Raw genomic sequence first — 72,089 nt, forward strand, 5'->3', positions numbered from 1 at the left:
ACTGAGGAAGAAATAAGACCATCGGTTCTATTCACAGTCCGTTTAACAATAATCCAAGAAAAGAGATGACTTCTTATACTATATTGGGAAGACAGTAAAGGAAAATTGGCATAGATTTGTTTCCATTTAAAGGCCATGTATATGTTTACCTTTGTTTGAAGTTTTCAGAGGTTGAACAGAAAATGAGAGCATTACCAGTATGATTGTTGTGTTTTTGAAGCATGCAATACCTGATGCACTTGTCTCGGCTAGTAGTTTACAACATGCAAGTATGAATTTTTTTTTTTTGAAAATGCAAGTATGGAATTTGATAGAGCCTGAGAGCAATGACAGTTGATAATGAGGTAACTGAATGGTCATATAGGGACAGACAAAACAGGATATGAAGACTGTCTAGGTCAACATGGGTGAGACAACAGGAAAAAAGATGGAGTGGTCATTCTGCACTTCTGTATAGCAAATGGCTTTATGGCATCCAACACATGGTTGATGAAGAAAGATAATTATAAGATTAAAAACAAAAGTGGTTAACAAGCAACTGAGGTAGACTTCCCCCAATACAGAAAAGACATTGGGGTAGAATCAGCACTTGCACAGCAATTACAAGTTAAAGAGGTGGCCCACTGCATAAACCATGGCTGGTCACAATCAGTTGCAAGCAGTAATCAGAAAAGGCTTTAAGGACAACAGAAACTAGGCTGAAGATTTGGAAGATGGCTGGATTAAAATCACAGGAGTACACGGAAATACTCATGGCTCTAACACCTCAGGAAGAAGAGGAAATAGATGGGAGTAGAAGAAGAATGGAAGCATCTGAATATAACACATGTGAAGACTATAGAATAGGTGGCAGAGGAATACAAAAGTATGGGAAAAAGTGAGATAGAAAAGACAGACTAGGCTAACACAGAGGTTAAGAGAACAGTTGCAATAGCAAAGAGCAAGGTATCATAGACACTCTACCAGCTTCTTACAGTGATTCAGTATATGGTACATAGAAACTCAATTGAATTGTAAGGCAAAGACAGAAAGATAAGATAGTCTTCAGACATTCATAAGGGTTGATAGCAACAATCTGATCACTTGTCCACAAGACATCAGATCCAGATGAAGTACTTCCAGCAGCTTCTGAATGAAGAAGACCTCACAGAAACTGTATGACTCCATACACATACTACCATGAAATAGGAAGAAGAACATACTCTAGAAGAAGTAAAGACGGCACTAAAGAAAATGTAGTCAGGGAAGGCAGCAGAATCAGATGAAGTCACAGCAGATGTGAACAAGATGTTGTGTTTGGTCGAGTTAGTGTAGAAACAGCTCCTGAGGTTTCTTATATCAGTATGAAGAGAAAGGTGTATTCTGTATGACTGGAGAATTAGCATTCTAGTGTCAATGTTCAAGAACAAAGGGAACATCCACAATGTTAGCATTACAGATGTATTAAATTCTGTCACACTGCATGAAAGTTCTGGAAAGGGCGACTGATAAAGGGATATGCAGATTAATAGAAAGTAAGAAGGTAGATGAATAGTTCAGATTCTGATCAGGATGTAGCACCTGGTGCTTGCAGTGTGACAGATTGTGGAAATAAAGCTGGAGATGAAGAAAGAGTCCAACTTGTCCCAAAAGAAACTTAACTGGGCAGTGATGGAGAAAAGTACTGAAAACATTGGTAAATATGGTACAGAATATATAGAAGGACCTGATGGTATGTGCATCATGGTTCATTCTGAACCCACTGCTTTTCATACTGGTGATGGACTACATCAGCTATCAGGTCAGAGGGATAAGATAAACAATTCTGCAAAATGCAACCAATTTAGCCTTACAAGCAGACTCTGAACAAGAACTTCAGCTAATGACAAGGGAATGGAATGCAAAACTGAAGGCATGTGGGTTGAAACTGCATGCAGACAAGACAGTTGTCATGGCAGCAAATGGAAGAATTTAAGAGGAAATAGATGAAAACTGAGGTACAAGGTAAAATAGTGGAACAGACTAACATCTTCATGTGACTCAGAAGGTGTGGTTGAGGAAAAGGGAAGTCTGAAAGAAGACGTAAAAGCTAGAATCAGAAGTTCTACAGCCAACAGGCACAGAGCAGAATCCAGGTAGCTACACTGATAGAGAAGGTCAAAGAGAACAGATTAGAAGGAAGTGCAAACAAGAGATTGTTGGATTGTGTGCGATAAGATCCGTGACAGTCAGGCATGACTGTCATACAAGGTAGGACAGTGGCTATGAATAAAGACAGGAGACAAAATCTGATGCAACATCACAACTCCATGTAGAACAAAAATGGAAAACAAAACAGGTTTGTGTTGATGATAATGGTGATTGATACATGGATATACAGAGTAGTAGAGATGAGAGATGAGCAGTTTGGATTCAGATTGGGATACAGCGCAACTGATCTGATGTTTGCAGTGAAATAAATAGTTGAGAATAAGCTAGAGATGAGGAAAGAGTCCAACTTGGCATTCCTAGACTTGGAGAAAGCATATGACAAGGTTCCAAGAAAGCTGATCTGGGCAGTACTGCTGTGGTTAGAAGTCCCAAAAAAGTTGGTAGAATTAGTGCAGGCTATGTACAAAGACCCAGTGATTCAAGTACAAACAGTGTTTGGCCTCACAGAGGGGTTCCCAGTGGGAGTGAGTGTACACCAGGGTTCAGCTATGAGCCCACTGCTGTTCATACTGGTGATGGACTACATTAGCCAACAGGTTGGAGAGGACAGATCAACAAAGTCACTGTATGCAGGCGATGTGGCATTACAGGCAGATTCTGAGCAAGAACTTCAGCAAAGGATAGGGGAATGGAATGCAAAACTGAAGGCACATGGTATGAAACTAAGCACAGATAAGACAGTTGTAATGGCAGTAAATTGGAGAAATCAGAGAAAGCTTAGAACTGCGATAGAGGGGAAGATAGTGGAACAGGTAAAGAGCTTCAAGTATCTGTGAGGGGTAGCTGAGTAGAAGGGAAGTCTGAATGAAGAGGCCAAAGCTAGAATCAGAGGGGCAGCAGCCAACTGGCATAGAGTCTCAGGTGTAGTCTATGACAGAAGAATTCCAAAGAAGATGAAAAGTAAGGTGTACAAGGCAGTGGTGCAGCCAGCACTGCTGTGTGGTACAGTAATCTGGGCAGCAAAGGCAGAGCAGAGGAAAAAGCTAGAGGTGATGGAAATTAAGTGTCTGAGAAGGGTGGTAAGATGCATGCTGTGGGATAGACAAATAAATGAGGACATATGAGCAGAAGCCAAAATAGCTCCAGTTGTAGAAAAGGTCAAAGAGAACAGATTATGGTGATTCGGACATATGTGTAGAAAAGCGAAGACAATGTGATGAAGAAGATTTGGAACACACAGAAAGAAGGTAAGAGGAAATTAGAAAGTCCAGCAAAGAGGTAGATGGATTGTGTGAAAGAAGGTCTGTGACAGTCAGGCATGAGTGTTGAAGAAGGCAGGAGTGTGGCACTGGTTTGAGAGAAATGGCAAAATTTAACATGATATCCCAACCGCATGTAGAAAATGGGGAAAGGGGGGCTGATGATTGTGTAGATAGTTGAAGGCTGCCAGCCTAGCCAGATAAAATTTTGCAGATAATTCTGTCATTTGTAAATATTAATATAAGCCACAGACTTGTTCTCTTAAATGGGAAAAAATTGTGTTAAATGTGTAACTGCAAAAATGTAACAACAGTGCACTCTGCTGTAACAAAGCTGATAAGTCAATTTTTTGATGTCAAAACTCAGAGCCGAGATGTCTAGATAAAGGCAAGTCTGCCTATTGTTTTGAGGACAGAGTTAATTGCTAGAATTTGCATGTATAATTTCTTTTACTGCCCTGGCTTCCTGACCAGATGCAAGATCAAAGGCTACTAACCTCTAAGAGTCTCTTAGCCTGGGAACCAGAAAGAAATTATGTAATCTGAAATGAATCAGTAGTACTGTGTTATCAATTTAAGGACAGAAAGAATGAGAGCATTAGAGCATTTGTCTTGAGAACATCCAACTCACCACTCTGCCTGTGTCTATATGTAAGTAGGATTTTAGAACTGTGTTTTCTCTTAGATATAGCTAGAAAATGGGAAGATTAGACTAGTTTGTTTTACTGTGATGTCAGAACTTTTCTACTGTATTATTTTAAGTATTTCTCTGTGATCTCTGAACTCTTGACTAGCACTGTGTAGTAAGAAGTATTGTATTGTGTTTTTATTATTTATTATTAAATATTTTTAAACATTTAAATCCTAGCTGTTTTGTGTAGAGATAATTGAAGCTCTAAGAGTACATTGCATGTATATAGTGATACTGTACCAAGTCACTCCAAATAAGTCTTGACTGTTTTGTTGCACTTACCATTTGGATAATAATATTACACAGTATAATTGGACACCCTTTCATAAGGGCCTTTGGGTAGCTGATAAATATTAGCTGGGTGGTGGCAGTGATTTCTACCATATAGACTGGGTAAAAGGGGCACAGCTGGAGAACCTGTGCCAGCCTTCCCCAGGAGTGTCTGTCTGGTTGTACAAACTCTTATCTCAAAGTGTGTGTGTGTGTCAGCTACTTGGGCAGGGACATGCACTGGTTGGACAGAGAGGGTACTGGAGGTTTTAGCTTGCCCACTAGGCTGAGATCTGGACCCTATAGCTGTGCCAGCGGAGAGTCTTATTGGGGACTTGGAGAGAAAGGGAGAAAGGGAGAAACCAGCTCCAGACTGACTGCGATCTTCCTTTGTATATTTAAATGCTTTGTTTTTAATGGCAGTTGTTGAAGTTTTGAAAAAGCCATTTGGTGAAAGCGCTTAACTCTAGCTAGCTATTAAAGTTCTCGTTTGGATTATACTTTTGTGCGATTCTTTTTGGGTTGAAGAACCAGCTACACTTGCTTTACTTTGCAGCATACTACTTTTATGAGCTGAAAAAGCTGTTTTACTTTGGAAATAGAGGTTTGCTGTTTTTGTTTTTGTTATTTTACATTGGGAACTGGATTTTTTACTGCAAAGCCATTTCGCTCCTTTTTGTGGTTAATTTATTTATGATACACTGTCGTCTGAATTAGGAGCGTTTACCTTTTACTGCAAGCAACTTGTTGCCTGGTTTTATTCTATATCCTAGTAGTAGTAGATTATGCTACAGGATACCCAGTGGCAGTGGCTCTGTCCTCTATTGAGGCAGAAAAGGTGGCAAATGCTTTGTTAAAGATTTTCAGCAGAGTAGGTTTCCCAAAAGAAATACTGACTGACAGAGCTGCCAATTTCATGACAGACCTGCTGGCTTGTCTGTGGAAGTACTGTGGGGTGAAGCAACTGAAGACCACCCCTTACCATCCCCAGGCAAATGGTCTTGCTGAGAGGTTAAACTCTACAGTCAAGTCCATGCTACGGGCATTTGCTGAGTGGTTTAAGAGGGAGTGGGACAAATATTTGCCCCATCTGTTGTTTGTTTACAGAGAGGTTCCCCAGTAATCCACAGGTTTTTCACCTTTTGAGTTGCTGTATGGGCATAGGTTAGAGGAGATGTCTAGTTTTAATTCGAGATGAGTGGGAAGGTAAGTGTGAACCTCACAAGGAGTCTGTTGTGGCATATGTCCTAAATATCAGGACAAGGCTCAGGGAACTCATGTGCTTGGCCAAGGAGAACCTGGCAGAAGCCCAACAACAGAAAAAGGAGTTGTATGACAGGAATGCTCAAGCTAGAGAGTATGCTGTGGGGTAGCAGGTAATGTTTCTCATTCCTGTCAGACACAATAAGCTGCAAGCAGTCTGGAGGGACCCTACCAGGTGGTAAGAAAGGTAAGTGATGTTAACTACATGGTGGGGCACAGATTGTACCATGTTAACATAATGAACCCTTACCATGATAGGGAGGTTGTTGTGCTGAGTATTTGCAGTGGCTTGCAGGAGGAGTTTGTGGGAGATCTGGTGACTGATCTCCTCAGTGAGGCTTGGACAGACACCTCAGTGGAAGGGGTAGCAATGTCCCAGCAGCTATCCCCTACCCAGGTTCAAGAAATCTGAGCAGTGTTACAGGAGTTTGGTAACATGTTTACTGGGAAACCAAGGTGCACCCACCTGGTGCAGCACCAGGTAAATACAGGACCCCAAAGGCCTATTAGGCAGGCCCCTTATAGGGTGCCTGAGAGAGTGAAACAGACTCTGAGGGAGGAGATACAGGAGATGTTGGAACTAGGGTTAATTAAAGAGTCCAACAGTCGCTGGGCTTTGCCAGTGGTGCTGGTGTTAAAGAAAAATGACAACACCAGGTTCTGTGTGGACTACTGGAAATTAAATAGTCACGCAGAGTCAGATGCGTACCCCATGCCTAGGACAGATGAGGCCCTAGAGCAGCTGGGAGGGGCTAAGTATCTTACAGCCATTGATCTTACCAAGGGTTACTGGAAGGTGCCCTTGACTCCCAGTGCTAAAGAAAAGTCAGCCTTTGTGACTCCTTTTGGCTTGTATGAGTTCACAAAGATGCTCTTTGGGATGTAAACTGCCCTGGCGACTTTCCAGAGGCTGGTAGATCATATCCTACAGAAGCAGGAGGGTTTGCCCTTGCTTATCTAGATGATATTGCCATCTCCAGCCATTCCTGGCAAGAGCACCTTCAGCATGTCAGGGAGGTGCTGGGCAGACTACAGAGGGCAGGGTTGACCATTAAGTTGAACAAATGTCAAGTGTGTATGGCAGAGGTCTCCTACCTGGGACATAGAGTGGGGAGTGGTAAGATCAGGCCAGAACCTGCCAAAGTGGAAGCCATTCAGGCATGGCCTGCACCTGGTACCAAAAAGCAGGTGAGGGCATTTGTAGGGACAGCAGGGTACTACATAAAGTCTGTCCCCAGTTATAGTACCATAGCTGCTCCCCTTACAGACTTGATGAGGAAGAACAGGCCAGATAAGGTAGTGTGGATCCCATCATGGTAGCAGGCATTGCAGGAGCTTAAGGAAGCTTTGGGAGGACCCCCTGTGTTAGCCAGTCCAGATTACAGCAAAGAATTTGTTGTGCAGGTGGATGCTTCAAACCATGGGGTGGGGGCTGTATTAGCCAGATTTCTTCAGAAGGAGAAGAGCAGCCAGTGGCTTATCTCAGTTGTAGGCTCTAACCCAGGCAGGAATGCTATGCAGCTGCAGAAAAGGAATGTCTAGCCATAGTGTGGACACTGCAGAAATGTCAGCCTTATCTGTATGGAAGAAAATTCACTGTAGTGACAGATCACAACCCTCTAACATGGTTACACAGAGCCAGCCAGCAAAATGCCAGGTTGCTAAAATGGAGCCTAGGGTTGCAAGCATATGATATGTCAGTGCAGCACTGCAGCGGGATTAGCAATGCCAATGCAGATGGGCTCTCAAGACAGGGAATGGGGTAAGGTATACTCAGGTAGACCTACCAGTCACAAGCAATGTTTCTCAATGGTCTCTTGAAAAACTAGCTAGAGTTCCCCAGGGGGGAGATGTGTGAAGATAGGTGAAGGCTGCCAGTCTAGCCAGATAGAATTTTGTAGATAATTCTGTCATTTGTAAATATTAATATAAGCCACAGGATTGTTCTCTTAAATGGCAAAAAATGGTGTTAAATGTGGAACTGCAAAAATGTAACAACAGTGCACTCTGCTGTAACAAAGCTGATAAGTCAATTATTTGATGTCAAAACGCGGAGCAGAGATGTCTAGATAAAGGCAGTCTGCTTATTGTTTTGAGGTCAGAGTTAATGGTTAGAATTTGCATGTATAATTTCTTTTATTGCACTGACTTTCTGACCAGCTGCAAGATCAAAGGCTACTAACCTCTGAGAGTCTGTTAGCCTGGGAACCAGAAAGAAATGATGTAATCTGAAATGAATCAGTGGTACTGTGTTATCAATTTAAGGACAGAAACAATGAGAGCATTAGAGCATTTGTCTTGAGAACATCAAACTCACCACTCCGCCTGTGTCTATATATAAGTAGGATTTCAGAACTGTGTTTTCTCTTAGATACAGTTAGGGAATAGGAAAATTAGACTATTTTTTTTTTCTGTGATGTTAGAACCTTTCTACTGTATTATCTTAAGTATTTCTCTGTGATCTCTGAACTCTTGACTAGCACTGTGTAGTAAGAAGTATTGTGTTGTGTTTGTATTATCAATTATTAAATATTTTTAAACCTTTCAACCGTGGCTGTTTTGTGTAGAGATCATTGAAGTTCTAAGAGTACATTGCATGTATATAGTGATACTGTACCAAGTCACTCCAAATAAGTCTTGACTGTTTTGTTGCACTTACTATTTGGATAATAATATTGCACAGTATAATTGGACACCCTTTCATAAGGGCCTTTGAGTAGCTGATAAATAATAGCTGGGTGGTGGCAGTGATATCTACTGTATAGTCTGGGAAAAAGTGGCACAGCTGGAAAACCTGTACCAGCCTTCCCCAGGAGTGTCTGTGTGGTTGTATAAACTCTTATCTCAAAGTGTGTGTGTGTCAGCTACTTGGGCAAGGACACAAAGCACTGGTTGGACAGAGAGGGTGCTGGAGGTTTTAGCTTGCCCACTAGGCTGAGATCTGGACCCTATAGCTGTGCCAGTGGAGAGTCTTATTGGGGACTTGGAGAGAAATGGAGAAAGGGAGAAACCAGCTCCAGACTGACTGCGATCTCTGTGTGCTCTTAAGGGAAATTGTACTTTACTGTGTGTGTATTTATTATCCTTTCCCTACATGGACATCCCTTTCTGGTGTTAGTGGTGAGGATTGAGGTTCCTTGATTGCTGGGCCAGTGCATGGGCATCACATATTAATTATGATGAATATGTTGATGATAATAATAATGAAAGAGATAGGAATTTCAGCATAAGAGTTCTAGCTTGAATAGTCCACAATCCAATAAGCAAGTTAATAAGAGAGTTCAAAAACCTTAAGGTGCTAAAAATGTCTGCTATAAACCTGTACATCTAAATTTACTAAAATATGGTAGCTGACTTTTTACCTGCTTAGCTATTTGTGGGCTGTAAATTAAATAGTGGACTACTTATATCTGCTTCTTTACTACAACCTGAAGGCATGGCTTTAATGCAAGAGAGGCTGAAACAAAGTAGTCTACTCAAACGTTTTCCTTCTACAAAAGATGAAGATGCATGTGTTCTTTGCAGGAGGTAGACTAAGAGTTTAGTAAATTCTGTAGAAAAGCAATCACAGGAGTGGTTGTTAAGTGCAAGATGCTGTGGTCTCCTTTGGTCCATAACAAGGACAGAAAGTTGCTAAAATAAATTGGATAAATTTTTTTCAAAATTAATCTCTCAAAGGGGCAAAGTCTATTGTTTGGACGGACACAGTGGTTTTACTCAAGGTAAACCAAGTATTGGAGTAGAGCAGCGGACACTGGCTCACCTTTATGGGAGTGGATGCAGTTGGTCTGTGGTGAGGATTTGTAAAGACAGTGTTTCCCTAAGGAGAGAGAGAGAGTCACATCATTAATAAAAGGCAAGATGCATGAAAACATGCTGTTTATTTCATAGTCTTGGAAGGGAAGCATAGGTTTGTGAAAAGAAAGAGAAAATCTTTACCTCTTTCATGGATGGAAGCACCAGTCTTGGCATTTGATTTTCACTGTCCTGGGAAATAAATAGGCCAGTGGGCCAGGTGTCTCCAGAAAAATTTCCAGAAGTAGAAAACAAGTGTGAACATCTGACAGACTACTGGAAGCGGCATTCCTGATATTGTTGCTACTATGTCAGCAGAAGACGTACAGACCATCGGTTTTCCTAAGTATTCAAAATGTGGTAGATTGTTAAGAAAGCTATCAAAATGCACAGACAGAGTCAAAGGCTGAAAATGATGGAATATGTTTTATTGAACTGGTGTCAGAGTTTCTTGCTTGTGTATGAAACACTAAATCAAAGTACAAGAAATCAAAACAAATTTTGAAAAATATCCTTACTGAACTAAAGTATTGCCCGCTCTAAAATAAAAAATGCACAAAGCAATAAGAATTGTAGAGATACATTATGCAGTTCTGAGAAAAGTCGATTTATTTGATGTAGTACCTCATGCAGTGAGTTGAAAATTAATTTTACAAGAGGATGTGAAGCATACATAGTATAGCTGTAGCACCTTGGCCTAATATATTCATTAGAGAAGGTGACACCATCTACAACACATACTGGTAAAGCTGGTAGCATGCTTCTAGTCCCTGTCTCATTCTTTCAACCCTCCTGTTGTACCAAACATTATAGGTTGTAGAAAGGATAATAAGAGAAGGGGATATTCAGCTACAGGGGGAATGTAAGGGGAATTTTTGTCTGATTAAAATTAGTGACATCTTTAAATCAGGTAACAGCTTTTCTGTTGAACTCAGGACAAAGCTAAACATATACAATTTCTTTAAATACAGGCACAAGAAATGGGTTCTGGGGTTGAGGGCACGTGTTCTTTTGAAAGTTTGAGGCTTTATCATATATGTTCAGAAGCTACAAAGGACTACATGCATTTCATGAGAAATAACATTAAAAGCATTTTGTGCTGGGTGGAAATTCCACTGCACTCCCCTCCCCCTATACTCCAAAATTACTTACATGTAGTGACTCTGAATTCACTGTACCAAACAGAAAAATAAACTTTCCTAGATATATAAAAATTTCAAATTTGATATACAATTTTGCCTTACTGCACTTAAATGTTTGGAGTTCCAAGAATTGCACTTAACATCCTCAGATATACAAAAGGAACCTATCTATGTCTGGTAAAACATGAGCAATTATTCAAAACTTGACACAAACACAAACATACAGCATGGGTTTAAAGATTTAGTATCTTAAACAGGAAGCAAATCCACGTACATATGAGAAAGGACTAATTATTGTAGAGTTAGAATGAAAACAAATGGAAATGTCATCTTTTAGTTAATGTAGCTTTAAAAGTAAAGATAGCTCATAAAGGAACTCACTTTTATTTATTAGCACAAGGCTGAATGTACCATTTTCTTGTGGGAATCAAAAATACTTTGTTTGGTTTAGGGAGGAAACTTGTAATAGAAAAGTCTGTGAATTAAATTTGTAGATGCTCAAGAAGACAGGTGAAGTCATTTGTAAAACAAGCTGGCATCTCTTTCTTCTTTTACGGCTGCAAATGTATGTTTACCAGGCCCCAGGCTTTTAAGAGTGGTACAACAAAGACTAGTCCTTTTAATCCACCTGTTAACTGGGCTTTGTTTTCTTACTTTCATTCTGACAAACTGCATTTGACTAAGTTTTAGCAGTTGTGCAGCAGAAATAGTGAAGAGAGAGGGAGAGAGAGAGAGGAGAGAGAGAAAGAGGACAGCCTCTCAAAAAGAAAGTCAAACAAATGAGAACCATAGGAGCACTTACTTATCTCACTGGTCTCAGCAGGAGAAAATGACTACAGTATCTTACAACTGCCATTTCACTATCTTCCCACCCCTTAAGACCCCTGCAAAAGTACTTGGCTAATGATGACTTCTGCTTTCTTCTTCATCTCACAGTTCACTGAACTGACAAAGTACAAGTAGCGCTCAGTTCAAAGAGGGGTCAGCAAAAGAACTTTTAACTAATTTTACCATCTTAAGAGCTTATCATAATTACCTCATTGTAGTTTTGACACTGAATCTATCTGCACTTCTCTCTCATCCTCTCTGTCTTCAAAACATCCATCATGTTGTAAAAAAGTGCAAAGACTGAGCATTTAACAATCATGCTTTGTAAGAATAAGCTCTAATTTATCTCCTCAAAAGCCTCTGCTTACTGTAACATATTTATTGTGTTGACAAATATGAATTTGTTTTGGTAAGCTATTTACTACTTACATTTTACCAGTTTAAAGTCATTCCTATTTTTATTTTTCCTTTTGTTCTTTTTAATTTCATTATGAATAATACACAAACTTATAATATGTGAAAAAATGTACTGATATTCTTAATTTTTTTATTTATGTATTTGCAGGTTGTTATTTGTCTTTCGGCTTTTCCCTGTAAGGGGTTGCCACAGCGGAACTCCGGTCCGCTAATGATTGGCAGTAGATATTTACGAAACGCCGAGGTGCCAGCTCGATGTCCAACCTTCAACGACACTCATTTTGAATCCTGAGCAAGCAGTTGCAAGAAAATTAAGAAAATACACTAGAAAACTAAAGCCTAACAAAACAGTTGTAGGTCCAATTTATAAAACACAGTCAAAAGTTAAAAATGTTTAAGCAATACTGTTATATTCAGCTGAAAAACGAACACTTGTTTTCTTCTGACCAGATCCATTTAATCTCATTAATGATTATCTACAGTGTGTGTGTGTGTGTGTGTGTGTGTGTGTGTGTGTGTGTGTGTGTGTGTATGTGTGTGTGTATGTGTTTGTGTGTGCATACGCATATCTGTGTGTGTCTGTCTGTATGTCTGTCTGTCTACTTGTGTCTGTGTGTGCATCTTTGTGTGCAGACACACATATCAATCTTTTGACGAAGTTCATGTACTTAATGTAGTAAACAAAAGTGCTAATTAAAAATGACATTGAGATATATCTCTGGCAACTGCATTTTAGTCTTGTGGATGGATCTTTTGGTTTCTTTTGGTTATATCTATTTATCTATCTACACACACACACACGCACACACACACGCACACACACACACAAACACACACACATATATATATATGTGTGTGTGTGTGTGTGTGTGTGTGTGTGTGTGTGTGTGTGTTATATATATTATATATAGATTGATATGTGTGTGTGTGTGTGTGTGTGTGTGTGTGTGTGTGTGTGTGTGTGTGTGTGTGTGTGTGTGTGTGTGTGTGTATGTGTATGTTTTATTTATTGGAATGCCCACCTCTGGTTTGGCCTATTTTCAGTGGAGGACCTGAGAGAACTTTTCAGTACAATAAAGTAAACAGTGAAAATTAACACATTTGAAATGAATGTCTTATGATACAAATACAACTTCAATAATACAGAAAATAAGAAAAAAAGAGATGATTACTACTTGGCTATTATAATCGTGCTATGCACCATGGTGATTTTTAATTACTCTCAACCTTTATAGCAATGGCTAGCAAGTATAGCTAGCTAGCCAGACAGAGAGATAAACAGATATTTATTTATTTGCCTTTCTTTACTGGGAAAGTCGACAAGGTAATAGCCATTTTCAGTGAAGGCCTAGGAAAAAAAGCTTCATTTGCTTACATTGCATTATACTTAGTTCTAATTAAACACAGAGTAGTTACACATTTACGCACATACAGTAGTTACATTTACGTATTCTAAACTCTTGCAGAGGTAGAGGTTACTAAAGAGAAAGCCCACTTGCAAATTATATATATATATATATATATATATAGAGAGAGAGAGAGAGAGAGAGATAGGTATAATTATGTTATACACGCACACACACACACACACACACACACACATACACACAAACATATCTATATCTATAGATCTCTATCTATCTATCTATCTATCTATCTATCTATCTATCTATCTATCTATATAAGATATTGTGTTACCATTTAGAGTGCAAAGCCTACAAATGAATCTTCCACAGAATTCATTCAATGAATGGTAACTTATCTGACTAATTTCTAAATCCCTCAAAAATGAATGTATCCACGCATAAAGAGTAATCAAGCACATTAGCTGATGTGCATGGTCTTTAGTTTACAGTCTCATGAGTGTCACTAATAATCTGTTTCAGGGTTGTGCATTTGCTTTCTGTTATATGATAGTCAGGATATAGTATGAGAGACAACTGAAAAGATGAATAAATGTTGGGGATTCTAGTTGTTTTATACAAGAGGAAAATAAAAAGAAGGTTTTATAATTTGAAGTACCTCTCTGTGAAGCAGGACTGTTAAAGCCACATTCTATAGTCCGTTGACCTTGCAGCAGCAAAGGGATTATTAAACAAAGTGCATTAGATCTAACGAGCATTAGGACTTCATTAGAACTTCATGCTTGCCGAAGCGAAAGCTAAGGTCAAACCATGATGTAATCTCTTCTTTCACAACAGATAAACATTTTCTTTTGAAAGAAGACCAGTCTGCTAAAAAGGCTGGGGGTAGGAATTGGGATTCTTGCATTCACTAGTTAGTCCCCGATTTGATAATTTAGTCAGTATTGTGAAAGGCCTAAGAAATAGATGAAAAATCCCAGAATCTGTATGAGCTGTGTATAAATACTGCACAACATTATAAAGTTATATTTAAAGTAATTATTCCTTTTCAAAGAGAAAATGCTGTAAGTGTAGAACCAAAGATAAGTTAGCACACCACTTCTGTTATTTCTTAACACTTGCTTCAAACATAACAAGCAGCTTGCTACTGCTAAAGTATCATAAAGTACAACACAAAGCACTTCAGTGTTTCGGTCATGAGCACAAATGTATTATTGGCATTCATTTCTTAATATCGGCACTGTAGTGTACTTCCACACTATTCATATCTGCAAATTGTATTCCCTATAATACTACCGCAGCCATCCTCTTCACCCCTCCTTAGCTACGCCTCTGTGTAAGTGAGGCAAAAAAATATCAGTGATCCACTAAAGCTACTCAGTTGCATGATATTTGTCCCTGTATGCTTGCCTTTCTTAGCCCATCGTCCACCTCCTTTACATACTTCTAATGTCACACTTGAGAATTTTTTCCTTACCACATTCCATATCACAGGTATGCAACTTCTTCCCCCTTTAACATTCTGCCTTACACCCATCTCATACTGGTCCCCAAGGAAATGCAATAATTAAGTAATATCCTTTTGTTCTCTTCTTCCACAAATGGTACATTACTATAACTTGAGCCTTTCTGTGTATTTCAACCTAGTGATGGCCTCAACATCTTGATGACTCAAACAATGTAATGTTTTTTTCAGGCAAAGAAATTATTTGTAATACTCCATAGATGGCTTAACAAATGTTGTATATGTAAATGACACTTGCTTCTCTTGAGTCAAACATTCTTGCCATGTAACTCAAACCATTACTAGTGCTTACCAGTGCCCACTTGCACATTGTTATGCTACCAAACTTAGGGATGCTACTAATTTTCCAGAGATTTTTAATTGCCACTGTTCTAGGCACATATTGTCTTATTGCACTTTCTGACAGACACCTGAAAAGTAGACAATGTTGTGCTTTTACAATAAAAATCTAGCTATCATTTATTTTCCTACCTTTCTAGATTCACTACTTTCTTTTGAAAGGAGCCCTCCCTTTGCCATTCCCCTATTTCCTGTACTATTAGCAAAAAAAATCTTTTTTATGATTTCTGTAACTCTTCTGCATTCACAAATAATAAACAGAGTTGTCCAAAATATTTCAAAATATTTCACGGTATCTGTACCTAGGTTAATTGGACTCTTTCTAGATAACCTTCTATTACTAGTTACAATCTGTAACTCCTGACCATGTTTATTTTGGCAAGGCTATTCTGAGTTTGACAACAATGTCCTGTAATTTCCCTACTAGTTTCCCGTGTGTTTTTTATATAGCAGACCTGAATGAAGTCCATGAACATCACATCCCCTGTGGTATTATCATATGCACCTTCTGGGGCTCATCATAGAAATGTATCATATTCATCATATGGATCTTTGCTATTATCATATGCACCTTCTGGGGCTCATCATAGAAATGTATCATATTCATGATAAGGATCTTTTTTTTAAGTCAATCCCTGATCATCTGCCAAGCTATTGTTGCTCAGCAATTTCACTATTTTATTTACTTATTTATTTTTTTTGAAGTCATGTTACTGATCATCTGTCAAGCTATTGTTGCTCAACAATTTCACTGGTCTATCCAGAAACACTGATTTAATCATTCTGATGGCTAGAAGTTAGTTTTATAGCACCATGGAGGCTTCCACTATGTTTATTTATTAGCAGTGCAGAATCTCATGAAATTATACATTTTTCATAATGACCCTTCAAGCATATAAGAGGTACTTAACAAGCATTTATAAGTCCAAAAGTCCAAAACAATGGTGTTGAATGCTCTTGAAATACAACCAATAATCCAAAAAAGAGCACAGCGTTGCGAGTCCACAGAAAGAATTTTATTAACAAAAAGTTATCACAGGTAAGTGCTTTCATCAAACTGAATGACTTCATCAGAAAGCATTTATAAGTACTACTTAGTGTTGTTAAGCTGTAGTTCCATACTAGGATGTTACTTTGACTTGTGCTGGACACCTCAAAAAAGAGGCAGAAGCTAAAATACTTTACAAGTTGTTAAATATTTATTTATTAACGTTTGATTACCAGGAAATTTCATCTTGGTAGGTGCCCATATTCAGCAGAGCCCCAGAGAGAAAAGCTCCAAAGTATTACAAAAACATTTTAAGAACAATATTTTACAACCTTCGAAATAATGCAATAAAAAATCTACAGTTTAAACAAATAAAGCAAACTAGGCAAAATGTGAAAGCATTGGTTAAGATTAGATTCAACTTATATGACAATGGTGTAATGTTTGCGGAAATTTTAGCAAGTTTAGAGAAATTAAAGTTATGTTATTATAATACAAACATGAATTGCAATATGAAGTGAGAGAAAAAAATCAGGGTTATGGCATATTTAGATAGAGAGCCATTGGAGAAAAATGGATTGAAGTAAGGTAGTGAGTGAAGAAGGGAGGAATAAGGAGGTATAAGGTATGAACAGGTACTTGATAATATTTAGGGATGTAATTTATCTTGGTTGAGCAAGAACAGAGACAGCTTTTGACTAGGAAGTCTTTCAGAATAGTTTTAAAGGACTGGAGGGAGGGTGTTCTGACATACTTTTATACAAAATGTGTGGTAGAGTAAATTTTCTAACACTATTTAAAGCCATCAGTTCCTCTAAGTGAAACTTCCACTTCTGACAGCTATGTTTATGGAAGCTTTGAAAGCTACACAACATGTAACATTCCTTGACTTTTGTTTTCCACAACTGATAGCATATGGAGCAGAGCAAAAGATCCTTGCAGTGCAAAGAACTATTATCGGTTGTCTCAGATTATGTCTGTTACTGTATTCCCAACAGGGATGTTAAGATTCACCACTCAAGCTTCCCTTTTCTATTCTCTCAATGTGAATTTCATGACATCCATATCTTGAACTAATAAACTGGTTATGATTGGAGAACTGATTATAATCCTGTTTATGGACCATGCCCAGAGGTGTCTGCAGCCATTTGAAAAACAGATTGTGTTATCAACTGCTTATGCTGATTAACTAGTAGTTTACAAACTCACTGTCATCTGCCTTACCTTTGTCAAACACCTGTTGTAGCTAAGTGGAAGGTATTGAGAACCTGGTCAAAACATAAACTGTATATGTTCTAATTAGAGAAAGAGAAATGAAAAATGGAATATAATCAGTAATAGTGCCAATGATATAGGCAAAGCCTTACCAGGTATTACAACTTTAATGGCAAACAAACCATTGGCACTGTGGCAGCAGTAAAAATACAGAGAATTTGAATGGCGAAGTAAGCATTCCAGGATACAAATACATAGATTGGCTAAGAAGGATTAAAATCTCAGTGAAATTATGTGGAAATATTAATATGTAAGGATAAAAGGAAAGGAAGCAAAGGATATCATACATTTAATGTAACTAACAGAAAAAGTGAAGTGGCTGTGGCTGTGTGCAGAAGCCCTCCTGACTATGGCAAAATCTTAAATTATCTTAGAACATTTCTTACAATTGTCAAAGAAAAGAGAGATGCTATTCATGGCACACTTTACTATGCCAGACTTTAACTGGAACAGCATTAATGAAATCGTATCAAACAATCAGAACATTGATAAAGTCCTGCATGGGTCAGGACTTGCACATAACTAATTCTAGAAATTCTTCAGGGAAGTATAGCTTTGGGCTTGGTAACATAAAATGCAGCAACTACAAAACTTGGAAAGAGGACTTTTAACATGATGACTAAACCTAGATGGCAAACTGGGATATTTCTGATGTATGCACAATATTTGGGGAGATGTACTCTGGGGCAAGTTGATGAAGGGAAACAGAGAATTTCCTGCATAAAGGCAAACACAGAAGGAGGCAGGTGTCCTAGGTGACTAATTGGCAAACGCCTGCATTGAACTGAACAATAGTCATGGTAGTAATTAAGTGAGTTAGAGTCCAGATTCCTATAAAGAGGGCTAGTGGGGTACCACCTAAGATGTGGGTCAAGAAGTACAACTACACCTATCAAAGGGAGCATTCCTGCCTCTTAAGTAATGTTATCCTGGAGAAGTGAGAAAGAGAAAGTTTTGGATTAAAGTTAGTAAGTCTGCTGGCACTAGCAAACTGGTGAGACTGGAGGAAAACTGTTTTTTAACTGTATGTATGCTCAAAAGACTATTGGGCTGTTATCCTGTTAGTAACTAATTATAAAAAAGGATTTGTTATTTTTTTTATTTTTATTTTTTTTTTTTGGTAGTATAATTTAAACTGTTCTGCAGCAGGGCTAGCCATGTAGCAATGTGGACATTGGCTATAGACAATGGTAACTGTGGATGTAATTCCTCAACCCCAGTTGTAAAAATGGGAAAAGGGAGTTGTGGATGGATGGATGGATGGATAGATGGATGAATATGATTTTAATATATGCCTTTAAGAACACTGCTTGTGAACTGTGTATTTTCTCCTCCACACATTTTAAAGCAGATGGTGTCTCCTTTTTGTTTTTTTTTTGCTTTGTAAAATAAACTGATATTAACCATAAAGAACTAGCAAAAGGGACTGTTTTGGTGGTCTCCATTTTTCACAACAGTCATTTGGAAAAAAGTGATTAGCAAACAACATGTTTCAAATCAAGTTTCATATTGCCAAACAAAAACAAATGATATTTATTTTTCAGTAATCTTTACTGGGGAAATCGATTGCTTGTACATTTTTTCATGTCATTTGAATTGTTAATAATTGCAGTGTAGATGACATTTAATATAGTTGCCTGAATAGATGACTAAGAAGTTCAATGTGTACAAATTGATTTACTTTCACAATTAAGAGTGAAGGTTCGGTGACCACTGGTTGCCAAATTACAGATGGTTGAACCAGTGTTGCCGAACCTTCAGTTGTGTGAATCCTGGTACACCAAATCCACAGTGCATTTGCACATATGAGTTTGATTTTGTCACTAGAGATTGCAGTACAGTGGGGATCGGGAAAGTTACCCTTTTCCCCACTGTAGTGTGATCTCAAAGTTGGAATATATAATTTGCAGGGAGTGTAGGGGATGCACCCCCCCCCCCACAGGGGGAAAACCATCATGGCGCATGATGGGTAGTGTTCGACTGCTGTGTACAGATGCTGAGAAAGGTCGAATTCACAGTGTGTTTCCGACATTCTGACCTTCTCAACATTCTGAGTTAAAGTTTTTAGTCGACATTTAAGGTTGGAATTTGTTTTGACTGTCAACTATATGATAGTAACCCATATGTATTATATAAACAACCTACTTCAGTTTCATATTTTCAGTTTCATTTTCAATTTTTATAGGTTCATACATGGATATTAAGCTTATGGCCAGAGAGACAATCGAGAATCATAGCCATGCCACCCAGTATTCATGGGAGATTAACAGAGCCCCACTTTCAGATTTTTTTCTACATATTCAAGTATCAGACAGTTTTAAAGGTTCCCAGTGACGTACTCTGACTATTATAGAAATGGATAACAGTACCCAGTTGTCTGCATATCAGAAATGTGGAGGCTATTCTAATGGTCATTTGGACTTCTGTGCTGCATGGAGGAAGATCAAAGCTGCAAGATTTGAACAAAAGATTAGGCTGATACTTGCAGCTAAAACATGTGGAAACATTTCTGGAATTCTGAGTCCTTACAATGTATCTGGTGTGAGATAATGGCTAGAATATAAAGTAAGTACTCTTCCTTCAGAATAACATGGACCCAGAATCTTGACATATTTTCCTTGCATTTTGATGACAAATTAATTGACAGCTAATTGGCTTTTGGTTTTTGGGTATGCTCTGGATGCCTAAGATAACCGCAAGAATGTGAAACATGCTTGCTCAAATTCTTAGAACTGCATTTATTACTGTAGGTGGTCAGAGGACACCACATCACTGTTCAAAGACCATATCACCTTCATCTACCAAGCTTCTGTGAAACAAAACTAATCATGCCAGGAATATGTCAACTGTGAAAAGTACAAGCCTCTGACTCACAACTGTCACAAGTGTGTGTGTGTGTGTGTGTGTGTGTGTGTGTGTGTGTGTGTGTGTGTGTGTGTGTGTGTGTGTGTGCATATGCATGTTTGGCACACTCTCCACTATATATAAGGATCACACTATTATTCAATTCATTGACCTGGACTGGCAACATTATGTATAAATAATAAAAGTTATTCTGGTAAGAGCAATGGACAAATGTAAAGGTACAGCACTGACTTAATTTTTTTACATTTTCTGCCATGCTTTGGCTGTGCAGTGGAGGTTATAGGTAATTAAGGCTACTCAAGTGTACATTTTTTATGACCCATAAAAGTCTAATTTTCATGTCAGTGTGTATTAGTATTCCACCCTGTTATTTTGTCATTTCAGCTTTTGTTACCTTATCACAGGTACATATGTAGCAACTATGCTTTTAAGTTGCTGCATTATAAGCCTTTGCCAAATTTTGCTCCATGTTTATAAACACAGTTCTATAAATTGTATACTATAATAACTGTATGTTGAATACTGAGTATGATCTAGAATCATTGCTCTTTCCTTATCTAATTCCCATTCTACTTTTTTATGAGCCTGTCCTTGCAATAATACCCAAAATATGAATGAATTAGACATAATTTTATTAAATAATGCTTATTTTAACCTTAATGTGAATTGTTGCTGGAGAAAGATCTATTGTGTTTATGCTAATATGTGTTCCATTTTGTAATAATACTGATAACAATGTGAAATTATAAGTCTTTTTTCTGTCCCCTTATTTCAGAAACTATTTCTTACTTAAAGTGGCAAAAATAATTTTAAATACCTGGTGGTTCATATCCACACCTCTGTATAGGGTACTCTTACAAAAACCTATGAACTAACAACTACTCAGTTAAAAGAAATTTGAAGATGAGCTCTACAGTTTTTAACATTTCTTAGAGAATTTATGTTTACTATAGTTTGCTTGCTTTTCAGACAACTCCCAGCCTCCCCCCTGTTTACTGTCTTAATCAAATTAAGATTGGAAGATTTATCTCAGAGAATAAATGCTAAAGGGTGGAAGTGTTCAAGTTTATTTAATTTTTATTTTCACTGTATTGTCATTACTCAAGCAATTGTCTTTTATTGCATTTTAACTTGAGTGTTTATTGTTTCACTTAAGTGCATGAATACATGCATGTTAGATGCAAACTACACAGAATATCCCTGAAGAATAAGCACTTGCAAATGTACTAAAATGTATTTTAGAACAGGTCCAAGCAATATGCAATTGAACTAAGAATACTTGTAAAGTTATTTAAAAAATAAAGAAATAGATAAAGCTGCAACATTGTTATTTTACTTTAACAGACCAAAATCTGTTTTTCAGCTTTAATCTTTTTCCTCCTTTACCTATATAGACTACCTAATATGATCTGTCTTCTTCAAAATATACATTCTAAGTTCCTAGTTAAATCATAACTGAGACTACAGGTTTTCTTTACCCATTAAAGTTGTGAATTTCAAGTATTTGCTATGTAGCTGGACACTAGGGACAGTAAGACACTGCAAGAAATGTTAGCACAAATATTGCAGGACATTGCAATGTTTAAAACTCAGTTTATGGAGTAACAGTTTATACATGCTAAAAAATAAAAGGAACAGCCATGTGACAGCCATTTCATTTAAAAGATCACTACTGAATTCTTCTGAACAATCTTTTACTCATTGCAATTAATTTTACCTGTTAAAATGCTGGCTTCAAGTTTCAATTGGCAGATGTTGTTACTACTCACAGTGTTGTAAATATCCATTTCATGAGCACTTTTTTCCTACTGGAATGTTGAAAGATAACGATGGCTTGCACTTACATCAACCAATCAGCATTCAGAATATTGATAGAAGAGTTAGGTCAAGCTATAGCTTGCTAACTTTGCCACAAAATACCCCAAATCAGATTCATCATTGCACAGCTGTCAATGAATTACACTTGGACTTTTCCACTATTTTACATACTCTCAACTCTTTATAACACATGACCTCATCTATAAACTGGAAAAAAAGCTCATTACCTTGAAAACCTCATACAACAACATGCCAACTGACTGACAAACTGCTCCTGAATGTCACCACATGTAACTCTCATGGCTTTTTCTTCTCATCCCATGTCTCCAGAATCTGGAGCATTATTCCTCTCTCCTTTATACAAGATGTTTCCTTTAAAACAAAACTGAAATCTTATTTAGCTTACAAATGGTTATATCAGTGCTTCCTCCTGGATAGCACTCAATGGTAATATGGCAAACACATATAACTAATCATTACCAACTGGACCTTCTTTGACTTCCAACCATAAGTATAACATACAGCACATTCCCAGCACCTCCTCTTCTCCCATTCTATCGCTTCATCTACCCCTCAGTGAAATCTCCTTCTCTCCTACTAACGCCATATACTTGTATCTCATTGATACAGTGCCCTTCAAATCATTTAATCTGCCTCTCAGTACTTTCTTTTCCTGGCATCCTCCTCCTCTTATCATCCCACTAGCCCATACCCTCAACAATCGAATTACTTGATTGCTCTTTCCATATCTAATTCCCATCAATAAATTAGTATGTAGACTTTTTCTATTATTATGTCAATATTTTCAAATATGTCCTGATTTTCTGTCTGGTGGATACACTATCAATCATGCATATTTGTAATGTTCTTGAATTTGTTCTTGCAATCTTCTTTATAGAATTTTTATGTGCAGCTTTTCTCCCTGAGCCTTTGCCGAAAAGGGGTCTTTTTTGCACCCAGTCAGATAATCGGGATAAAAAAGGCAGCAAATACACTGCAGACAGTAAAAAAATCATTCTTATATGGAGTCAGGAACATTTGAGATCCTGGGTAAATATGTTTAAGCAATGGTGACGATATGTGCAAATTTATACTATGCAAGTGAATGCAAGCCTAATGAGAATCTTTATTTTTTACACTACAGCTCATAAAAGTTATAAATATCATCACTGTATTGTTTTGTGTAAGATATATGGAAGGAAAATACAATTTACAAATTAACTACACTTCTCACCTAATAACCTTGAGTTGTTTTTAAGTCACGTGTCTGCATATTTCTTTCTTTCTTTCTCTCTTTTTAAATGGCAATATGTTTTGCCTGTTTTAAAGTTTCACCCTTCTTATTTATCACTGTTAGACAAAAACTTAGAAACATTTTTTTTAATAAATTGATTTTAGAGGAAGAGGAACATGATTTTGCAACATAACTAAAATACATTAAACCAAATACTTACATATTAGTTGAAAAGTGCAACATATTCTAAGAGTACAACCAGTTCCTAAAATCACACATGGTTCACACAGTTACCCTGACCTTTTACAGTAATTACATATGGAGGTATGTTTCTGAAAGGTCTTAGGTCTTTTAATAAAAAGTTCCACATTAGTTACTGAAATAATTCTACAGTAGATTGAAAAATCTAATTTTTCTTAATTTGAGATAGCTTGTTAGCATGTAACATGCATTTGAGTTCCTCCCACTTTCACTGTTCTACTCTCAAAAGGTGCCATTGTTTTTTCTTACATCTTTCAGACATAATAATGCCAGATAACTTTAAAATATACTGCTGAACATGGAATTTTTGCATTTGAAGCACATTTGCATTAGGGTTGGGAGGGTGGCCTAATGGTTAAGGTGTTTGCCTTACAAACACAAGGTGCAGGGTTTGAGTCTCACAAGGGATAATTGGCTAAGCTTAAAATGGCTCACAAGGGCAGTTAGCTTAGTACTAATCTATGAATCTATGAATCTATGAAAGGAAGCACATATTTAATCACGTACTTTAGCTGATCTTTCTTCATGTCTGGCTATCAGAAAGTCAAACAGATGTTGAAAAAAAGGTGAATGCTCATTATATTCTTGTAAAACGTTGGAAGGCTCCACTTGATTAAATTCACACTTATCATGACTAGAAGTCATTTTATTTCCTTCCATGTTCTAATATTTGCCCCATACATCTCATATCAGACATATGCTATAAATACAAAAAAGTCTGGTGGTGCCTAATGAAACAGATATGTTCAGTAAATACCTTGCATACTCTGTTAGGTTATTCATTTTGCCTGATAAGGTTATCATAGGTTCATAGGTTCATACTAGGCTATCTGCCCTAGGGCATTTATAAGCCTAGCCAGAGTGTGTTTGGCTTTCGCCACCCATTTTAAATTAATTTTGCTATGCCCATTTTCGAGGTTAGTATACTGTGCCTCTGTCTAACAGTGACACAGAAGTGATACCCGGGGTAAACCTACGATCTCCCATCCACTCATCAAGATTCCTGTTGAAGAGAGTCAATGAGGGACTCTGCCTAACCTGGACTGGGATTTTATTCCAGAGTGAAGGGAGCCTCTGGGTTATGAATCTGTCCCTCCAGCATGTCCTATTTATTTCAGTGCTGAGGTTCAAGTCTCTCGAGCGCGTAGCTCGATGGGATTTGGATTTTCTGAGGTGCAGCATGTCCATTAATTCCGTGTTGAACATGGCTTTATACGTCAGGCACAGATCACCTCTGAGCAGGTGGTATGCCACTGAGTAGAGCTGGAGTTTCTTTAACCGGGCAGCATATGGCATCTGTTTGAGCCCTTTGATCCTCTTGGTGAGGTACTTTTGGGGTCTTTCCAGTTGCTGCAGGTATCTGGTAAGGTACATCCCAAAAGGGGCATTGTATTCAATTATGGGCTTGATGAGTGATGAGTAAAGAGGCACAATGACCTCCTCTGATCTAGATGTGAATCCCTTCATGATTAGGTGGGCTATATAAAATGTTTTTCTAACCACTTTGGCCACGGGGTTGTCAAATGAGAGATTGCTATCAACTTGGGTCCCCAGGTCCCTAATTACTTCTTCTGTACTTAATGGATTACCACCTATGTGGTAATTTGTGGGCACTTTGTTTTTGCCAAAGAGGATGACTATACACTCTTTGGCGTTTAGCTTGAGGCCATGGCTCTGGCACCAGTTGTCTGTTTCTATGAGGCCCTTTTGGAGGATGCTTGTGTCGGCTGGAGAGTCGATTATGGCGCCCAGTTTGCAGTCATCTGTGAACTTGGTCAGCCACAGCCCTTCCATGTTGGCCTGTACCTCCGAGAAATATATACCAAACAAGAGAGGTCCCAGGACTGAGCCTTGTGGGATGCCACTTGTAACTGGTTTGGAGTCTGACATGGCTCCAGCAATTCTAACCATGTGGGTTCTGTCCTTGAGCCAGTTTGCAACCCATCTAGTGACATAGAGGTTTATATTTAAGCTGGTGAGCTTATCTATAATGCCCGAGTGGGGTATTGTATTGAAGGCTTTTGCGAGGTCCAGGTAGGCTGTGTGGACCACCTTCCCCTCGTCAATGGCCTTGGTGACTGTTTCAAAGAAATTGACCAGGTTTAAGAGGCAGGATCTGCCCTTAACAAAGCCGAACTGGGTAGGATCCAGTCTCTGTAGGTCCCCAATATCTTTATTTATGAGGTCCATGATGATCCTTTCCATAGCTTTGCAGACCAAGCTAGTCAGGCTTATGGGGCGATAGTTTCCAGGATCCGTTGAGGCACCACCTTTGTGGAGAGGGACCACTGTTGCTGTACACCACTCTTTGGGTACATATCCTGTAGTAAGGCTGACATTGAACAATAGTTTTATGTTTTGGTTTAGCTCTTCTTGAAGTTCATGTAGGATGCAGCCCTGGACACCGTCTGGTCCCATTGATGCTGTGCTTTTTGCTTTGGAGAGGGCGGCTCTTACCTGAGCATCTGAGATGTCAGGGGGGGGGGTGGCGGCACTCTGCTGGGATAGATATTTGCCTTTTTGGTGGGGAGTGGGGGGGGAGTTTGTGCTGAACCTGTCAGCTAGGATGTTGGCAATGTCTGTGGGTTCGGTGTATTTTTTGTCATTTTGGACTATTTCTGAGCATATCTGGGAATTCCCACCCAGGTTCCTAACATAACTAAAGAAAGCTTTGTGATTATCCTTAGTGTCCTGTGCAATTTTTCTCTAGAAGCTGGCCTTAGACGATTTTATGAGTGCCTGTAGTTTTTTGCTAATACTGATCAGAGATGCCTTCCCTTTTTGGGATTTTGCTCTATCATGTAGTAGCTTCCTCCTTCTATTGTATAGTTTGTTTATGGCTGGGGTTCACCAGACAGGATGTCTGCCTTTGGAGGATTGGGTCTTGGTTTTATTTGGGATTGCATGATCCATGCATTCCTGAAGGTGTTCATAGAATGCGTTTATAAAGGATTCTGCGGTCTGGGCCATATTTTCCACAGGCCCAGGGGCTTTGAAGGATGCCACCTCAGTTTTGAGGAGTGTAAAATTTGCTTTAGAGAAGTTTTTCACTGTGGTTTTCTGGGTAGGGGGTGGGGTCAGGATGTGAATATCCTGTGAGATTAGTTTATGATCTGATCTTACCAGTGAGGGATACACTTCTGGTCTGGAGCATAGAGTTCCCATGTTGGTGATGATCAGGTCCAGTATGTTTTCCCCTCTTGTAGGAGTGGTAACAAGTTGTTCCATAGTATTTGAGTTTATAAATTCTAGGAATCTTTGGGCTAGGGTGTTGGAGCTAGAGTAATGCTCCCAGTCTATGTTTGGGTAGTTGAAGTCGCCCAATATAATGGTGTTTGGAGAGACCTTCATATTTTCCAGTGTTCTTAGGAGGGCCGAGTGGGGTTCCTGTGTTTGGGAGGGTGGTCTGTAGCAGGCTATCAACTGGAAGGCAGTTTTACCCACTGTTAGTTGCACATGGATAGTCTCTGATGCTTCGTGCTGTGCCACCAACCTGGAGGTGTGGGTATCTTTGACGAATATTGATACTCCCCCTCCTTTTGTGGTTCGGTCCAAGTTTTGGGGCCGAAAAGCATGGTATGAGGTATAACCTGGTTGTGCTGGGGTGCTCTCAGGAGCCTTTTACCAGGTTTCTGTTACTGCACAGATATCGATGTTCTCCATGCTAAGGAGAGTTTCGAGTGCATGCATCTTGAGGTTTACACTTCTGGCATTGAGTAGCATTACTCTTAGTTTCTTATCCCTCGTGATACCTATGGAGGTGGGTTTGTTTTTTGAGCCTTGCCTAAAAAAGGCACTATGGGGGTAGCAAGAGCCTTTGCCATCTCTGCAAGTACAATCTGCTGTAAATTATTAGGATCTGACCTGAATATTTGCAATGCATTTGGACTTCAGAAATAAGGTAATATAAAATCCACTCTTTGGCAGTCACGGACTGCATAACTGCCACCACTGCACATGCACACACACACACACACACACACACACACACACACACACACACACACACACACACACACACACACACACACACACACACACAGATACACGCAAACTCTCTCTCTCACTTTCACCATAGGATCATAGGAAGTTACTAGACTAATGGCCCTAGGACCCTTACTAGCCTAGACAAGTTCTACCCTTATTTCCATGATCAGTACCTAGTGCCCCTGTCCAAGAGGGACACAGATGGAACCCCCAGGGTGAATTTACAGTTACCCATCCAATTGTCCAGATTACATTTAAAGAAGGCCAAAAGGTGCTCTGTTTGACATGAAGTAGGACTCTGTTCCAAAGGTGTGGAAACCTCTAGGAGACAAATCTGTCCCTCCAGCAGGTTTTGTTAATGTCACATACCTATGTTATGGTCTTTAGAATGAGTAACCCGTGTACCATTTGACTTATGGATATGCAGCATTTCCACTAACGCAGCATCAGGGATTGCTTTATATGCAAGGCAGAGATCGCCTCTGAGCAGTTTGTATGAAACAGAATAAAGTCACAGTGATTTCAGATGATCCACATAAGATAGGTGCTGAAAGCCTTGAATTTTCCTTGTGAGGAACCTTTGTGGTCTCTCCAACTGCTACAAGTGCTTGGAAAGGTACATACCATCTTCCAGTTTTTCACTTTAATGTAGTGCATCCATTTTGATTAAAGTAATTGGTAGTTGTACACTTCTGTATGCTCCTCTGCCCTCTATGGGCAATCTTTTTGGGAGGGTCCCACACTTCCTTAGCCCTCGTGAGAGGACTTTGACCCTGCTACCCCAGTATTCAAAATAGCTAACTCCAGTGTTGTAAAGTACCGAGGAAAAAGAGGTATTCCATCTAGTTGTAATTGTTGATCACTTGTGAGTTCCCTCTTCTGAACAAACAGTAATATAATAATATGATAACATATCTGTGGCCCTCTTACTTTTCTATTAAACTATTTTATGTCCATAAGACTCCAATTTTTACATTATTTTTAGGTAAGAAAATTAGTTTCCTATACTCTGTGATTGTCTCTGGGAAAATACATGCACGCATTATGTATTGTTTTTGTTTCCCTTTGTAATTATAACTATCTTCATTCTGTTGTCTTTTTTAGCCCAGTTTCAAAATGGAGGTAGACTGGTTTAAACTTATTTTTCTTTGATGTAATCAGAATATTCTGTTATGCTACTCTCTCTCCCCCTCCATGCACACACACACACACACACACACACACACACACACACACACACACACACACACACACACACACACACACACACACACACACACACACAGTCACAATTGTGTAGATACTAAATCCTCCTGTTTTTTGTGTGGCTTCAGAAATCAATTCTCCACCAGTTTGGTTATCTTCCTCATTAGGATATCATCATTTTTACTAAAATGTGTGAAGGCATTGGATGCCTAAACTGTATATTTGCTAATGTAAGATATCCATAATTCTTTATGCAAGAGCTATAGCAGTTTTCATTTTTGTAGTGAAAATGCCTATCCTTGTGGAAAATAGAATCCTCATTGCTTTTGCTACTCTTTTCCTGTATCAACAGCCTTCATTTACTTGGTTGAAAACATTTTGTCACTACTGTTTGTTCTCATCTTTATTTACTCCCATTTACCCCCAGAATACCATAATTTGTATGGCTTTGCATTAAATGGGATGCCACACAAAAAGATGCCAACAGCAATGTGTGGCTTAGAATGAGTATATTTAATATATATACAGGATTTTAAATGACTAAACCCTGGGAAATTTAGTTTGTGTTATATATGACAAATAAAAATGCTCTGGGACTTACAATGTGATCAGGATTTTCCCATTGTAAAATTATTTAGCCCTATGCTTTGCTGTGTTCCAATTTTAACTGGATAGGCAGGCTAACCAGGAAAGTTGAGCTGAGAATCAAGATAAGGTTGGCATAGTGATTAATATCTTTACGTTACAAATACAAGGTGTCGCGTTTGATTCTGAAATGGGATAATTGGCTAGGCAGTTAGCCTAGTATGAACCCATGCATATTTCAGTTGGGCTAAATACAGGATAATACATGCATTTATAAATATAACCAGCAATAAAGCACTGTTGTTTCCTGCATTTACATATATGCATTTAACAGTACAGGCATTTTACATACTAAATCAAGGAATAGTAACAATTAATATATTTGACAGAACTGCAGGACAATACATGATTACAGGGAACATAAGGGTGCTGCTAGGTGTTCTTCTTAACAAAGGTTCTTGGGACCAAAGAGCAATGAATGAATTTGTAGCTATACCATCAGAACTGAGACTGTAGGTTCTGCTACGCAGGCAAAGAGAGGTGATGATGTGTTTTATGGGACTACAGAAAGTATACGACTGAATATCCCTAAAACATTTTGTAGCAAGTTATATGACAAACTGAAGTTATGACCATATCTTATTGGCTTAAATGGAGATTTTTTTCCTCTAGCAGAACTTCAGAAATAGTGCTTATTAGGATGCACTCTTTCTGCAAATATATTTGGATTGTTCTTCTTTCCTTATTTTTTCATACAGTTTGCTGCAGCTCTTATTCTTTGGTCCTTCCTGTTGTAAAATGTACCTTTTTAAGCTTTATGTGATACTGCTGTCTTCTTGGTCCACTTCTGTTTTTTTCTATGCACACATGCTGTTGGTTTCCTTTATATTAGCTCTGACTATTTTAATGCCTTTTTTGTAATTTTGTCATGAATTATATTTTTGAGAATTGCAATCTATCTAGTGATATTTTCCCTCACAGTAAGACGTTATCCTGTTCAATTCTCAGCTAGAGCGTCTTCTGTGTGGAGACATGCGTGAATGGGCGTACCTTCATTGAAGGTTGTGCGTCAGAGCTGGCAACTCGGCACGTAAAAATCCACTGCCAATCATTAGTAGACTGGAGTTCCGCTGTGGCGACCCCTAACCGGGAAAAGCCAAAAGACACAACAACAACAACTTATTAAGTGCTCTATCATGACACTATGTCCTAATCTTTTCTTGAAAAATTAAACAATTTTACCAGTGTTTACCTGCCATAAACCTGTTTAAATTCTAGCAAACTTACTTCAACATGGACTGACTCTGAAGCAATACTTAAGGTAAAATAAACCACAGTCATTTCTGCTTAGGTTTTTATCAGCATCTGCAGCTCAAATCTCTCCCCATATCTTTGCTTGTAAGCAGGGCATCTAAAATGTTTCTCCCTTCTAAGGTATGCTAAATGAAACTGCAAGCAAACTGTTACTGTAATGTAAGTTATTACTTTTTTTTTAATTTGCTTGCCTTCAGTAAACATCCTAGAATGAGAATTCCAGAGACATACATACATACACAAGAAGAGAATAACGATGTAGAATTATATATTTACATGATATAAAATTGATTAGAAACACAAGTACAATAATGGCTACTAGAATCATTGCGAAAAGGGGGTTAAACTAAACAAACTCATCATTCAGCAGAGTGCCTGTATAGATAAGATAACAGTAGCAAGGGATAAGAAATGTCTGGAAGTCAGTCTGAACACTCAGTTATATTTAGGATAGTATTTTATTTTAGACTGGTAAAAAGTCAGTAGTAGCAGATAGTAAGGGAATGCTTCAGAGCTGTGGTCAAATATTGATTAATGAATAGGTTGATCATGCTATGTCAGCATGGGTAACGTAATTTATTTAGTACTTATCAATCAGTTAGGGGAGCTGCTATGGGGATCTTTTCCATTTCAGTCTTGATCTGAGCCAGAAGGTATAAAGGAATAACAACATCAATAAATAGTTTTGGTACAAAAATTCATAAAACAGTGAGCAACAAAAAATATTTCATTACAAATCAATTTGATAAATATAGCATGAAAAATGATAAAACAGAGAATAAATAAAAGTACTCATACAAGCAAGCATTAAAAATAAAATGGACTTCAAGTGGTGTACACAACTGAAAATTTTAATTAAAACAACTGTACCAAGGATATCAAATATATATATATATATATATATATATATATATATATATATATATACATATATATATATATATATATATATATATATATATATATAGATATACATATATATATATATATATATATATATATATATACATACATATATATATATATATATATATATATATATATATATACATACATACATACATATATCTATATATATATATATATATATATATATATATATATATATATATATATATATATATATATATAGGGTCTATGTCAGAAAACCAAAAAATCAAAAAATTGAATGCTCACATGAGCGAATAATCAGGAACTCGAAATCACTATTGTGGGGGGGCTGTCCCCCCCACCCCCCCAGCTAAATACATATTCTTACTCGGAGATCACACTACAGTGAGGAAAGGGCAAATATTCCGATTTTCACTGTACTGCGATCCAAACAACTAAATATCGAATTACTGATTTTTTGCTCATGTGAGCACTCGATATTTTGATTTTTCATCGTTTTAAAGTAGACCCTATATATATATATATATATATATATATATATATATATATATATATATATATATATATATATATATATATATATATATATATATATATATATATATATATATATGGTTTATTATCAAAATTCTGAAAGGCAGAACACCTTTCCATCAAAAGATCGAAATATATTATCGAAAATGAAAATAAAATTTCACCTAAATGTTGAATGTGATAAACACGATGAACATTTCATTTAACTTGCCAGACTTCCGGATTATCCTTTTACATTTTAGCACCCTCCATTCCTCTGCTTATTATATATACCAACACCGATATATATATATATATATATATATATATATATATATATATATATATATATATATATATATATATATATATTTTTATATATATATATATATATATATATATATATATATATATATATATATATATATATATATACATACAAAAATACATATATAAAAATACACAAGGGTGTACTATAAGTGCTCATGCACCATTACCATGTGACATCATTCCCTGCTGTGACTTGCTGGTTTTGGCTTGTGCTTTAACTCCCACCACCCCCAATTCCTGTACACTACAACTAAGCTAACTATCCCTTCCAGCACCCTGACCCTTACCCTAAAACAGTTCTTGATTGTTCCCCTTCTTCTACCTAACACTATCTCTGAGCCAACTCTCATTCACTCCCTAAACCTAAAATTCCCTGTCTTCCCTAGACCAAACTCTGAACCAACTCTCCACTCCCTAAACCTAAAACCCCTACCCTCCTTAACCCTGAGACAACTCCTGATCACTCCCTAACCTAAAATCCTAACTCTAAGTAAGTGTTATCTCCTGGTCACTGCCTAAACCTAAAGCCACCATAGGTTCATAGATTAGTACTATGCTAACTGCCCTAGCAAGCCATTTTAAGCATAGCAGATTATCCCTTGTGAGACTCAAACCATGCACCTTGTGTTTATAAGGCAAACACCTTAACCATTAGGCCACCCTCCTAACCCTTTTCCCACCATTTCCCATTTTCCTTCCCCACTTACCAGTTTTATGATGAGACCTTCATTGCCTGTGATCATTATGGCAGCTGCATCCCCATTCAAGTTTGAGCAGCTACTCAGCCAGGTGGGCTAATGAGGAAGAAGTCATTTGAACCCCTGGCTTTGAGTTCCTGGAATTCTATCCACTGGGACTCAAGTGGCTATAAGGGACCAACAGATGTGAGGAACTAATGTCAGACAGCAAAATAAATTAAAAATAAAGAAAATAAAAAATTCAGCCATGATGCCATAATGTCAACAAATGTGAGGAACTGATGTCTGGCAGCAAAATAATTTCAAAATAAAGAAAATAAAAACATCAGTCATGATGCCATAATTTTAAAAGATTACACAATGTCTCTGAAGCAAGAACATTTGTATTGTTTTGAAAATATAAATAAATAACTAGTGTAAAAAGGAAGCTGATATAAACTGAAGTGAGGACAAATATGTGGAGCTGGGGATGGTTACTAATGTTTATAGGTTAAGCTGCAATTTTAAGAGTATGGAGCATAGCATGGGTAACATATTAGTGCCATATACAAAATAAGAAAATAGTGGAAGGTATGGTAGGAGGAAGGTCGTTGTTACATTATATACTTAGATGACATTAGTGTGGTAGATGTGTGCTGAATGGGTTTATATTATGCTGTCAAAACACCACTGCATCAAATACCACATCGTCAACATGTATTCAGAGAAAGTCATGTCTGCAAATCACAGAATACTTAAAGGGCAAAAAAAACTTGCCTCACAACCCAACAGAACTAAATCTACCTTAACCAAATTCACCCATGTGGAGGCAACTAAATATACAAACTCCAAGATCGCACTACAGTGGAGAAAATGGCAAAATTGTGTAGTTGACCAACTACATCTTTACCCTTTAAGTATTCATTGAATCATGGAAGGGAATTTCACTGAATATGTGTTGATGATGTGGTATTCGATGCAATGGTGTTTCGATGGCATAATACAGACCTGTACTGAATTCGGGTAACTCAAGTACAACTCAATGCAGTTTCAACATGGGTGATGAAGGTTATAACACCTGACAAATTAAGCTCCCCCCATCAGCAAAAACTGAACATTTTCAGGACTTTGATTGTTTTACCACTGCCATGTCTTTTTCATTTGCTTGAGAGAGTGTGATTGTAAAGAACCTCTATGTTATTGTCCAGTGTGCCAGCTTTACTCTGAGTCTATGTCTAGCTTATGCTTCTTTCATCCTATCTCTTAAGTACAAGGCAGCTTCTCGTCCAGTATTACCCCTTGCCTTCACTTCAGAATGGAAGTTCTGGAGCACTGGCATCCAAATCATTTCTTTTGTTGCTGAGTATTGTGACTGGAGTGCTCTTGCCAGTATGCGGAACTTCCTATACCACCTTTGGGAAGTGCTTGTCACAGAGCTCAGTTTTGTAATAAAGGTCCTTTTTTTGTCTGTATATCTTTCTTCTGCCATTGATGATGGAAGAAACTTTATGGTTCTTCATCAGATTTTGTCATTCTGGCCATTTTTGACATTGCTAATAATATAATAATTCCATTTTTCCATCCATGTTTTGGCATTTTAAATTTCTTCTTGAACTAAATATTGTAGCTTGTTCTTGCAGCTGTAAATATGCATATTTTTTAGCATATCCTTGTACTGTAAATATGTTTTGTTTATTTCTTATATGATCCTGTTCACTCCGCCTCTGCTTGTAAATGGCCCATTGAGATCAGTGCACTACCACGGTAAACAAATACAAATAAAAATAAAATAAATATGGTTACTACTAGACTAGTTCTGAACTTTAATAGTAAAAGATACATACGTTCTGGGAAAATCTGCTTCACAAAAATGGTAGGGGACAGTATCTTCAGGTACTCAGAACTGTATATATTACTTTACTGCCTATACTCCCAAGAATAGTAAATTCAATATTTTACTAAATGCCACTCTTATACGTTCACAACTGGAGCATTAGTATATTACTTGTATGTCAGCAATACAGTTCTTTGAGAAGCTCTTGTATTCCTGACTACTGGTGCATAAAGAACCAATGCAATATTGCCCGCATTAAATTACCTGGGTGAAGCATCGCATTGCAGCTCATCGCAGCAGCTGGGAAGTGTACACAACGTCAACATTTTCATACTTCAGTAGGAATAGTGCAACTTTACTCCCTTACACTTCACTCTGGTTGGACTGTAGGTAGCACGTTAAATCGTAAGACAGTACTCCCATCAGGTTTAAGAACAAAGCATGAGAAGTATAAATGTTTTCAGGGCACAATTTTCATATTAAACATCTCAGACTGCAATCATATGTACCTCACATGCAGTGCCAGTTAATTGTGATGTTATTCATGAGCAGGTAAAAGGCAAAGTTAAACAGGAAAGTTCCAATTATGTCAAACACTACAAACATGCACATGCATTTCCTACAATAATTGTCTGGCTAGTTCTGAGGCATAGTTATTTTAGGTGGAGTTTATTCCGGGCTTTGATATTGCTCTTGAGGTATTAATACTTACTGTAAATCTAATGTGCCTAACAGTATTCGAATTGTCCAGCTGACATGGTGTGGCTGACTCAAGAATCAAACTGTATTGAGAGAGGTATATATTATGACTGACTGACTGACTGACTGGCTGAAGGGTAAAGCAGTGCATCCTACCTGTCTCATGCCTGACATCACACTAGTATGTCATTTAGAATCTCACTAATGAAAAATTATCGATGCCCTTCTGTATCACTGTTGCAGCATTCTTCATAGAAGGGATGTCCCACCCAGGGCAGCCCGACTCTCTGCTGGTATGAAAAGGCCTAAAAATGATCTTGTATCCACCGTACATCACATTTATGCTGCCCCCACAGAATGTAGGGCATAAAAGGGACATAGTGATGCAACTACCTAGAACTTTTTTTGACGCCAGTTCATATGCCATTTTTGCCATTTCATCAGAATGCCTTGTTGCTGTACTGAATATTTTGCAACACCAGATAAGTTCCGCATTGGGGTTGTTTTCTTTCTTTTTTTTTTTTTTTTTTTACTTTTCTTGGTCTTGTATTTTATTGTACTAGCAAGAGCTCATTCCAGCAGGGATGTTGCTTCCTCTAGTGCCTTCTTCAAGGGGTTGGACACCGATTCCATCCTTGAAGCTGCTACTTGGTCTTCAGTGTATACCTTTACTAAGCACTATACGTTGGATATGGTTTCTAAAGCCAGAGCAGGTTTTGCTGAAACCATTTTATGTGGGTTTGTTGAGGTCTCTTCTCAGCCTTCCACCTCCTATTCTATTTCTTCAGTTTTCTTGCTCTCCCTTCTATGAACAATGCTGTAACAGTGATACAGAATGACATAGTACAGTTGTATAAAACCCTGCCATAACAGTAGATATCCTTCTCAAAAGTGTTGCAGTATTTGCTCCCTCTCTCCAACCACCACTTGTTTGTTCTGCAGTTTTTCATTGTGGATGTGCACAGACTCCTTTGTCCTATGGTGACTCCTCTCTTCTGGGGCAATTCAGTTCTAGGTAATTGCATCTGTACATCTCTTTAAAGTCCTATGTTCTGTGCAGGGAGAATAAATGTGAGTACAGCACATACAAGATCTTTTTTAGGCTTTTTCATACTGGCTGAGCATTGGGCTACATGGAGGGGGGGGGGGCATACCTCTCAAATGTCCCTGATTTTCAGGGACGTCCCTGATTTTGACTCAAATTTTAGCTCTGTCCCTCTTAATCCCTCCTAAAACTAGTGACTTTTGGAGGAAAGGTGGCGAATTACACTTAATGAATAAAGACAATCATTAAGAGTTATAGACTTCTTTTACTTCAGAAAATGTGTATTAACTCATATGCTCTGATTCTGTCAATGTTTCAAGTTAATAGCACTAATATTTTAAAAGTGTCGCTGATTGTCCCTGATTTTTTCTTTACTTGTCCCTGATTCTGTTGAAATTTGTCCCCGATTGGTTGAGAGGTCTGGGGGGCTCTTCTATGAAGAATACTGCAACAGTGAAAAGAAGGACATCTACTGTTATGGTAAGGTTTTACAAAACTGTAATTTGCTGCTAATTCTTTTTGCTTTGTAGAGCATTATATAACTATACATATACTTGCTGCCCCCTATTGCGATTTCAGCAACATGCAAAAATAACCACTATGTATAAGACAACACAAGGGGCATAGTTTCACAGCACTCAGACACAGGTAAGATTTACAACTTTTGTAATAAGGCACTATGGCTAGGATTCATGGGCAAGTACTGTGTGTCTATGCAGTGCCAAGTTTCAAGTGGGTTACTTTGCAAAGAGCAACATAGCTAAATAGAGATGCAGAGGGCATTGAATGGTGCTAGCAGTATGAGCAAGGGACTGCATCATTAAAGAGAATTGTAGTGCTAAGAGAAGAACCAGCACCTGGCAGCTACATGACTAGAGCAGCACTACAGCAGGGTCTGACTAATGTGACATACATCACAACAAAAGCAGACGGCATATGCCCAGTGTAGTGACACATAGCTGCATCTTGCACAAACACGGCAGCATAGCAAGTCACCAGGCAGTCCACTGTGGGTTTGTATGCAGCAAAGTGGAAGCTACATTCACCATAAATATGGGGAGGAAATAGATAGGAAAGTAGGAAAGGGGAGAACAGCAATAAGAGGGAAATGCATCATGGTATCCATAAAGTAGAAAAGGTCAGAAGGAAGGGAGGGTAACTGTATACTTGACTTAGTAACATGGAGCACAGATGATGAACAGAATGAGTATCTTTTTCAGATACAGAAAAGAAGGGTCAGTGGGAAGAAAGTGAGGGAAAGCTAGGGGTAAGCTGGAGGGAGAAGGACAGATAGCAGGAGCAGACGGACATAAAAAAAGGCTCAGATAGAAAGGTGTGGTAAAGAAACAAAGTTCAGATGATTAGTGGATGAATACAGGCATCGAATACATGGACAAGTGGTGATGGGTAAGGTTGGACAACAACAAAAATGCATGGAGAATGACACAGATAGGAAAAAAACATCAGGAAGGCAATAGGGCATCATCCTACTATGTTCAAATGCTAGGCCCTACAAGATGGAGCAAACCCAAGCATCACTTACCAGAATGGACATTATTATGAAAAGTCTACTGTTCTAGTGACTCAATGCGTCAGGCTTGCCAATTGTAAAATGCAACACTGCAACCACACCAGAAGTTGATAGATGTTGATAAGTCAGCTATCTAGTTACTGGGTCACCAGCAATCTCTGCAACTAATTCCAAGAGATTAAAGCAGATCCCTCCAGAGCACTTTTAGAAAATATGCCATTGCCCCCTCCACCCACTGAGAAACACACACACACACACACACACACACACACACACACACACACACACACACACACACACACACACACACACACACACACACACCAGCAGAGAGGCAGCCCTGACAGCATTTAGTGTTCCTGTACCAGATATAGCAGCTGGCACAGACTGAGGTAATTGTGGCCTCATCTCCTCCTCTTCTGATGTAGGACAATACAATGAGTAAAAAGTGACTATACACAGATGATAGAAATGCAGTTACAACTGTATAGTGTTGTTGAAAGATATAATATGCATCCCATTGCTGGGAATATCACTCTGAACTTCTGCAACATCCAAACATGTTAAGGTTTCACTACCCTATTGGTGGAAACTGCACTGTTAGAAAGCGATGGCCATGCCATTTTGGCTCTTCTGTCCCAATGTAAGGCATTTTAAGGCAAACTAAGTGGCAAATGTATTTCATGTTCTCCTATTTATCCTTTATATTGTCCTTTGTCTGAATTTGTTTACCAGGTCAGGGATAAAAAAAAAGAAAAAACTGAGACAGAAAGGTTTAAATAGGCAAGAAATATATATATATCACCAGAAAAAATGCTGGATGATCCTAGCAGCTGTTAGTGCCTATGCTGCTATAAGATCTTAACAATGCTTAGGAGAGTGGTTAACAACTGTTAAGTCTGGGTCTCCTGCTACAAAAGTACTTAAGTAGCTTGTGCTTTTCCTTATATTGGAGCATAATCATAGCGCTCCATGTACTACATATTATTTTGATATGTGACATTATTAGGTGACACTGGGACATTCTACAGTCTTCCAAAAATAGAATGTGCTTCTCTAACTTGCCCAAAGTCTATTATTAAAGAAAAAAGTCTGCAATTCTTAAACAGCAGCACTGCTAAAAGTACTATCCAACCATGAACTTTCCAACTTTAGATTCGGAAAGCATGATACCTTCCACTTTTTAAAGTGCACCACTTGCAAATGTGTAGCTGACATTACTATGTTTTAAACATCCTGTTTCTCGCATAACATTTAGTAAGTGAGAGAGTGAGCTAGTATGTAAGTTAATCTCCAGATTGTGAGGCTTTCAGTGCTGTGTATTTTGTGCAGTGCACCACTTGCAGTAGATGTGGGAAAGACAAATACCAAGTTTAAAGACAGCATAGTAAGGCACATTTGAAACAATTAAATGAAATGAAGGTTAACACTAATGCAGGCTATAAACACATAGCAAACTTAGGATATAAACAGACTTTTTACATTTTCTGTTTTTCAGTCAGATAGCCTTAAAATGCAGAAGGTGATGTAATTTCCCAAAACAAATTGAAAAATGCTGTTAGATTATTTCAAAGTAGGGATGGTTTACCACCAAGTTTAAATGGTACTGTTTCTACAAAACCTATTCTGGGTTTATTTGCCTTACAAAGCACATTGTGAAATTATTTTAAGTTTTGGGATTTTTAACAGTGTTTTATTTGTTCTTAAGTTTTATCTGAAGTTGTTAATTGATTTAATCGCATAACTAAAATGAACAATGAAGTGCATGGTTGAGCAACTGAATTTTAATTACCTGCAGTATTTCTAGAATTGTCTAAAACCTTCAACACAGTTTGTCAAAGCAAACTTCTACTTCAAATGTCCTCACTAGGTCTCTCTCCACCCACCCTTCAGTGGTTCAAAAGCTACCTGTCCAATAGGTATCAAAAAGTAAAACTGCATTCCACATGCTCTCTCCTTACCTCCCAGTCACCATTGGTGTACCACAAGGCTCTATCCTTGGTTCCCTACTTTTAACATTTTCACCCACACCCTCTATACATCCACCCAGTAGGACATCCTAATACAATACATAGATGATTCCACTCATTTACACATCTGACAACACCTCCAAAAAAATACTCAGAAAGTTTTTAACAGCCACTGAAAAATGGCTTTGTAACTCACAACTCATGCGCAACCCAAAAAAGACCAAACTGCTACTTTTTCCCCTAAATCCCTCTGTCATGAAAAAACAAAAAAATAAAGCCCTCTCTCTTGATAATACAAGCACTGAAGTCACTTCTCATAGCAAATTATTATGGATGAGAGTAGATGATAATTTTATATTTGATCTGCATATACAAAATTGCATAAGAAAAACTTGTCAAAAATTAGGGATGCTTTACAGAGCCAAAAACTTCCTCACTGAAGCAACTAAAACTATACTTGCCACTACTTAGCTCCTCCCCACACCTCTACCTCTTTGTGGTACTCCCATCCTCACTAACCTCCAGATTTTACAAAAATTAAAACTTGAATAATGCTATAACAAAGTTGTTAAATTTGCAGCAAATACCCCTTTCAGAACCGGCCACTGTATAGCAACAAAAAGCCTAAATTGCCTAGAACTGCCACATCAACTAATATATTCACAACTTGTTACCACCTATAAATGTATTCAGCATCCATCTGCCTGTCCAATACTAAAAACATTCTACACAACTATGTTCCCAGTCAGTCATTGTGCTCCAGTGACCAAAAACTCCTGTCTATCTACAAACCTATCAAATCCACTGAGCATTCTCTATACTTGTACAAGGTTGCTAAGACCTGGAACACCTTACCTGTATCGATCAGGTCAATACCCTTCCTTCCACCTTTCAAAACCACTCTGAAACATGTCCTGTCTGCAATCTGACTCGGCACCTGCACAAAACCAGGATAATCTACATCCCTAAATGTGAACAAGTACCTTTTCATTCTTTATAACTCTGTACTCTCCCTTTTTCACTTACTTCCTTACTTCTATCAAATTATTTTCCCTGATTTCTCGCTAAATATACCATAAAGCTGTTTTTCCCTCACTTCATATTGCAGTTCCTGCTTGTATTAGACTAACTTTCCATTTAATTTCTCTACAAACTGTCTAAAATTATTTTAAATATTAAATGATTATTTAACTTGTGTTGATTCTTAACCAATGTTTTTATTTTATGTGTAATTTGTTATAATTATTTAAGCTGCAGATATTTTTGTCTTATATTTGAAGCCTGCAAAATTATAGTTCTTAAAATGTGTTGTAATAATTTGGAGCTTTTCTCCACAGGTCTCCACTGGAAATGGGCCTCTACCCAGTAGAACATTCATGGCAATCAAATAAATAAATAAATGGTGTGACTGTTTTAAAACTGTTTTGTGCCATTTTAATAAGGATGTTTGCTACATGATTTCTAGAATGGCCTTGATTTGTTAAGAACATAACACAAAAAGCTCAGTCAAGCCAGTAAACGGGCTTTACAAGAAATGCTTTTAGACATACTTAATTAATATAGTTTTGCATAGTTATAAAAGACCTGCAGTTAAACACTCCATTTCAGTTTCCTTTCAAATCTTTGTCATGCAAAGAGGACTCTGTTATTATCTAAAATGAATACCACAGAATACATTCTTTGAATGAAGGGGCCCTTCCCATTAATGACAATAGTGTAAGTCAACCCCTCCTTTTAATGGTGTAGATAATTTTATTTAGGTTCTAGTTTATCTAGTGAAGTTAGAGCACCACACTTTGCTGATGTAAATAGTTCAACTTTTAATGCAAAATGAGATACCAAGCAGATACCAATATAATGGCTTTATTTTTACCAAAGAAATGACAATTAAACAAGTGGAGAACAGTAATTGTAATAAATGATGTATTTTATACACTAACAGAGAAATAACTGGTATTTTTTTTACCAACAAAGTCATAATAGAGAGATCTTGCATACTAAACAGATATAAAAGCTATTACAAAATGTAATTTATAAACAGCTTATATTTATATGCAAAAATGTACACAGCAATGGAGAAACAATCAGCTTGCCTGTTGTTAATCCAGTACTGCTCACAGGAATAAGTACAGGAGGCAGTAGCTAGTTAAGACAAAAGCTGTAGCCTCCATATACTGTGTTTCATTAAGTGTTGCTATCATCAGGTTGGAAGCCAAACTTCTGTGTTGTCTAAATGTACACATAAGAAAAAAAATTACAAAATGTTTAAATATGCTGCTAACTCAATGCCAGGACATTAAGAGTCTACAAGCATTCCCATATAAACATCAGTACTCATATATACAACTGTAATGCAAGCTGCATTCGGTCAAATATACTGTGCCAGATGGCATGTACTGTATTTTTTTTTTTTGTGTATTCATACCGAGTTGCTGTGATAGCTGTGTGCTTACTTTGGTACATATTAATTATCTAATTAACATCTGCCTATACTCTAGTAAGAGGGAGGAAAGAACCTAGCCATTTCTAGGTCTCTGATTGCAGTACATCCTTGAAGTATGTTATTTTGATATTGGCCAGTTGGTTCATTTGAATATTTTTAGCTTTTCGGCACAGTTATAAGCTGTCTGCATTTGTGTGCACTTGTGCTCAGTTGGTCAGAGCTGCTACATACTAAGCAAAGCAACCACACCACAGTTCATACTCATCAAGAGCAGGTTCTGCATACTGAACCTGGTTTACTTCTTTGAAAAGGTCACTGAGGCAATGGATTAGGACAAGTCAGTGCACCCAGCATTTATGGACCTCATAAAGACATTTGACACCATCCCACACTCAGGCATTGTAGATAAACCCTCTCAGTTAAATGCTAACCCTGCATAACTTATGTAACCCATTGTATAGCAAATTAGCTCACCAATGGAACACAGGAAATAAGGGTGGGCAGATCTACCTCCTCTGAGTCTTCAGAGGTTCAGTCCTTCAACCACTTCTCTTTGGTACTTATTTCCACAGGTCAAACCTAATGTTAAGGGTTTGTAGCTCACATATTTTGTATAGCACTGCAAACTTGATGCCATAATAAATTCCCTAGAGGCTACAAGAATCCTACAAGAGGTCCTGTCCCAAACAAATAGTTGGTTTCAGTTTCACCAACTAAAACTAAATACCAAGAAATGCATAATCATATCCTTCTGTAATTATGACTCCCCTTGTAACTATTGCACTGATAACACCCCTTGAAAATTGATCCCATAGTTAAAGATCAGGTAACCTATGATGACAATAAACTGACCACTGATTTCCATGTATCCATTATTGTAAAGAAGTCTTTTTTCATCACACAGCTTATAACAAAAAGTATGGCATCCACCTTCAGGGAAGTAATTGTTCCATTGAACTCAGCACTCGTCAGGCTGATCATTGACTATAATGCCCCCTATGGTTTGAACCATTCCAAATATTTGTCACAACTTTAATGAATACAATGCTTTCTTACTAAAAAATCAAGGGTCTAAATCATAAAAAACTAAGTAGACTGATTCAAAGCATTGTACCTCTTCTCGGTATCAGACAGGGTGTCTAGATGTGACCTTTGTCTCAGTAGACCCTATTATGTCAAACTGATTACTCATTTAAAAGTCAAACAGTGTCATAAATACCCACTGAAGGAACCTCAATCTCTTTTGCAAACTTAGCAGAACAGGCTGGAGGGATAGGTATGTATCACAGAGAATACCACTACTGTGGAATCATCTTCCACGCCACATAAAGTAGAGCACTTCTCTTACTCTATCCAAACATTATTTGGACGAATGGATAGGTAACCACAAATTCACCCCAGCTCAGCAGCACAGGCCCTCATGGAGAGGGAAATTTGATTACCCCAATAAATACATATTTGGCCTGCCTTTGGATATTTATATTTCAGAATTCAAAGGCCAATAATTACCATGGGGATGCAGGGCTAGGTTTCTTAAGATCTTCACATGTCAAGTAGGTAAGGAGATACCTATTAACCTTAGTATATGGCAAACACATGCAAACTACATTAAAAAAATCCCTAGCAATGGAAAACCACAGAAAATTACTATACAAGCAAGAAGTTTAGATAAACAATGTCATTATTTAGAAAGCTAAGCATTTTTTAAAGTGTATTGTCACACTTTACTTAGCAAACATAAAGAAACAACACTTAGTGATAGGAGTGTTCTCCTTATCATATATAGTGTTTGATGCAAATAGTATGCTGTTTCTGCAATTAATCCCTTCATAAACACCACCCTTGAAAATGTTCTTGAAACTGAAAATGACTGTTATGATGTCATGAAAGACTGTACCCACAATGCCTCAGCACTAACGTGACACATAAGATACTCTATTAATGAAACCATAGTGTAAACATGTAGCTGTTTCCTAAAGAAAAGTGGTACTTTTGATTACCCATAATCCTTTGCTCGTGTATGTCAATTATCACCAGTACCTTATTTAACGTAATTTTGTGGGTGTGGTCAAAAGGAAAAACTGAGTCAACAGTTTAACTTAAAAAAATGTCACACTCTCTGTTTTGTTTTCAAACTACTTGCAGTTTTAGCAGCAGGAGTATATCCAGAAGAGAAATCAGTTGTTATGAGAAGTGTTACAATATACTTTAATAAAAGCAATGTATAAATAATCCACACTTGTTTGTGGATAATGCAGGATTTATCTACTGCAGGTTTTGTTTGATTACTCAGGTTTTACTCATCTGATTAAACTACATCACTCATAAGCACATCTTGCATTAACCACAACCGGATGTAGATTATTGTTTAATTGTTTCAGTAAATCCAGACATATTTTTACCTGCAACATTGTCATGGAGTGGTGAGAAAAGGACACAGTGAGCTAGATAGTCAACTAAAGAGACTTCTCTCCTTGTTGTTATACTTGTAATTGCTCTAACATTTTAAACCAACACTTTTTTTTTACATTTCTTAAACTTAAAAAATATTTTAATGTTTGCCGATATAGAAAATATATCAGTTTGCACAGCTAATAGGGTGACTTGTCAAACATTTGCAACTTAATTCATCATTTCTGCTTTGGAATCTTCCTTATTAATGAATTGTTGCTTTAAATAATGCTGACATTTTATGTTTTGGTCTTTTAATTTGTTGATAAGCATATGCATATACACACTTTAGCAGGATTCTTAAGCTCTGCCTATCAAAGCAATATGATTTGTACCATGTGCTCACACAAATTTAAATAATTGCGGTTCTAAGCAGATTATATTCCTCTGCATTTGGCATATTATAGGCACTTTTCAGAATTATAACATAGTGCACCTATAAATAAGCTTCCCTATTATGAATGCTTTCTATGCCTTCTTTGGTCTTCCTTAGCACTGGCCGTCTGACTTCTTCATTATCCATTTTAATGACCCTTTCTTTATCCCATCCTACAGTTTACATTTGGCTGGTGGTAGATGTGAAAATGAGGAGCTGTGTGCTGACATTCATGTCTGCCTTGCTTTTTCATACTGGCCCTATTCTTCTACACACTACTAGCATGAGTACACACAACCAAAGCAGGACCTATATGTCTGATACAGGAAGCATGATTTCAGTGGTCTGGATTAGCTACTCTGTTTGTACTCTGTCTGATAGACCATAGTGTTGACCCTTTCAGTGAGCAGTAACTGAGCTAGAAGCTACCCTGCAACAAGTTACATTCATGTGGTGATGCCTTACCATATTCCTTCTCACCGGACAGATGAACCAAACCTCATTTCTCATTCACATCACTCTGACTAGTTCCTATAGCAGCCAAGCCCCTAATCAAACTTGGACTGTGTGGTCACAGAGTGAGCTTTATCCATCTTTTGAACAAATCAGACTCTCTTCCAAAGATAATACCTTTGCAGTGTCTGCTTCCCCACTTTGTAAGTCACATACAGTCCATATCCAAAAATGTCAGATACTTTACTTGCAGAGTGAAACTCAACCAACACCACTTAGATTAGCAGTCCTGCGTATGCTTTAATCTAATATAAATTGAATATAGAAGGAAATAAACTTTTATCTAAGAAATAACTATGTACCGTAACTACAGAACCAGTTTTCATCTACACTACTTCTGCTTTGAATTCACACATATACTCCTATCCAATCCATCACCAGTAATCATACATTGCTATATCTTGACCCTACCAAATAAAAGAGCTCTGAGGTATGTTGTATAATCTGGTCTCTTAGACCAGCAGACAAAAGGAGTTCCAGTCAATATTCCACTCAATGTTTTAACCTTGACTAATTTTTCTACCATCCTCTCCATATCATCATTAGAACTCACCTCTCTATCTTCTTTTTATAGAACTCACCTTATCATTCATATCTATATTTATCCTACAGCTTTTCTGTCAGTAGAAATGCAAAATATACTAGTAATATTTTTATTATCAATTGCAAATTGTAGATTAAATTAGCAGAGTCAAAGTGTAATGTTATTCTCTAACCTTCTCCTCATTGTAACATCACAAGTAAGGTATTTTCTTCTTGATTATTATTCTGATTAGATTTAAGACAAAGCACTGTCCATTAAACTACCAACATTATGAACAAAATGAGCTTCTAGCAACAAGTAATGTAGCCTGTAAGGACTAGTCAAGAAACCATGTGTAACCAATAGCCATTGATTCTCTCTATTTAACATTATATACTCAATGCCGCCAGTGGAAGATTGTCTCGTGTTACGTTTACATAAGTACTTTATATTATATACTCAATGCCGCCAGTGGAAGATTGTCTAGTGTTACGTTTACATAAGTACTTTATATTATATACTCAATGCCGCCAGTGGAAGATTGTCTAATGTTACGTTTACATAAGTACTTTATATTATATACTCAATGCCGCCAGTGGAAGATTGTCTAGTGTTACGTTTACATAAGTACTTTATATTATATACTCAATGCCGCCAGTGGAAGATTGTCTAGTGTTACGTTTACATAAGTACTTTATATACATTTTTGTGGTATTTTTGGCTCCTTAGAAGTTAACCATCATCTGCTCTTAGGGTCTTTACTCATTAACCAAATTTAGTAAACCTGACTAATATCCCCCATGATATCGCCAACCCATTCTCATGGTAAGTGAAAAGACTGTTTCTCACTAGAGCAGTATCAAACTGCTGACAAAGAGTGCTTTCTGCTCCAATGTTCCTACGCCCTGCATGCATCAGTCCCATCCTATGGAAGGACATGCAGTAGACATGCTATTTATCATACCACCTCTGTTTTGATTTACCTACAGCCATGACCCCTAAGGAATACCCCCTCAGTGTATCCTTGATCTCCACCAAGGATGAGGTGGAAGGAATGCCCATGTAAGCACACCTCATCCATCTGTCCCACCCAGGATGTGGGCAGCCATCCTCCCTGACTATTCTGTCAAGCACATGAGCTGCTAATCAGACTCAGGTTGGGGCGGAGTCAGGGCTTTATCCCTATAGACCACAGACACAATTTAATGTATTATATATACTCAGCAATAATCTTCCCAGCAGAATGCTTAGAATGACACATTGTTATACTTCATAAGCTTAAAAAAAGGAACAACACAAAATAGGTATGCAAGTGTATTTTGGTATTTTATATAATTTTGCCATTGTGCTTAAACTATTAATATCATTGTTATTTTAGGTTTAAGAAAGTGTCTTATGTTGTCATATTCAAACAGATTTTATACATTTTACTGAGGGATATTCACATTTCCATATTTGCGGAATGAACATCATATGTACAGCACCTTACATTCTGTTCTGTTCTCTATTTCTATGCATTTTATAATGTGATATTTGTTGCATCAGTTGTATTTACAGAGTTATCTTTCATAGAAAAGCAAGCTTCTATGATTCTGTAGGCATTTCCTTCATTACAGTACAATAAATGACTTTGCTTTAAAGTGAGCACAGACACTAAAGATGATATGTATTTCAGTGAATCTGGAACATAGCGACCTTGTCTTCACAAACATGAAACATCTAGGCATGCCATTACATGCAATAGCTAGACAACCTGTCTCTGGATGAGGACAGTGAATGAAAACTGAAGTAATTCTTCTGTTCCTGCTTAGGTTTTGTTTCTGGAATGAGCTTTTTTCTGTTGATAGCTACACCTGTCTGCTTTCCATCTCAACAAACATATGTTCAAGGGTGAAACTGCCTCTGGGATGGGATAGTTTGGTCATATCTCTCTGTATAATCAGTTGTAAGCACTTTAAGTGCTGCAGGCTAAACCTCCATTTGTGTTTCTTTTATTTGAAATGTTTATAATGCATGCTTACTATTTAAGAAGGAAGGGGTCACAAAGATGTTAGCAGACCACATGCAGTCAAAGGTAGACATGCAGAGAATTTGACTAAACTTAATGTGATGAAATAAAATGTCTCATGTTAAAAGTATGTCAGTTTATAGCCTACTATGACTAAAACAATCAAGATCAAAAACAAGAATGCCTTGAATTAGTCAGCAATTAAAAAATACTGATCATATCAAAATAAGAACAAAGACACTTATTATTTGTTTTTATGATAGTTTGACTGAGTCTGTTAGCCATGATCCCCCACAGCTGGTTGACGTATGTTTTGCTGATCAGTATAGTCTTGTTACTGTCTTCTGAAAAATTGATTTCTAGACCGAGTTTCTGTTTAGTTGGCTTATCTTTCAGATTGTGCCTCATTTACCCCACTTGTGTGACCATGGTCTTATTATATTTTAGTAAAGTCTGATGTAGGGTAGTTTGTCTCCTGCAAAAACACAAGTTTAATTTTATGCAGTGTCATGACTCAGGGAGGTATTTGAAAATATTTTTGACCGATGTCTTTATTTTTGGGTGTTTTATGATCAGTCATTTGTAGTAGAACTACTGAACAGTGTTGTCCACAAAGTCTTAGGTGTCTTTACCTTCATGGAAATAATTATATAAGTCTTATATTTTTTAGACTCTATGTACAAAGGTGTTACATAAACAGATGTAAACAATAATGCTTTTAGTATAATTTCATAATCGGATTATAAATAGTAGGTATCATGGATAGAAGAACATTGCTAATGAATGATGCCATTAATTCATTTTTCACATCAAACATTGACATACTTAACAAAAATGTTAAAATTATAGGAGCAACTCACTTCATGTTTATAACTGGGCAGAAATTCATTGCACTTGTTTCTGTTTACCCCACCCAGTACTTTACATAACTCCCAGATACATAAATAAACAACACTTTCCCCATGTTTCTCATATAGTAACAAATAAAATACAAACAGGATGGAAAACAATGGACATTATTAGCATAAACAGTTCAAGGCATATTTCATTATAACAGATCCTAATCTGTTGATTACGATCTGAAATAATTCTTCAGTTCTTGCTTAGAGTATTGTTTCTGGAATGACAACTTTTTATTAATGGTTACATCTGTCTGTTTTTCGTCTAAACAAACAGATGTTCAAGTTGTAACTAGCAAAGTAGATGACTCCTTAAATAACACTCTCGCTCCAGTCTACAAGATAGACAGACACTTCCAATAATCTTTAGACTTTGTAACTCAAACCCCAAAAGTGTCTAACACATGAGTTAAAATCCTTCCTCAGACTCTCGGATGAATTCTGGCACTCCTGAAAGTATAACCCCAGCCCAGAAAACAGGGAGCAGTAAAAAATCTATGGAACCTGACCAGAAAAAAAAATAAAGGACACAAAAGTTATTCCATCATGCACCTCAAAAACTTTATTAAAAAGAAACCTAGAAAATTTTGGAAAGAAGTCAATAACCTTACACTTCTACAAGAACTTCCCTCAGCAGATGGTTTCCACAGACATTTTAGCAACCTCCCAAAATGTGATGCAAATATGCAAACAAATGCTCCCTCATCCCATCCACAATAACTTCCTGTCTTTTATTTCCAGCTTATCTCATCCAAAGATATCAACCCTTTACTACAGCAAATGCAGCTGGAAGGTCCCTCATGTATAGACAACCTACCTCCATTATTTATAAACCACTGTCATGACTTCCTTCTTGTACCCCTAAAACACATCTATAATCTTTGTCTTACTACCATCATCATGCCTAATATATGGAAAACTGCTATAGTAAAACTACCACCCAAACAAAAATAACCCACACCCCCTTTACACTATCGCTCTATTTCCATCCTCCCAACCCTGTGCAAAATCTTGGAGAAAATTGTCTACCTTCAAGTCACAGACTATATTACTAAATGCCACCTTCTTTTAAAAAAAATACTATGGTTTCATGTCAGAGAGGAGCACAGCTACAGCCATCTGGTCTCTGATCGATGAAATTCTCATGTCAATGGACAAAGGCATGTTTTCTGGTAACATTTTTATAGACCTAGTCAGAGCCCTTAACTTAGTAAATCACTTCTCTTATATAATTTGTCTTTCAGAACTAGGAATTTGCCCTGATGCCATCCCTTGCTTCCAAAGTTATCTGACAAACTGTCATTTATTTATTTATTGGCATTTAATTACCAGGAAAGTGCAACTGGGTAGAAGCCCATTTTCAGCAGAGGCCCGGTGAGAAAAGCTCTGAATTATTACAAAACATTTTAAGAACAATAATTTTACAAACTTCAGACATAAAACAAAAACATTTGCATTTTAAATAATTTAAGTTAGTCATAATATAAAAACAGGTGGCTGCAGTAGTGCAATGGTTAGTGTTGCTGCCTCACAGCAAGAGGTTCTCTGGTTTGATTCTCAGCTGGGGTTCCTTCATTGCGGAGTCTGCATGTCCTCCTTGCAGTTGAGTGAGTTTATTTCAGGTACTCTAATTCCATCCCAAAGACATGCTACAGGTGGACTGGGCACTCTAAATTGGCCCTAGTTGTAAGTGTGTGGCAACTTGACACCATAAAAATTCCACTGCCGATCATTCTGCAGAACGTTGTTCTGCTGTGTCGACCTCTAATGGGAAAAGCTGAAAGAAGAAGACATTATATAAAAAACATTAGTTACAAATCAATACACGGTATATGACAATCATTTAATATTTAGAGAAACTTTAGACAGTTTGTGGAGAAAGTAATGGTAAGTTAGTGTGATATAAACAGAAATTGCAATATGAGGTAAGGTAAAAACAGGCTTATGTTATATTTAGTGACAGACATTGAAGAGAATTACATAGCAGTAAGGAAGCAAGTGAAGAAGGGAGAGTAAGGAGATATAAGGAATGAAAAGGTACTTGTTCAAATTTACAGATATAATTTATCCTGGATTTGAGCAAGAACAGAGCCAGCTTTTAGCTAAGAAGTCTTTCAGAGTGGTTTTGAAAGCAGTTAGTGAAAGTGTACCTTTTGTCTAAATAACAGCTATTTTGGTCTCCTCCCTTATCCTTTAGTGTTGCAGTTTTTTTTATAGATGGGAGGGAGAGTATAGACATGATGGAGTTCCAGGCCTTAGCAACCTTGTACAAGTACAGACAAAGCCTGACAGATTTGCTAGGCTTGTAGAGAGACAGGAGTTTTTGGTCACTGGATCACAATGACCGACTGGGAACATAGTTGTCTAGAATTTTTTTTTTTAGTGCTATTCATGCAGATGGATGCTGGATAATTTTATAGGTAATAAGTTGTGTATATGATAGTTGATGTGATAGTTCTAACCAATTTAGGCTTTTCAGTGTTATACAGTGGTGGGTACTGAAAGGGGTTGTGCTGCAAATTTAGCAACTTTGTCATAGCATTGTTCAGGTTTTATTTTTTGTGAAACCTGGAGGCTAGTAATGATGGAAGCACCATAAAGAAGAGTGGGAAGGAAATAAGTAGTGAAAAGTGTAGCTTTATTTGAGTCAGTGAGAAAGTTTTTGGCTCTGTAAAGCATCCCTATTTTTTGATGAGTTTTTGTTATGCAATTTTGTATATGCAGGTCAAATGTAAGAATATCATCCACTCTCATGCCTAATAGTTTGCTATGAGAAGTGACTTCAATGGTTGTATTATCAAGAGCGAAGTCTTTATTTTTTTTTTTACAAGAGAGGGATTTGAGGAAAAAAATAGCAATTTAATATTTTTTTGCAAAGCCATATTTCAGTGGCTGTTAAAGCTTCCTGAGTAATTTTTTAGTGGCGTACCATGTTGTCAGATGTGCAAATGAGAGTGGATTCATCAATGTATTGTATTAGGATATCCTGTTATGTGGAGGGCATTGATGAAAATGTTAAAGAGGAGGGGACCAAGGATAGAGCTTTGTGGTACACCAGTGATGACTGGTAAGTAAGGAGACAGCATGGAGTGCCATTTTGCTGACTGATATCTTTTGGACAGGTAGCTTTTGAACCAAAGAAGGGTGGGCTGATAGAGACTTAGTGAAGATATTTGAAGTAGAATGTTGCTGTGACAAACTCTGTCAAAGGCTTTAGAAAGGTCTAGATATAAGGAAGAGACTAGTTTGCCATTATCTGTAGCTTTATTGACAATACCTATATAGGTTAGAAGGGCAGTGCTAATACTATCTGAAGGACAGAAGCCATGTTGTGTAGGGGATAGGAGTTCTTCCTGCAGGAGATAGTATAGCAATTGTTTTTGAATGCATTTTTCAAGTATTTTGGTGAGGAGAGATAAGATTGCTCTAGGTCTAAAGTTATTACTGTCTGCTGAATTTTCTCTTTTGTGCAAAGGGATAATGTGTGACATTTTCCAGAGAAAGGAATGTGGGGTTCCTATATTGACCTGTTTATAAGGATTGGCACAGGGTAGTCAATGTTACTGGCTGCTAGTTTTAGGTACTTGCTTGGAAGGTCATTAGCTGAAGAAGAACTCAGTCTAAGTTTCTTTAAGAGCAGTTTTATATAGGATGTGGGCACAGATTTAATGGTAAAAGTGGATGTTGTGATATGTGGCTGTTGGGCAGAGTTAGAATTAAATGTTCAGGAATCCTTAGTTAGAGATGCTGTACTATCCATAAAATAAGTGTTGAACTATATTGCAGTTTCAAGTGGTGAGTTATCAGGACAGGGGTTTGGGTTGAATATTTGACCGGGATGTAAGATTTCTGTCCAGAATATTTTGGGTTGTGTTTAGCATTATTCTATAAATTATTATAGTATAGATTTTTGTCTTCGTTTATTTGCATTTTAGTATGATTGTGAAGCATTCTGAACTTCTTAAGATATTGAGGTGTTTTATATTTTTGCCATTCTTTCCCTGTTTTTTTCTCTATCCTGAATTAGCGTTCTACTCTTTTTGGACAGCCAAACTGCATTATTTGTTTTCATTCTCTTCCTTCTAGGAGGTGCAAGTTATTTAGGATATTTAGAAAGATTGTATTGAATTCAATTACAGCATTGTCTAGCAGGAGGAGTTTTGGAAAGTTCTAGTTAATAAATGAAAGTGCAGTAATGAAGATTTCTGGACTAAACTTGGAAAAGTTATGTGCTGTTTTATAAATATACTGTTTAACTGGATGTATGAGATGTCTAGTCATATAGACTGGGAGATGATGACTGAGAGTGTCATTGTACCTGTGATGGAGTATTTGCTAGGGTGTGATACTAGGATCCAGTCAAATAGAGAATTTGATGTCTTACTGTAATGTGTGGGGCTATTAATCAGTTGCATGAAACCATATAAGTTTATGTTAGACATAGGGGAGTTAGCGTTTATGTCCAACCAATTGACATTCACATCACCTAGTAAAATTTTTTCTTGTAGAAATGCTATGGATATCCAATGTAGGATATCCTCTAGTATAGCTGTATTGTCACCAGGAGGGATGAAATGGACATTAATACATATTTGTTTATACTTGTTTAATTTGAGGAAAGCAGTATGCAGCTCTGCTGAACTAAATTTTGGTGCTGGCTTTCTGTAAGGGAAAATGTGGTAGGTATTGGGAAATATTAAAGCAATACCACCATCTTTCCTCTTTATAAGGTCATTATGGATGATGCTGCGGTAGCATTGTCGCCTCACAGCAAGACGTTGTCCAGTTCAATTCTCAGCTAGAGTGTCTTCTGTGGAGACATGCGTGAATGGGCGTACCTTCGTTGAAGGTTGTGCATTAGGGCCGGCAACTCAGCATGTAAAAATCAACTGCCAATCATTAGCGCACCGGAGTTCCGTTGTGGTGACCCCTAACCGGGAAAAGCCGAAAGACACAACAACAACAACAACATGGATGATATCATATTCAGGAATTATAACTTCAGAATCATTTATGTTGGGTTTAATCCAAGTTTCAGTTAGAGCGAAAAGATCAGGCTTATGTTGGGTAATCCAGGCATGAAGTTCTGCAGTTTTATTTCTTATATTTCTAACATTTATTGCAGCAAAAATTCGATCACCAGGGTTGGATATTAGCTGTTGTTGGATTAGAGAATTATCTCTGTGTTCATTATGATAGGTGGGGCCAGGATTAGAGTATATATAAATCCCTCTAGAAAAATTTTATTATATTGTGGAATTATGCATACTTGAGTTTGGACACGATTCTTACATTTAATTTTATTCTGGTTTGAGCTGAAGAATAGATAATCAGCCTATATTTGGAATAAAGTTGAGGGGCAAAATTAAAAAGATTAGGTAGTTGGGGCAGAGTTGGAGAGATGTTGAGAGATATTATTGCATCATGGTAGGATGATGGCACAGTAGGAGGAGAAGAATACAAGATAAGCGGTAGAGTAATATAATTAAGTACAGGAATCTGTATTTATAGATGTGAGGTAGTGAGAAGTAGCAATGAAAAAGGAAACAAGAAGTTGCAAGACAGTAGGAGATACAGTGATGGTGGATTCTGAAAGCTGAAAGAGGATAGGTAAGGAGAGAAGTATTTTCTATAAAAGAAGAGGTATAGGATGTCCTGGTATCTTCTCTGTGAATTATGACTGCTGTACCGTTCTGTCCTTTCTGCTACTCAAAGATGTGTCTCAATGATGCATTCTTGTCCTCCCTTCTTTTGCACTTAGCTTCCTCTCCTCCTGTACACAGATAACATGGTCTTTTACTGCTCCAGCTACTCCATAATCAGCTTACAGCAAGATCTAAAGTCCGTCTTCAGTTGCCTCAGTGAGTGGATCACTACTAAAATCATTGCTAAAAACCTCATACATGAACTGTTCAACCTACTACATGAACATACTCTCTTTTTTTAATCTCAGAACAAATAAGACATACTCCCAGATATGACCTAAGAAACATAAACCATTCAGGCCCTAAAACACAAATTACACATTCCAAGCTACATACCTCTGTCCATGCATTCTCATTTCTCATGACCAAACTGTGAGAGTCCCTCTCACCTGAAATTAAAGCTTCATCCTCTTATTCCAAGTTATGTTCTCTACTGAAATCACATTGCAGAATGAACCTGTTACCCCTCAAGTCACATCATTTAAATGTACTTTAACTATTCTCCATCAAGTCAACCACTACAATTATTTGGTCCTTTTTATATCTCTAAATGATTGCGCTCTAATTTTTTAAATGTTTTGAAAGCTGTATTCATATTTTAAGTAATACATTAGATATTCTCTGTATCAAAAGCCTTATTCTATCATTACACTAATTTACTGTCACTTATGTGTTATTGTACTCTTGCCAGTTTTATATGTTTGGTCAATTTTTTGCCCAGGGCTGCAACTGGAATTGGTCAGAATTGATCAGTGCTCTACCCTGCTTAACAAATTCAAATAAATAATTCAACAAACCATACCCTTGTTAAATGCTGCAGTTTTTTAATATTCTTACAAAAGATACATACTATAATATACATTCACTTCCTAGAAAGAATTGTGCAGTTATGCTTAAACTGTATGGCTCCATAAAAGACTTAATAGCATATGGAATATTTTCAAAAATATTTGTCATGTATCCTATGTGCAAAAGCTAATCAAAACACATGAATTTCTTAATTACTAGATACTTCAGAATGTATTTCCATCTCTGTCTCTCTTTCTTTCTCTCTCTCATTTGTATATTTTTGCTCCTATCATTATGCACCTATGCAGTGATCAGCAAGGCTTACAGATTGTAATGCTTATTAACAGTGGCTTTTTGAAATACACATACTTTTCCCATCTTAAGAGCTGCAGAAATGTTTGTCCCTGAGCAGAATACCACTGATGGATGTCATGTTTACAACACTGATATCAGCAAAAACTGACAGACAGACATTTTTTCACTGATGGGTAGATGCAGCTGAACGTTCCATTACTCTGAATGTGTATGGAACAGGCCAAATCATGTATGCTGGTGACAGGGATTGCTTAAGGGTAAAAACAGTTAGTGAAAGCAGTTATTCATGAAACAGATTAATGATGTTTAGCACTTATCATTTTCATATATTTAAAATGGGGGAAATTAAAAATAAATGTGGGGTATTCTTTTCTACATGATAATCACCATGCTATTTTCATAATGTAATTTTTCTGCTCATAAATTGCATTACATAATAAATGGATTTAAGGTAAAATTGTAAATGATACAAAGCAAAACTATTTCTTTCTTAACAGCCATAAAGCTACATCCACAGCATAATTCATGTTATCTCATACAGTACATAGTGGTCTTGCAAGCACAATTGTACAGTGTACACAAATATGTTTTGCATTATAAAATGCAACAATGACTTCTAATCTTAAAGCTGACCACTCACCAACCTAATATAAACTAACCTAATACATGGCATTGCAAGACTTAGAATTTCACATGCATCAAAGAAGATGCAAGGAATTCATAAAAAAAAATAATTGGCAGTTAATACTTGTACATTCATCTGTATTTGTTGATAAAAGGAGTTTATGCAGCTTTCTGTGGAAACAATAATTATGCAAAAGTACAACATCATATGAAGCAATGCTAAGTGAAGTTTGTTTAGTTCCATTACATAAAATGAATAAAATCTCATAAATAGTGACGCATGCTGTCCATATTACTTCTTAACTGAACCATATTTCTTTTTCTTATATTGTTCATCATTCCTTGTAGACCTAAGGGACAAATGACACACTTAAGAAATTACATTGTTAATAAAAGATAAAGCAGGATTCTAACATACAGAGCTGCCAGCATTACAGTTACCTTCATGCTGAGACTTGAACTCCTAAACCAAACAACTTTCCAATGACCCTGGTACTAGAGACACATATGCAAGGGGAATTTACCCAAGTGAAGCACTTTCACTGAAATAAAACAGATCTGGAGCAAGCAGATGAGAAAATACATTGGGAGTGTAAGCCTTTATCAAAATATCTTTTTTCTCTGAAGGCCTTGTAGAACTATGCAAATTAAACATACATAAAAATGAATGCAATTCTGAGCCCCTATAGACAAGCTCAGGAAACCACAAGCAAGCTGTTACTACTGTATCCCATACTGTAAACAATATATTTGCTGAGAGACAGCACTGTAAGATATGGTTGTTCATTTTTGCTCGGCTGCATAAGAAACAAGCACATCAATAAACTACAGAGAGAAAGATATTTAGTTACGTATGGAGTCAAGGAATGGAATATGCAAATAGAGTGCTTGAAGAACAAGTGAACTATTCAGAGTGATCCACACAAAAGTCTGTTCCTAAATTCTAATTCATAAGGACACAGTACAACTGTTAACATCCAATAAGCATATAAAACATAAATAAGGGTGTGAAGGCTGCCAGCCTAGCTAGATAGAATTTTGTAGATAATTCTGTCATTTGTAAATATTAATATAAGCCACAGGCTTGTTCTCCTAAATGTCAGAAAATTGTGTTAAATATTGAACGTCAAAAATGTGACCACAGTGCACTCTGCTGGAAGAAAGCTGATAAGTCAAGCATTGCATGACTGTTTGATCTCAAACTCAGAGCTGTGATGTCTGGATCAGCAGATTCTTTCTGTTGTTTTGAGACCAGAGTTAATTGCTAGATTTTACATATATAATGTCTTTAATTGCTGTGGTTTCCTGACCAAGTACAAGATCAAAGATATGTTAAACTCTGAGTTTCTGTTAGCCTGGGAACTAGAGGAGAATGATGTAATGTAAAATGAGTCAGCACTGATGCATTATCAATTTAAAAGACTGTCTCAGGGAGAGAGAAAGATGGAGAGAGAGAGAGAGAGAGAATTTTTGGATTTTGTCTAAAGCTGACAACAACTCACCAGTAGTCTGCTTTTGATCTATATGTAAGTTGATTTAGAACTGTGATTGCTCTTAGGAAAAGATAGAAAATAGTAAGTTTAGTCTAGCTGTTTTCTATATTATGTCAGAACTATTCTACAGTATTATTTTAAGCATTTTTCTGTGATGTCTGAACTCTTGATTAGCACTGTGTAGTAAGAAATATTATACAGGAGTGTCTGTGTGTTGTAGATAACTCCTGTCTTAAAGGGTGTGTGTGTGTGTCAGCTACTTGGACAGGGACACAAAGCACTGGTTGGACAGAGAGGGTGCTGGAGGTTTTAGCTTGACCACGAGGCTGAGATCTGGAACCTATAGCTGTGCCAGTGGGGAGTCTTATTGGGGATCTGGAGAGAAAGGGAGAAACCAACCCCAGACTAACTGTGATCTCTGTGTGCTCTTAAGGGAAAATGTACTTTACTGTGTGTGTATTTGCTATCCGTCCCAATGGGGACACCCCTCACTGGTGTTAGTGGTAAGGATTGAGGCCCCTTGATTGCTGGGCCAGGGCGCGAGCATCACAAAAGGAAAGCCACGCATACAGCATACTCTGATGGAAGTGATACTCACATGCAAAATGGGGTCAAGTTAAAGGTACTTAATATAAATCGCTACTAATATTAACTTTAAACCCCCCCCCCAAAAAAAAAAAAAACTTGAAATTTTAAGAAGGACAGAGCAAAATTATAAGAAAAACTTGAAGTAGCCTCTAACATATGGACAGTTGAGAGAGATCTCACTTACCAGGTTAGCCATTAACAACTGATATTATTATTACTGACAGTCTGTAAACCACATACTCTGTATAATTTTGTCCATTGGGCATTATCTGATTTGCATATTTGCAGAATTCTTACCATACATCTGTTATTATCTTTGTTAATGTAATTCTGTTTAGGACAGCAGACCACACTTACACTCAAACAATAAAAAAAATATATAAAGAAAAATAAAATACTTTATCACCAGTTAAGCACTCTCATTTCAAAATGGAGTTCATCAGAACTGAAGAAATAACTGTTAACCACCAATAAAGAAGCAATATAAAATCTCATATCACATGTACTATGTTTCAAAAAGTTTTTTTAAATATTCCATAAAATCCTGCTGAACCTCATTTAATAATATTGCAGGAAAATACAAAAGAGAAACATTATTTCATTTAAATTTAATTGACCTAGCTTTGAGAATAATATTAAAATGAATAAAATCTATAAGACCAGGGCCAGATTCAATAAAGCCTACACTAGGTGTACACAATATGTATTCAAGAACATTCTTATCATATGTTTGTGTTTTCTAGTCACTCAGAAGGATTACACTAAGTGTGCATGTAGTCTACACTTTGTGGTAACCTTTATGCATCCCTGTCAGTATTTAAAGCTGCAACAATATCAGTAGGAAAACTAAAATTAGAAGGAAGAAGGTGTGTATTATGTCTATGTTGTATGTTCACTCAGAACAGTGTACACTTAGTGTAGGTGTTATAGAATCATTGTCCACATTTACCTGCTTTACCAATAAATGTCAAGAATATCTAATTGGTTGTTTAAATCTCCTCCCCTCCTCTCATCAACAAAATTGTTGATTTGGGAAAAATACTAAAATTAATACATTCTTGTTAAATGCATACCAACGTTCATGTAGTCTATCATATAAATGACTCAGTTTAACCTATGTAAAATGCATCACAGGAAAGACATGGCAAGGTAAACATATTCACTCTTACAATCACATTTATTGTGGACACTAATACTGGGATTTATATGAGGTAAGAGAAATGTTTTATCAGAATTTATAAATTTAGATGGTTTTCAATTGTTACAGGGATAGATGCCAACCTCACCATTTGCTAAGTCAGTGCCTTCTAGTTTCCCTTGACATTCTAAAAGGTTCTTAAGATTAGAACCTTTTCTTAAGAATAAACTTTGGCTCACTGCACATTCTTTAAAGAAAGCTGGGATGTCCCATAAACAACTTCTAGTTCCCAATGGTGATATCTTTAATAGAATGTGCATCCACACCAAGGGTGGTAGAGCAAATGCGTTAAGGAATATAAGGTGAGCACAGGTAAGAGTAGCTAAGTCGCAATTCATAGAGGGCAATTGCACCAATTTGTGGTGCCCCGGAATATAGATATGCAAATGAGAAGATAATGACAATGAGAAGTAACATAAATGTTTTCATGCTAATTTAGGCTATTTTATGCCAATTCCAATTCACAGCCAGTTTTTTCCACTTCCTCGTGCTTGTTTCAGATGGAATATAAAGAAAGAAGATTCACCAAAAGTATCAGAGTTGCAAATGATGAACATGCTATCTCTTACAGTGAGCTTTACTATTTCTATGTCACAGTTGCTTGTCTTGGCTGGGCCAAACCACTTTTACCCAGTGGTGCTTGCACACCAAGAAGGCAGAAATATAGGCAAAGGATTGCTTGTTATAAAGGCAGAAATATAGGCAAAGGACTGCTTGTTATAACTGATAATCAGGTAATACTTGATATTTGATGTGACAAGGGAAATACTGCCAGCTCAGCTATCTGGAATTTTGTAAATAATTCTATGTCATTTGTGAATATCGATATGATTTATACAGACATGTGTTTAAAATACTGAACTAAAATGTAACCACAGCATGTCCTATTGGAAAAGAACAGGAATGTTCCTGCACTATTGTGACTATTTAAATGTATATGTTTAATGGAAACTGTAACACAGGAAGTTAACTTGAAAAACTTCAGAGAAAATAGTTGAAATTAAATTGTTTTATAACCACGTAATAAGAAATGTTATCTCTCAGTTTCAGTGCAGTAGTGGACACAATGTCTAGAGCTAGAACTTTTTTGTATTGTCTTGAAAGAGAAGTACTTATTAGGTTTAAGATGTAGAAGTGTTTTATTGTTTTATGACTTCCAGGATCTGCAAACATCTGAGAGAGATGTATTTTTCACAGGGAGATGCTAAAATGCTGTTAGTTTCTGAAAAGGGGGTTTAGCCTGGGAACTGAATTCAAGTGACAAAAAGTGATGTCATCCAAGCTAACCCAGCAGTAGTATTTGATATTAATTTAAGAACTCTCTCAGAGAGAGACTGTGCATTTTGTATTTTGTCTTTGACCTAACAGCATCAGCTGGAAACATCCACTCACCTCTGCACTTGCCTTGCTGTTAAGCACGTTTTTAGGGCATAATAACTCTTTTAGATTCAGATAGGAATATAATAAGTGTAGCTTAGATGTTTTCTTTATTTATTTGAGACTGTCCTACAATGTTGTTTTAAATATTTCCTGTGATTTTGAACTCTGATGTAACTCATTACTTACTAAATATTATGTTGCTCTTTTATTTATTATTAAATATATTTAAACCTTTTAATTGTTGCTAGTCTCTTTAGAAATATTTAAGCTCTCAAAGTACTTGCATATCTATCTGGTGACACTATACAGGCCACTCCTAAATAGCCTTACTATTAATCCAAGTGGTAGCCTGACCAAAAGCAACATTACACAGTAGGATTTGACACCCTTTGCTAAGGGCCTTAAAGTAGCTGATAAGAGTTGGCTGGTGGCAGTGAAAAGTACCTTATAATCTGGGCAGAAAGGGGAATAGCTAGTAAACCTGTGCCAACCTTTCCCATGTGTGTGTGTGTGTGTGTGTGTGTGTGTGTGTTTGTATATAAATCAAATCTCAAGGAATGTGTGTGTCAGCTACTTGGGCAGGGACACGAAGCACTGGTTGGACATAGAGGGTACTGGAGATCTTGGTTTGGCCACTTAGCTGAGATCTCAACCCTATAGCTGTGCCAGTGGGGAGTCTTATTGGGTATCTGGAGAAAGAGGGAAAAACCAGCCCCAGACTGACCGTGATCTCTGTGTGCTCTTAAAATAAATTGTACTTTACTGTGTGTATACTTGTCATCCTCCCAGTGTGTACATTCCTCACTGTTGCCAGTGGTGAGGATTGAAGCTCCTTGATTACTGGGCCAGTGCAGGGGCATCACACTTGATTTCTGCTTTGAGGATACTGAAGGAGTTTCTGGATGTACTCTTGTCACATTTGTATCAGTGTATCTATTTTCTCTTGTCACCCCAGGACCAAGGTCAGACTTTGTGTTCTTTTTATGGGATGGCACATTTCTATGAAGTACTTGGTGCAACAGATTGTAGCCGTGACTCACTTAGGGCATGGGCTGGTCACAAGATGAGCAATACCACGAAAGGAAGGACTTCCATTCCATCAATTGACAGGCAGTGTGTGGTGCATGGGGGGTGCATTACCAATGTGTTTGCCTAGCAATATGCAGTGCACATAATTCCCATATCTGGCACACTAGCTCACATTATCACCTTGTCCTGCATGGCAGAATGGCCAGTGTTCATCTTTTTAGTAACTGGAAAGGTTTTTTTGATAAGTATGTAGTTGTTAATGTTAAAGGTAATTGCAGTATATTAATCTGTATTTTATTTTTGTCTTCCCTCCCTTTTCACTCTCTTTCTTTATTTTTTTTTTTATTTTTATTTTTTTGTAAGGAGATGTCAGATATCCACTGGAGCCATGGCTCATCACTCCAGTAAGAAATCCATCTGGAGTTGCAGACAAGAAAGTTAACACATCCTGCTCCAAGCCTGTTTTGTGATTGAATGGGTGTTTTACCTCCTGAAGAGCCATTTCAGGTGCCTTGATAAGTTTGGGGTGCCCATCAGTATGACCAGTTACTGTGTGCTGGATGTTCACTGCCTATTGCATTCTGCATAATATGATTATGCGCTGGTCTGGTAGTGCAATCACCCTTGCTGTCACTGTAACTCCCAGTCCTAGTCCTACTATGACAAATGATAACCAGCTGGCAGCGGTAGTAAGGGATCCCATGTGGCAGGCTCATACATGGCATGTGACTGCATGCGTTAAAAGGTGGCTTCTAGTCCAGAACTATGGACCTATGGACCAGGACATTAAGGTTAGTGTTTCCATTAAGAAAAAAAAAAAACATGTAGAGCATAATTGATGTATGCAATGATACCTGTCAGCTATGCTGTGTGGCATGTGGTCTACTGTCACCGTTAATCTCACATTCTCTCTCACCTTACAATATATTTTTTTATTACTAGCTGTTTGCCTGAGTGCTTACTGATTCCACTACAGTGTTGCAAAAAAGCAGCAAGTCAATAAGCAAGTCAGCAGTTGTACTTGCTTTATTTAATAACTTGTTTTTATTTTAATTAATCATTTAATATTCAAAAGAAACAGGTACTGTCAGCAGTGAGAAATGTAAGTTTCATTATCAATTTATCTGTAAATAATTATGTTGCACTGAACATCACATGTCTTTCTTACGGTCATGTAAAATATTGATGAGGTCAGAATTTCTCTTCATGTGTGCAGTGATGAGGTATGAATATACTTAACATATAGAAATAGACTTCCCTCCTCCCCACAACACAACTGATTTAATCAAGAATGTACAAGATTACAAAGTAGCGACCAACCCATAGCTCTGGGGACTGTTACAAATCAATCCAAACATTGTAATATTAAACACACATAAAACTTTAATTGACAAAATTCATGAAAAAACACAAAAGAAATTATGAATAAAAGCTCAACAGATCCAAATTGGTTAAGCACTTTCATTCCATTCCTGTTCGAGACTTCATCAGAACCAAGTACAATGTATCAAGACACCTTTTAAAATTCTATCTCCCTGCCCCTTTTACAGCGACACATGTTGCCTTATAGAATACATCAAAACTGAAAAAAACGTGCATATTAAATATGTGTAACCCTGTAAATGCATCCAACTAGATGTCAAAAACCATAAAGGAAACATCATTTAATTCCAAATAATGTACATACTACAACCGTGCCCTCCGATGTTTTAGTTCAGGCAAATAAGGATCGATATCTCTAACCAACCATGGCTGAACAATGCTAGTTCTATTATGAGTGAACTAAGACGTCGAAGGGCAAAGTTGTAGTATGTACATTAATACTTTAGTAGTTAAAGAGTAATCCACTGGCCTGTTATTCCTGCCACCAAAGCAACTGCACAAAAACAATCTAACACAACTGTGATTTTAAAGAGCACAAGTTCAGATTTTTCAAAACACAAATGCTATACTGTCTGCCACTAACAGGTACTCTTCCCTCTATGACATTACCAAAACAAGAAGTTCACCACACATCTGTATCTCTGTCCTATGCAAAGTAAAAATTGACACGTTCAATAACAAAGTCTAAATTTCATGGAGAATAACAATGGTGTATTGTTCAGTTATTACATTTTCAATGTACAGAAGCGCATCAAACATTCAGCAACCAGTTCCCCATACTTAAACAGGCGTTAAATGTAAAAGAACAATACAATTCAAAATGCATTGTAATTGACATTAAAACACTATGACAGGAACTGTTAATGTCCAGTTAATGACTATTACTTATTTTATAAATTTTCTTACTTTTGTTTGTCTAAAGTATCCCAAGTAATTTGTCACCCATCTCAGATACTAGTGAATCAATGTGACACAGCTTAGCTTTGCTGTGTAAATTGAGGCTGATTTACGTTTAGTATGCAAATTTGGCTAATTTATATGCAAACCTATGAATCATAGTATAACACAAATGTGTTAAGAAGTACTCTGGCATATTCTGGATTTTCACCAATTATGAACACATGTAACATGTTACATAAACAAGTCTGAGAAGGCTTTGATGCACTGCTGCTGTCTGCAAACATCACAGCACTCTGCAGCACTGTTAAGTTCTTTGCAGACATGTGCTGTTTGGCCATCACTAGCTAATATATAGACATACTGGTGAAATTCAAAATGGAATCATCTGAAAGTCAGGTTGCAATAAATGTGATTATTAATCCTTAGCCATCCACATAGTCACAGCTTAACAAGTAATACATATACTAAAGTCCTAGAAATACAACCTTTATATTAGAATTCACATTTCTTTCTCCACTACCTATTAATAAAAGAAAGAAAAATGAGGATAAAAAAATGATAGGTCACACCTGAATGCACGTAACCAAACGCAGACATAAGAGAAAATGTAAAATGTTATGAAGAAATATTGTTGGAAACACTTAACGATTTAGATTAACTTATAAATAATCTATTAGTAATTGTATATTCTGGTAAATTTTTACCTTTAAGAAAAAGCAAGGTGTAACAATGCATCTGTGGTTACACCAAACCTGTCATTGTTATCAATACAAATAATATAAATAAAATGCTAGTAAAAAGGGTTTACTCAAGGTGACGTCACACCCAACAGGTAGTGTTTCTAATGCTGGTTAATACAGTCCTCACCATACTTTTCTCATACTTGTTCTGGCTCATCAAACAAAGGCACCAGGCCGTGCTCCTGGCCGGTCTGAAAAAGAGACCCTAATTATGCTCTACCTTCTGCATGACTCGTACCTGGAGAAGATCTGGGCATGCACATGTATTAGCACTTGGGAAAAAATCAATACTTGTCAGGAGTTGGGTGACCCCTGTCAACCCTGACATGCCTAACCTGCACAGGTCAGCAATGCCATCACAGGTATGATGACTTGCAAAAGCGTAAAGCGAACCATCTGGCCGAGTGGGTTGATCAGGTTCAGGCAAGAAAGCCAGAGTTCTAGAGTAAGTACAATTTTAATCCATACATTGCTGAATAAATATATGTGTATATATATATATATATATATATATATATATATATATATATATATATATATATAGATATATATATATATATATATATAAATATATATATATATATATATATATTGATATATATATGTATATATATATATATATATATATATATATATAGATATATATCTGTGTGTGTGTGTGTGTGTGTGTGTGTGTGTGTCTGTGAGTGTGTGTGTGTTATTCAACCTTCAGGTGACATTCTGAAATGCATTCAGAAAAAAAACACTTCATGTAATCAGACATATATCTGTTCATCATCATCATCATCATCATCATCATCTTCTTTCGGCTGTTCCTATTAGGGGTCGCCACAGTGGATCATCTGTTTCCATTTCTTCCTGCCCTCTGCATCTTGCTCTGTCACACCAACCACCTGCATGTCCTCTCTGTCCACATCCATAAACCTTATCTTAGGCCTTCCTCTTTTCTTGTTACCTGGTAGCTGCATCCTTAGCATCTTTTTCCCAATATACTCAGCATACCTCCTCAGCACATGTCCAAACCAACGTAATCTTGCCTCTCTGGCTTCGTCTCCAAACATTCCAAGTTGGGATGACCCTCTAATATACTTATTCCTGATCCTGTCCACACTCGTCAAACCCAGTGCAAATCTTAGCATCTTTAACTCTGCCACATCTAGCTCTAACTCCTGCCTTTTTGTCAGTGCTACTGTCTCTAACCCATATAACATAGCTGGTCTCACTACCCTCTTGTAGACCTTCCATTTCACTCTTACTGGTACTTGTCCGTCACAAATCACTCCTGACGCTCTTCTCCACCCACTCCATCCTGCCTGTACTCTCTTCTTCACCTCTCTTCCACACTCACCATTACTCTGAACTATTGATCCCAAGTATTTAAACTCATCCACCTTCGCCACCTCTACTCCTTGCATCCTCACCATTCCTCTATCCTCCCTCTCATTCACACACATATATTCTGTCTTAGTCCTGCTGACCTTCATTCCTCTTCTCTCTAGAGCATATTTCCACCTCTCCAGGGTCTCCTCCACCTGTTCCCTACTCTCACTACATATCACAATGTCACCTGCAAAAATCATAGTCCATGGGGACTCCTGTCTGATCTCGTCTGTCAACCTGTCCATCACCATTGCTTCTGTTAATGAGTGAAAGAAAATGCTGCTGTTACCTATTAAGAGGTTACAGCAATTAATTAAATATCAGCAAAGAGTATGTATATTTACTAATCTGTTCATGCAACTCTGTAAATGCATTAGTAATATCCAAATGTCAGTAATGCTAACTGCAGGTAATACAGTTATAAATAAAACCTGCAGTTAAAGATATAAAGAATTGTGTAGCATTGTATTGAAAAAGTTGTAAGGCCCTTTCCATTTATTACAAGATGTTAGGTTTTGTGATAAGTAACTAAATATAAGTAAAAAGAATTGGTGAACTTAACTGGAAGTATTTCTTACTGCATGTACAACATGACTAACATGGCACTCACTACACTATAGTCAGACTCCCTGTTGGGGGAGGGGTGTGGAGGTTACGCTGCTTTAATGATGAGCTGCAAATACCTTTTCAGAGAATAAACTGTTATACTTCATTAGTGCACATTAGACAAAGTTCTGCAGAAAAGGACACTCATACTTCTTTGTTCTTTGAATTGTTACATTTCAACCATTGCACTTTAGGTTTTCCATACAGAAATACATGCATTTTTAAAATAAAACACAGACTTGCCTTCATACTGCTTCACTAACCTACTCAATGCTGTAGAATATTTCACTACTGAATTGTAATAATACCCACATGTATGTATTCAACAGTTACAATCTGACAAGATAAGACATATATGAGAATGAATACAGAGAATATAAAACGTTATATGTGGGATGTAGTCAAATACAGATAAACAATATTATCCTTCTCTCTTTCATTTGTAGCTGAGAAAGAAATGGTATATAATTCTCCGCAAGTAAGGAGAAGAAGCAAGAGGCTGGTGGAATCTTTTGGTAAGAGTAGCAGGTGTCAATAAGACATTTAGTACTTTAACCCTAATAGAAATTATGACACATAATTCAGGGAAGCATAAACAGTAGTAAAGTAATGCTTTTTAAACTCATTTCAGTGGTAATCCTCTAAACAACTGTTGTTATTTTTTATTTAACATTTGTTAACCAGGAAAGTCTGACTTGGAACAAAGCCAGTTTTCAGTGGAGACCCAGGGAGAAACACTCCAGACACATGCCTTTGTAACATGGGAGGAAAGCAGAGTACCCAGAGGAAACCCACATGAACGCAGGGAGGGCATGCAGATTCTGCACAGAAGGCACTCCAGCAGAGAATTGAACCAGAGAACTTCTTGCTATGAGGGGACAATGCTACTGCTGTACCACTGCACTTTCCATACCTTTGCAGCTGAAAGAAATTCCATGGAAGACAGGAACAGATCAAGGAAAATGTGTTCATAGGTTCATACTAGGCTATCTGCCCTAGGGCATTTATAAGCCTAGCCAGAGTGTGTTTGGCTTTCGCCACCCATTTTAAAATAATTTTGCTATGCCCTTTTTCAAGGTTAGTATACTGTGCCTCTGTCTTACAGTGACACAGAAGTGATACCCGGGGTAAACCTACGATCTCCCATCCACTCATCAAGATTCCTCTTGAAGAGAGTCAATGAGGGACTCTGCCTAACCTGGACTGGGATTTTATTCCAGAGTGAAGGGAGCCTCTGGGTTATGAATCTGTCCCTCCAGCATGTCCTATTTATTTCAGTGCTGAGGTTCAAGTCTCTCGAGCGCGTAGCTTGATGGGGTTTGGATTTTCTGAGGTGCAGCATGTCCATTAATTCCAGGTTGGACATGGCTTTATACGTCAGGCACAGATCGCCTCTGAGCAAACGGTATGCCACTGAGTAGAGTTGGAGTTTCTTTAACCGGGCAGCATATGGCATCTGTTTGAGCCCTTTGATTCTCTTGGTGAGGTACTTTTGGGGTCTTTCCAGTTGCTGCAGGTGTCTGGTAAGGTACATCCCAAAAGGGGCATTGTACTCAATTATGGGCCTGATGAGGGATGAGTAAAGAGGCACGATGACCTCCCCTGATCTAGATATGAATCCCTTCATGATTAGGTGGGCTATATAAAATGTTTTTCTAACCACTTTGGCCACGTGGTTGTCAAATGAGAGATTGCTATCAACTTGGGTCCCCAGGTCCCTAATTACTTCTTCTGTACTTAATGGATTATCACATATGTGGTAATTTGTGGGCACTTAGTTTTTGCCAAAGGGGATGACTATACACTTTTTGGCGTTTAGCTTGAGACCATGGCTCTGGCACCAGTTGTCTGTTTCTATGAGGCCCTTTTGGAGGATGCTTGTGTCGGCTGGAGTGTCGATTATGGTACCCAGTTTGCAGTCATCTGCAAACTTGATCAGCCACAGTCCTTCCATGTTGGCCTGTACCTCCGAGAAATATATACCGAACAAGAGAGGTCCCAGGACTGAGCCTTGTGGGATGCCACTTGTAACTGGTTTGGAGTCTGACATGGCTCCAGCAATTCTAACCATGTGGGTTCTGTCCTTGAGCCAGTTTGCAACCCATCTGGTGACATAGGGGTTTATATTTAAGCTGGTGAGATTATCTATAATGCCCGAGTGGGGTATTGTATCGAAGGCTTTTACGAGGTCCAGGTAGGCTGTGTGGACCACCTTCCCCTTGTCAATGGCCTTAGTGACTGTTTCAAAGAAATCAACCAGGTTTAAGAGGCAGGATTTGCCCTTAACAAAGCCAAACTGGGTAGGATCCAGTGTCTGTAGGTCCCCAATATCTTTATTTATGAGGTCCATGATGATCCTTTCCATAGCTTTGCAGACCAAGCTAGTCAGGCTTATGGGGCGATAGTTTCCAGGATCCGTTGAGGCACCACCTTTGTGGAGAGGGACCACTGTTGCTGTATGCCACTCTTTGGGTACATATCCTGTAGTAAGACTGAGATTGAACAGTAGTTTTATGTTTGAGTTTAGCTCTTCTTGGAGTTCATGTAGGATGCAGCCCAGGACACCGTCTGGTCCCATTGATGCTGTGTTTTTTGCTTTGGAGAGGGCAGCTCTTACCTGAGCATCTGAGATGTCAGGGGGGCAGCACTCTGCTGGGATAGATATTTGCCCTTTTGGTGGGGAGGGGGGGGGTTTGTGCTGAACCTGTCAGCTAGGATGTTGGCAATGTCTGTGGGTTCGATGTATTTTTTGTCATTTTGGACTAATTCTGAGCATATCTGGGAATTCCCACCCAGGTTCCTAACATAACTAAAGAAAGCCTTCTGATTATCCTTTGTGTCCTGTGCAATTTTTCTCTCAAAGCTGGCCTTAGACGATTTTATGAGTGCCCGTAGTTTTTTGCTAATACTGATCAGAGATGCCTTCCCTTTTTGGGATTTTGCTCTATCATGTAGTAGCTTCCTCCTTCTATTGTATAGTTTGTTTATGGCTGGGGTCCACCAGACAGGACGTCTGCCTTTGGAGGATTGGGACTTGGTTTTATTTGGGATTGCATGCATTCCTGAAGGTGTTCATAGAATGCGTTTATAAAGGATTCTGCAGTCTGGGCCGTATTTTCCACAGGCCCGTGAGCTTTGAAGGATTCCACCTCAGTTTTGAGGAGTGTGAAATTTGCATTAGAGAAGTTTTTCACTGTGGTTTTCAGGGCAGGGGGTGGAGTCGGGAAGTGAATATCCAGTGAGATTAGTTTATGGTCTCATCTTACCAATGAGGGATACACTTCTGGTCTGGAGCATAGAGTCCCTATGTTGGTGATGATCAGGTCCAGTATGTTTTCCCCTCTTGTGGGAGTGGTAACAAGTTGTTCTATAGCATATGAGTTTATAAATTCTAGGAACCTTTGGGCTAGGGTGTTGGAGCTAGAGTAATGCTCCCAGTCTACGTTTGGGTAGTTGAAGTCGCCCAATATAATGGTGTTTGGAGAGACCTTCATATTTTCCAGTGTTCTCAGGAAGGCCGAGTGGGGTTCCTGGGTTTGGGAGGGTGGTCTGTAGCAGGCTATAAACTGGAAGGATGTTTTACCCACTGTTAGTTGCACATGGATAGTCTCTGATGCTTCCTGCTGTGCCAACCTGGAGGTGTGGGTATCTTTGATGAATATTGATACTCCCCCCTCCTTTTTTGGTTCAGTCAAAGTTTTGGGGCCAAAAAGCATGGTATGAGGTATAAACTGGTAGTGCTGGGGTGCTCTCGGGAGCCTTGAACCAGGTTTCTGTTACTGCACAGATATCGATGTTCTCCATGCTATGGAGAGTTTTGAGTGCGTGCATCTTGAGGTTTAACTTCTGGCGTTGAGTAGCATCACTATGTTGGTGATGATCAGGCCCAGTATGTTTTCCCCTCTTGTGGGAGTGGTAACAAGTTGTTCTATAGCATATGAGTTTATAAATTCTAGGAACCTTTGGGCTAGGGTGTTGGAGCTAGAGTAATGCTCCCAGTCTACGTTTGGGTAGTTGAAGTCGCCCAATATAATGGTGTTTGGAGAGACCTTCATATTTTCCAGTGTTCTCAGGAAGGCCGAGTGGGGTTCCTGGGTTTGGGAGGGTGGTCTGTAGCAGGCTATAAACTGGAAGGATGTTTTACCCACTGTTAGTTGCACATGGATAGTCTCTGATGCTTCCTGCTGTGCCAACCTGGAGGTGTGGGTATCTTTGACGAATATTGATACTCCCCCTCCTTTTGTGGTTCAGTCAAAGTTTTGGGGCCAAAAAGCATGGTATGAGGTATAAACTGGTAGTGCTGGGGTGCTCTTGGGAGCCTTGAACCAGGTTTCTGTTACTGCACAGATATCGATGTTCTCCATGCTATGGAGAGTTTCGAGTGCGTGCATCTTGAGGTTTAACTTCTGGCGTTGAGTAGCATTACTCTTAGTTTCTTATCCCTTGTGATACTTATGGAGGTGGGTTTGTCTTTTGAGCCTTGCCTAAAAAAGGCACTATGGGGGTAGCAAGAGCCTTTGCCAATATCCGAAAGCCCAGGGGTGACAGGTGCAAGCCATCCCTAGCGAAGCATCGTGGCTTGTCGAGCATGTTTTCCCAGGCTGACAGGCATTGGATCCCCTAAGAATGACACCAATACCTAAGCCAATTGTTGAAATTGATCATCTTGTCTTCATATTTTGGCATCATTCTTGTTGAGG

Source organism: Protopterus annectens, chromosome 5.part0 (genome assembly GCF_019279795.1).
Source record: "Protopterus annectens isolate FY-2018-M chromosome 5.part0, PAN1.0, whole genome shotgun sequence".
Taxonomy (NCBI): domain Eukaryota; kingdom Metazoa; phylum Chordata; order Ceratodontiformes; family Protopteridae; genus Protopterus; species Protopterus annectens.